Source organism: Filicampus tigris, chromosome 4, assembly GCF_054856515.1.
Source record: "Filicampus tigris isolate MCC_2025a chromosome 4, RoL_Ftig_1.0, whole genome shotgun sequence".
Classification (NCBI taxonomy): domain Eukaryota; kingdom Metazoa; phylum Chordata; class Actinopteri; order Syngnathiformes; family Syngnathidae; genus Filicampus; species Filicampus tigris.
In genome coordinates, this window is record NC_141220.1 from 18,536,111 (window position 1) to 18,608,199 (window position 72,089).

The following is a 72,089-nucleotide window of genomic DNA, read 5'->3' on the forward strand; positions in this document are numbered from 1 at the left end:
GCGTAAACAAACAGTGAGGCCCCGGCCTGCACGGGCGGCCAACAGCAGCGGCTTCAGTGGCCGGCTGGATTATAGGCTAGCGCGGAGCCGCGGTTAAAATGGCACTCGCTTGCACTCGGCCGCAGTCGGTGCATTCAGCAAGCGCTCTCCCGCCTTTTAACAGCTCCGTGGTGACTTAACATTTCCAGATGTCAGAGCTTAAACCGCACTCTCGGCTCACTTAGGTGTCAGATATTTCCTGCCTGATACATACTGTTGACTTTGCCCTCTCGCACATGATGGACTAGTTCATAAATCTAAACACACAGTGTTTTCCCGAAGACATGGATATATTGGTTTGATTTACGTTGTCGAAAAGCAGCCTCTGTGTCTAGTAAGGCCACCTCTACGAGGATTTATATCGTTATTTCATGAATATTTAACCCTTTCTTCTCTTCTTCTTACACACGCACACTTTGCAGTTCACCAGGGAAATCTGCATGAGATCCAAGACAAGAATTTGATCGAAAATCTACATAGGTACTAATTAGGGCCGTTATGGATTTTTAAAAATCTTATTCCAATATTTAATCTGACGATTAATATAAAAAGTTTAATGAATAAAATAACTTTTTGGGGTCTATAACACAACAATAAAGGTATGAATTACAAGCAGAACTTTTGACTGTTTTATAATACTTTGTGCTATAACTTTACAACAAAGATTAAAATAGGCCGATTTTTTTTTTTTTTTTTTTGGGTTGGATGGTTCTTTGAAAGTCATTGTAGTTGTCTCATGTTGTAATGTGTTATGTGTAAAAAAATAAAATAAAATAAAATAGGCCGATTTTTGCAGATTTTAAAAGAGTTAATATCGGTCAATTTATCGGTCAGGCCCGTGTACTAAAGCTCAAATATGATTGACAGTAATTCATTAACAACATTGAGTAACCTTGGTCGTATCTGTTGCATTGATGAGGAGCCACAAACCTGATGAAAGTCAGATTTTACGTCACAAAATTTATCCTGCTTGTCTAAAAAGATATTTCAAAATATTTGATTTTTTTTTTTTTTTTTTTGGGGAAATCAACCCATATATATTTCGAATAGAATAGAATACCGAAGTTGGTGACCCCTGCTCTAAATTGTCCATAGGTGTGGAATGGGGGTGTGGATTGGTGTTTGTCTGCATATTCCCAGCGACTCCAGTCCCAGGCCTGGGAATGGCTCAAGATGACCTGTGACCCTCATGATGTCAAGTGCTATGCAAAATGAATGAATGGGTAAAAATATAAACAGCTCTCGGTATGATGCAGTACCTGTGCAGCGCTACTCCACTGCAAACTACAACCACCTTACTGATCGTACTGTCATACTACATTTTCATGCAGACTGGTAAAAAAAAAAATGAGAGGATTGCATCAAAAAGGCGTCCAGCGTAAAAACTGTGCCAATCAAATCATGCCTATAACTAATACGCATGAATGAATTGTCATTATTGAATAAGATGCAGTAACGCTCTATAATACTCTGAAAAACTGTCGCAGATTCCGTCTTTCCAATTGCTTGAACCAATTCACGTGTAATTAACAATGAAGACCCTCTGACTTTATGACACGCGGCAATAGTTTGTGTCGGATAATTTCATTTCAAATTGTTTCATCCCCTGTTACATCTCAAATCATCTCCTTGCCGTCTGGCGAAAACTCTCATATACCTCGGCTAAATCCTGCACCATATCGTGAGCCTACAACAAAATGCAGGCGTCGTAGCGGCGGTAGAACAGTGACAGGAGATAGTGGCAATCGAGGCAGAAATGTGATAAACCCTTCTATTGGAGCTCATTCGCTTGCGTACCTAAAGTTGCGACCAGTGACGGTATTAGAATCATTCCGAGCTTATTAGCGCGTGTGTGCAGCTGAGTTGCTGTTTTATTGAGCAGCCTGCGTCGTCCAGCTAATGGCAGTGAGTTTAATTGGTACCAGCAGAACCCTCGCCTGACTGTAACTTACTTAGCCGCTGTCAGCGGGTCAAGCTACGCTGCACATAAACACATCTCATTAGTCCTCCGTCCTGTCCTTTGTCTCCCGCTCCAGCATCCCGCGTACAATTTATCTCCATTTATTTGAATTTCACACATAATGAGATTCTTCCAGTTAGGATGGATCGGAGAGAGGCTGTTACGCCATTAGTCACCCTCGCTGGAAGTCTCCAATAAATATAGACGCTCACCGGGATCCTATCCAAATTCACACACTTCATAAAAATGAGGATATTGCGAATGTTTGGTTTTTTTTTTTTTTGATTCCACTCATCCAATTTCTATAGCGCTTGCCCCGATTAGGGTCGCGGGTGAGCTGGGGTCTATCCTAGCTGACTTTGGGCAATTGCGGGGCAGACAGTAAATAATATTTTAACCGTGAAAAACCATGAGTAACTGACATGTTCAAATGATTGCCTATAGTAGTCTTTTAACTGTGAATATACCACAAACTATTTTCCCCCAAAGACTTACAACACACTCATACAGATGATTTGATCAAAATAAATACACCAAAAGTTCACATGCACATGGAAAAAAGACTCTCTGTATCTTTCGCTGACCACCCAGGCTAAACTTGGCTCCTCCCCGACAAGCAAAGATGGTTGTCTCTCAGCCGATATCTATCATTTTAACATATTTCCTTGACACCAATCACTTTTTTTAAGTCAAGGCTTTGATGCAATCTTGTGACATTTTAACATGTTATATAGAAAGAGCATTTAAAAAAAAAAAAAAAGGTGAATTCTTGAGTTGCATCCGGTTAATAGGTGGTCTTTCACTATGTAAATACACAAACATTCATACGTCATGAATGGTGAAAATGCAGAACAGCTTCAGCTCTACGGCTTGGCCAAATCCAATCCTCAACCCAATCTACTGGATCTATATAATTAACCCAACCTTGGGTAAAAGTAACCCAATCTGCTGAAAATGTACATCTATCCAACGCGTGTGTTAGGAAAACAAGTTATCAGTTTTAACTGTGTGCACTCCACACAAGAACGCCAAAAATGAGATTCAAACCCTGAACCTCAAAATTGTCAAGCAGATGTGGCGGGGTGGCAGTTGGGAAACTGGAGTCAACTCCCAAACGGCTGGTCTATTCCAGCCCGATCTACTGTAGTGTTAATTGTATTTATTCATTTTATTTTATTTTCATTCTTTTTTATTTGAAATAGGTCAAGATTCCTATTTTGTGAATATCTTGAAATGGCGAACTGTGCATCCAAACGTGGTTGGGTGGCCATTAAAAACATCCCCTTGCATTTCCATCACAGTGTGAGGCACAAACGCTACAGCCAGCAGCACGTTTTTATGTTTGGCTAGGTCTTGTTTTGATTCAATGCAGTTTATAGCAGGTTTATCCTAAAGTGCGTTGATGCTGATGGTGATCATTGGTCTCGCTTCAGTTTACGCCACAAAAAATGATAAGGCCGCAAATCAAAGTCTCATTGGTTAGGTTTGTGACAAAAAGTTTTCGTATCCCGGGAGATCGTATCCCCGTTACTTTTACTGCTCACACCAAAAATGCATGGCATGACCCCGGTCGCAGTGGCAACGTCCACCACGGACGGTTGTTTTAATCCATCGGCGGCGGGGCTTGCGGCAGTGTTTAAGTAGTGCAATGGCCGTAAATCCCACCTAAGACCACAGCGGAGGGATTTATGGGCCTGCAGAGGTGCGCTTTCCCTTTGCTTCCTGGAGAGCTGCGTGCATGACATGTAAATGTGGATCATTTGGCGGGTCAATTATCCTTCTTGCCATGGCTGCAGCTCTGTTTGGCTGCTGATAGATAGATAGAGAGATAGCCCCGCTCGGCCCCCACCCCCAGCTTTGTTTGATCCCTGACAGGCACAGCTTGTCAGTATGTGCTGGCGAAACATCCCTAATCAAAGAATCTGTCGGAGCGAGCCGGCGCGTTCCGCGGGGCTGAGCACCGCCGCAGCCTTTCATGTCGCGCGGCTGAAGGGAGAAAAGGCCGAGAAGGATCTTTAGCAGGTACACTGTGCTCTTTGTTGACGCGTTGTCCTAGCAGTGGGATTCGCAGATGGCCAACAATTATTTCTGTGCGCGCGCGTGCGTCGCTGCTGGCGGGGCCACCAGCTTGTGCGAGATTGGTGTAATCCTTTATTATTTATGATTGTCTGGGATTTTTGGATCAAGATTGAACACAATCTGTTGAATAACACCGAGATGAGCGCCAGGCAGGAGAGTGGAATGAAAGGCAAACAAAGAGGGAAAGAGTGCACGTGGAAACGAAGATGCAACGCTCACTGTTAGCACTGCTCCTGAATCCAGCACACTTTAATCCCATTAACACTGACTAAATAAAGCATTTGTTTTAAGATTGCCACTGGTGCTGTTTATGCTAATAGGCCGCTCGCTGGAGGCGATTTCACAAGGCGTTTGTAGGGCACTGGCTAATAATTAGATTTAATAAGGAAGTCAATTTCCATCCTCATTTGGAATAAAAATAAGAAGCTTAGCCTCTCTCAGGACGCGCTTAATTGTTGATTTGGCTGCGCTCACTCTCTTAGGACGTCTGACTTTCACATTTTGAACCCTTCTGCGTCCTTGCGCGAGGACACAACACCATAATAAACGTATTGCTGCCACACCAGAGAAAAAAAAAGAAAAAGAAAAGTCCTTTATGGTTTTAACATGATCATTTTCCCGTCATAACGTGATCAGTTTGACTTCTGCATTCAACAAAACAACATGTTTCCAGTTCGGGTCACTGGCAGAGCGATATGTTGGTATGTGTCATTTTCAGTATAAAAAAATGTTCAACCACTGATTGATTTAATTTTACTTTGTTATAGAGTTACATAGCTAATACATTTGATTTGTAGAACACCACACTGGGCTCCACCAGTGACAAGACCCAGAAGGAATGACTTGGATTTGTTTTGCTGAATTCGGAAGTGGAAATGATCGCGTTATATTTTGATAACTCGTTATGGTAAAATATTCATTTTATGGAAATGCCATTAATCTCTTCCAGCCTCCCAAACAAAACAACAAATCATGTTTTTATTTATTTTTTTTAAATGACAAAAACAACTCTTCGTACAGTAATGACATAATTAAATGGAATGAAATGAAAAATAATGGAACCGTTTTTGTCACTTTCTCCTTCAATGCCCTTTGTGCTGCTCATTCTGGCGAGTGCGCCTTGGCCATCTAAGAGATAAACTGCACCGGACATTTCATCTCTCAGATTCTCAGTACGGGCAGTAATATTAGTCAGTCTTCATGGTGAATATCATTATTTTCCTCTGTATATTTGCATCTTTTGTGTTCAGATATCTGTTGCTTGTTAGTCCTACCTATAGAGTTTCCCATGACATGTTCGCATTAATCTAGTGTAAACTACTGTATGTGATTGCTTTAAAATGTTCAAATTCAAAACAAAGTTGTCTTGCTCCGGCACTGACGTACACGTTGCGTTGTGTATTAAGCGAACAAGGTGCTGCTTGTGTCAGTGTCCGGCCAAGCTCATCATCCCAGTGGAGCGCCGGGTTTTGCTCCGGCGGGCCCATGAGCACAAGTTCCAGCTCTCTGAGCTCTCTGATCTGCTGTCAGACTTTTCACTGACAACTTCCTCGGCTCTCTATTATACTTGTGCACTCGCTCTTTTCCCCATCCACTCGCTAGGCCTCTGTTTTTCAACTCAATAATGTACTCAAATAGCCCGCCGGAGAAGGCCACCATGCTGGCTCCTCGTGAGGGTTTCATTTTCTCCTGGCGTGTGTTAGTCAGCAGGTGCGGGAGCACTTGAGAGGAGGCGTGCCACTACACTGCACAGTGGACCCCTGCTATAGAGGGAATTTTAAGCAATTGTTTTTTATGGTTTTTTTATAGTATACATGGGACTCCCAATTCAAAGATGCACATTATTGGTATTGGAACATATTGTGCTCGGCAGCACTGAAAGAAATGCAATGTAATTAATAGCGGCTAACCCAACAGAAAGAATGTCACCCACTACAGTCAATTCGAGTAATAATTGTTGTTTCCAATCCGACAGAGAGAATGGATGCCGGTGAGTTACTGTTTTACGCTCTGTTTGTGTGTGTTGGTGTTCAATGCGTGTTAAATTAACAGTTGTTTGACATTTTATAATTACCTTAACATCCCAATGATTATCAAAGTGTGTACGAGTACCGCTAATGTGTCAGGTGCTCCCTCTAGTGGTACATGAAAGAATCACTGAATTAAATGTTGTGACTCTATGATATTACAGTCAAGTTGTAAAGTACATCTTAGTCATTGATTCATTCTCCAAACCGCAGTTGTGTATTTAATCTTTTCAAACTGCTTTTTTTTCATAATATTTGTGTACAATTCTGATTCGTTATGTTTTACAGTTTTTAACCCCTATATTCAAGTTCAGTGTTAATGTTGAAACTATTCATAATGTTGCAGTGGTTGTTGTCATCCTTTCGGCTTTTCCCCTCAGACGTCGCCAACACTACACTAACTGTGTGAATAACTTTTAATCCTTCTATCATATATTGCATTATATGTTAGCATTAAGATAACACGCATTTGCTAGACAAAATTATGTGTTTTTTTTAAATATACAATGTTTCATTGACTTTTGTTTTATTTGGCAGTTTTACAGTAAACTTCAACTGGGAGTGACTAATAAACAGCTTGAAGCAAGCACGCTTTGCCTCTTATATGAAGAAATGTGAGAGTTGCGTTCTTAACCCTAGAACGCTAACGTTAAAATTAATAACACCATCACTAACGTCGGGTACATTCAACCCGATATAATGTCACCGATAAAATACCGTTCTCATCAATTTATTTAAAAGCACTGTATGCTAAATTGCAAGTTGTCTTCTTTAATTTCCCAATATAAAATATCACATAAAAAATTGGGTGGGTGAAAATCACCCGACGTTAGTGTTCTAGGGTTAAGTGTGTGTTTTAACATGTTTAAATGTGTGGGAGTAGTTAAACTTCTTCTATAATATGGTCTCTGTATCATATAGATTTTCTCTGATCGGGAACGTATCCCTCGCGCTAATCAGGGATCTACTGTATGTGCCTGGCATTGTGAGTGATGCAGAATAGGTGAAACGGGTTCGTAGCAGGTCAGTTGCGAGCGACGATAACGTACCGTACACCCTCACCAGATGCTCGGTGGCAAACATTTCACACGCTCTGACCTCAGTTCTAATTACATTTTTCCAGCATGTGCTCATTACATTGATAAAGCGGACAGACGATCATGTGAAGTCATTCCCATGCCATGTGAACGGAATCATGAACGCTGACTGAATTTAGGCCAAAAGAATCTTTTTAATCACATCAACCATTTAGCAAACTGGATTAAAGTAGCCAAATCAGCTCAAGATGGGCTTAGTCAACTGGTACCGCTTGAACCTCTCATGTGCTTAGTGTTGAATCATTCTTAGGTGTTTGTGTCCCAAATTGTGGAATATGTCCAGAAGGAAGCAAAGACAGACTGCCTGTAAAGTTGCTGCATAAAATAATTGAGTGGACACAGCGTCCACTTTAGTGGGCTACTACCAGGCAAATTACAGTGTCACCCTTCCACTCCGTTTCGCAAGGTTTGAAATACTATGGACAACAAAAAAAGGTTGTAATGCATTTGAAAACCTCAGAACACGGAGATATTTTGTAGTTATCAGCATCCATCTTTCCATTTTCTAGACTGCTTATCCTCAGTAGGGTCACAGGCCTTGTGGATGTAAATGCTTATTATCTTTGGACAGATTTGAGGTATTTCTATACATGTGATCGTTTTAAGTCCAGTTTTTGTCAACAAAAACTCAAAAAGGTTTCAGTCTATTTTTTTTTTTTTTTTTTTTTTTTTTTAAGTAGGCCTATCAGTTTTTTAGACAATTAGTTAATATTTTAGATTGATCGCAGTAAAATTGTCTGGATATTTTATATGATGTAACGTTTCATGTAGCTTTCATAATATTGAAGATTGCGTTGTGGATTTATTATTTACTTACGTACTTATTTGATTGCCGATTAGGCGGAAGGACCTGTGTGGTATGCGGAAGTAATGCGGTTAGGCAACATGGAGTAGAGCTACATAGTTGTTGGTTTTTTTTACCTCCCTCTCTCTATCTCTCACTATTTCCTAATTATTGGATTTCCGTTGTTATTTTATACGCCTCATTCTTGTTTTTGTCATTTTTGGATTCATTTTTGTACCATTGATATAATTGTCAGTAAACTGAACAAAACCGCATGCGCGTGGAGTTTCAATTAATTGACGAAGTTCTGGACACTCGGAAGTGAGGTTGGAGCGTCAACCTAAGGCTTTACTGATTACGAACCTACACTAGCCTTGACAATGTGCAAACTCAACTGGCAAGGACGGAGCCGAGTTTCAAAACATGAACCTTACAACCACGTCCACTGTGCTGTCCCATATCTACATAATTAGTCAAATTCTTGTTCTTTGTCATAACAAACATTTGAGTAGCCAGTTGTTAACTCATTCACTGCCATTGACGGATTTACATGTCTTTTCACAGTCCACTCGTTTAATCCCAGTAATTGAGTTACGTTCGAGTAAAAGAGGGTGTGAAAATATATGGCAATGAATGAGTTAATTGACAAAGTTTATAAAATTTTTCAAAACATGGCATTTGAACAGGGGTGTGTAGAGTTTTATAGCAGCTAGATGGATGGATAGATAACAATAGTAATGCGTTTAACATACACGTGTGTGTGTTTGTGTGTGTTTTAGCGTTGCACTGGCACTTTCATTAACGACATTCTCATTACATTATCATGTGAACACACACCCAGGTGTTGTTCGCTCTCTCTTTTTTCATCCGCTCCTTCATTAATGAGGTGTTGCAAGACAAATGTGACAGAATACACATTAAAATTCTCGGATGATATTTGCATAACTCCACACACAGCGTGAGTAATTTTAGTCTTTTATTGTTTGACTAAGATAAGTGCAAAGCTAATCTTATCTCACTTGTGCAAACATTATTTTGAAACATGCATGCTCATTGCGAGGCTATATTTTTACGTTGCTTGCGTCAATGCAAAATAAAATAAACTTCCCTTTGTTTGTGTCCTTTCTGCATTTTTGTCCTCTGATAGAAACCTGTCATTCGGTCCTCATCGATCACTGTCTTGTGAGTCGCTCGGGCAATTCATCTTGACGCGACACATTTTCTTGAATGAAATGTACATGTGCGGTAGTGAACTGCCCCCTCTTCTCGATGAATTCCGCGTCTGTAGTATACACAAACACATGTTGGTATTTGAGCGTGCGTCTCCGTGTAAACAGCGAGCGCCAATGTGGAAGTGCAACACAAACCCTGCCTGTGCAGCAACAGACGACAACCAACATTTTGCGCTTCATGAACAAGAACGTGTACAAATGGGGAAAAGGCTGAGTACTTTATTAACTATTAAGCTGTTTGTATGACCTGACAGTAGAATATTATCTACACGTATTGGGGGAAATAAGTTTAATTCATATTTCTTAAAGAAAGAAGTCAACCCAAACATATTTTTTTCATAATATGTTCTATGCAAGCCCACTAGATGAAACAAGGCATTCTGATAAATATTGTGTTTGTGGAATAAGAGTTAAACCACCCGTTTTTAGCCATCTCTGGGGGCGGCCATTTTGTCTCTTCAGTCAACTGAAAAATGTCATCACAACTGCTCAGGGCTCAGGTAATGACCAATCACGGCTGACCCGTTTTCTGAAGCTGAGCCGTGATTGGTCGTTACCTGATGTCATTTTCAGTCGACAGAAGTGACAAAATGGCCGCCCTCTGAGATGGCTAAAAGGGGGTGGATTTTGCTGCTTAACTCATATTCATCAAAGACAATATTAATCAGATTACCGTGTTTCAACTAGTGGAGCTGCTGGGAATATATTCTTATTATATTATTCCCTGTTCCCATCGAGCCCTGCAAAAGCAAGGAACTCTTTTGTAATACAAATACCCGGCCACTAGGTGGCAATGTTAAGAAACTGTACTTTCATTCCTTCCGAAGAGATTCCATAATTTAACTCCTAGCAAATAATTAAAAAAAAACTTTTCGGGAAATTTTATGCAGGTTCCTCCTTTCCAAAGCCAGCAAAGGCCCAATTGTCTCTGACCTATTATCATGAGAAATTACCCTGTGGTTCTATTAAGAATCAGAAAACACTTGGGTTGATAATCGTAAATGTTAAACCTGTTCAAGAATTATAATTACAATTACGATTGAGTGTGTGTCGCCAACATCAAGTACGTCCGCGATAGTGACATGAAACGTAAAAGTAGCCAACTTGGAAGCGACCCGAAATTTGCTCTTTCACCTTTGTATTTTACGGTAGTCTGGCATACGATTGTCCGTGGAGATATTGTTACGTACACGGAGTTGGTCATCTCCAGTACACCGCCGCACATTGTAAGAGCAGTAAAAACACACATGCTGATTTGTTTCTTGTCATGTGTGAGGTCTCTTACCTCCAAAACATCGGTCAAGATATTAACACTCTATTGCCGTGTGTGTAATGTTTAAATGCTGTTGTCCGAGGCAACACTTTTTCATGTCATGTATACAGCCCTTAAAAGTTTGCAGTTGTACTTACAAACAGGACGTCTAAGCGTAATAAAAGTGAAACGTTTGAACACTAGTATGATCTCACGCTAATTGTTCCGTGGTAGCGAGTGTTTGTTTTGTGTTAGTGTTGTGCAGAAAGTCAGCCGGTTGGCAGTAGCAGCGAGAACAATCACTGCTCTGTCAAGAATTTGAGCCACCTCTGCAAATAGGCCAGTGTGTAATGCCTAGGGCTGGGTGTTCCAGTCAGGCTGGGGTTTCCGTGTAAATAAACAGTGTGGGGGTCTCACAAGGTGGACCCCCCCACACACACACAACCCCCCTATCTGGGGTTTGCCAGAGCCTTTGTTGCCTTTAATCCAAGTGCTCTCTATTGCACAGCGAGGGGGGTTGCCTGGCTCAGATTAGGCTCTTGTGTGTGCTTGAGTTTCTCACACAGTCCTTACTTTTAGGAGGGAGGGGGGGATGGGAGAGAAAAAAAAAAAACACAGCCATCCCACTTCCTCAAGGTGGCTGACAAGAATGACAAGTAGACCACTGCTGCGCTCAGACCTTAACATGACACAATGACCTTTGCATTGCCAACGGGCTACTATACAAGCAGTGTGAAACATGGCATGCTTTCACACTTTAGGTCTGGCAGAACATCACTAACCCTAGAACACTAACGTCGGGTGATTTTCACCCATACCATTTTTTTTATGTGATAATTTGTATTGGGGAAAGAAGACAACTTCCAATTTGGCATAGAGTATTGTACGTTTACACAAATTCATGAAAACTGTATTTTATCCGGGATACTATATTGGGGTAAATGTACCCGACGTTAGTGATGGTGTTACTAATTTTAACGTTGCTGTTTTAGGGCTAACCGAGGAAAGATACCCATGATAAAAATATAGCTATCATTTCAATATGCATGACTATAACACTGTCCTTAATTTGACATTGACTGCACTAGTTTAAGTGTTGATATGTAACGTAATCATGTCAGTGACTGTAGCAGTGTTTGGAATCATTCACTCATTCCCCAATTCTGAATTACCGTATCGTCGCTGTCATGTGAAAAACGCTTATCTCCATTTTTTTTTCATTTTCTTATTTTTCACCTGAATCATGTTTCCGCGCTACAGACATCGCATTAAAGTGAAAATTTAAAAAGTTTCCAAAATTGGAGATAAGTGTTCTTCACAGGACAGCGACGATACGTTGATTTTTATGTAGTGGACTATTTAGTTCACTCAACAGATAAATGAAAACTTGTTTTTGAATATATGCGTGCATCATCATTTCTGTGACATAGTTACAACATACCGGATCAGATGGTTTAATTAACCTTTGAAATACTGAACAATAAATAATAATTTCGAAAATTATTTATTGTTTTATTGTTGCAATGTGTTGATTTACTTATATTACAGATAAGTATAAACACCAATCATAATGGGATATATTTCGGTCGCCACTACAATTTAAAGTGTATTTTGGGATACATTGAGGAACTTGTATATTCAATACGCATTTCAAAAGCAGTACAAAATAGCAAACTCACTATATAGGGCACTATGGGGCGGGATTCCATGCACACACAGCCATGATAAATAGTGTATTCGCGTTGGTGTGCAAACATCCATCCGGCATGATATTGTGCCTTTGTGCCTCGTGTGAGAGCAAGCTAGCTCGATTAGCATTATGCTAAAAGCTAAAACATTCGAGTCACTTTGCCCTTGTGGAGGGAAAACTACAGGTTGTAATGTTACAACTGCTTCCTTTTCCTCTTTTGTTTAACACTGGCTCTCATTACCACGTGGTGGTAACAGATTGTTTGAACAGGAGAGAAAAGCCATTCGAAGCTAATTAAGCAGCTATTGCAGCCTCTATTCACAGGCAGAGGACCGAGGAGCACAGGCATTTGTCAGCGCTTGACCCCGCGTGGTATTGATTGACAACGCCGCAGCGTGACTGACAGGCTCCGTGAGCGCCAGCCAATCGGAAACCAGCGAGTAAGTGCGCCGCGTCGCCATTGGACGAGACGCCTTAAAGCCACAGAGGCATCCCACGTGGGGCAGAGTTGCCGCTTCAAAACAAGGCGTCGCGGCTCAGACATGGCTGATGTTAATATCAGACAAAGGCAATCCGCTGTCCTCTAAGATGCTCGCCGCCTAGCAACCTAAATTAGCTCAGAGGGCGTCCGGGATGTGTCGTATGAACCATCACGATATATAATATTTTATATATATATATATATATATATATATATATATATATATATATATATATATATATATATATATATATATATATATATATATATATATATATATATATATATATATATATATATAAACAACTCAAGGCTCCGACGCTTTAATTTGATCGTGGATCGATTGGTCATTAACGTGTCCTTCACGGTGCTGTGGAGAGCGGCGTGAAGGAGCAAAGCGTCTGATTTGAGGATTTTACTTCACATATGTGGCCGCAAACCGTGTCAAGTTGCATCAACGTCTCGCGCACAAATTCATTTAGCTTCCGCGGAGACAGGCGTCGAATTAAAAATGCGCGCGTACGCCTCGCACCCCTCTCCCACCGGTTTTGGTCTCACCCAAGAAAACTTTGATTTGGGCGGCAAACTAGCGCGCTAATGAGGACGCGCAATATGTGCTGTCTCGGTCCAATTTGAATGGTTGTTGTTGTGTGTGTGCGTGTCCGTGTGCGTGTTGCGTGTGTGTGTGTGGGAGCAGCCAGGGGCGGGGCGAGTGCCTCCACGGGGTGACGTCATCGATGTGCTGCCTCTACCCCACGTGGGGCCGCCGCCCTCCGATAGGCAGATGTGGCCGTGGTCTTGGCGAGTAATCCGATTGGACAGATAGGCGCTTTCACGGTAGTTCAGCCCCGCTGCCTGTGTGTGGCAACCGGGCTAAACTGGACAACTGAGGGGGAAATGCGAGATGGTGGAGAGCACCATGTTACGCTTTTAAAGAATCTTTTTTTTTTGAACGCGGAAGGAGCCGTTTTGGGGTCGTATTTTCGCTGCTCTTTCGGGGATTACGACGGCGAAATTCCTAGGAGGTTCGCGGCGGAGGCTTGACGAGGAGAAAAGTACTTTTGTTGGAGCTCCGACCGCATCGCCGTCTTCTTTTTTGCCCGCTGCTCCCCGCGGTGTGGCCGGGTGCGCTCCGGAGACAGGATGCTCCGCCACGCCGTCATTCGGACGGATTAAATGAGTGGATTGTAGCCTGCTTTCTCTTCCTCGGTGACGGGTACGTGCAAAAACGAGCGACGGGCACCATTTTCTCGGCTTTTCCGTGATATTTTAGGGGGCAGATCGAACGCACCTACGGAAGGAAGACTGCGTTGCTTGATTCGGTTCTCTTTGTTTTTTTGTTTTTTTTACTCTCATTTTAAACCACAACCGCCATCATTCATACACCACCTGCGTAAAAGTGACTACTCCCTTTCTCCGTTGTGTTTTTAAAAGCGAGAATCAGTTTTTGTTTTGTTTTTTGTGTGTGCGTGTATGTGTGTGTCGCGACCGAATAAGGTCACCCTCGAGGCGCTGCTGTTTCTTTGGTTTCCACTTACTGATTGCATTATTCTCACAGGGATTATTAGTTGCAAACAAAAGTGCGTTTGATTGTACCCCTGGTGATTAAACCGCGTCGTTCTCTCAACACAGGCTATTCACCAACTCCCCCCCCCCCTCCACCAACAAACCCCTCTGCTGCCTGCTCTTTTCAACCATTTTGCCAAAGGACCTGCAGAAATAAACAAAGGATCGATTTCAAGATGTATCCACAAGGCCGACATCCGGTAAGAGCCGCTTCCACCTCTGTGCAATGCATTTTTGACATATTTGCTGATGGTGTTGACATGGCTCCTGACTGATCTGTGACTCCCCCCAGAGTGTCTATAAGGTTGAGGATACATGGCTGATTCATGTATTGCTTTTGAATTCACTTTCAAGATGCTCCCTGCTACAAATCCCAAGGTGTTAATGTCAAGATGGGAGCCGTTTTGGGTTGTCTCACACACAAAGTAATACTAAAAACTTGTGACAGTGTTTTTCTCGTTGTATTTCAGGCTCCTCACCAGCCTGGCCAGCCTGGGTTCAAATTCACTGTAGCGGAGTCGTGTGACCGAATTAAGGATGAATTCCAGTTCCTCCAAGCCCAGTATCACAGGTACTGTTGACAAAAGATGTCAGCGCTCACTCGCTGCAGTACATTGCCAAGTGAAGGCTAATATTTGGTTGCACGCTGAATGGAAATGCCTTGTAATCCTCTGCCAAATGGTTAAGTGAGTTATGCAAGTGACATAGCATCTGTAATTGACACCTTCTCTCCTATTTTAGTCTTAAGGTGGAGTATGACAAGCTGGCCAATGAGAAGACCGAGATGCAGCGCCACTATGTCATGGTAAGATAATGTTGTCATGGGCAGCAATTATGGGCGGCAAATTGCACGGCTTGTTGAAGAGCTCGTTTGGGTGGTGTGAGACGGCCTCTATTGTGATCACCTGTGCAGTTGTTAGGGCGGCTCGGGTGTCACGTACGGGCCTGTGAAATCCCTCAGGAGGGTTTGATGTAGCTGGTCGTTACGAGGCGGGGCGGTGACTGACAGCCAGGCGGCGGCGGCGGGTCGGGGCTCCATTAAAGCGCACCCCTGATCTCCAAAGGTCGACCGCGGCGCTAGCACCCCCCCCCCCCCCCCCCGTGTGCGCTGATCTGATTATTCTCCTAGGAGACTTGCCGCTCGCACACATGCACGGCCGCAAACGGGGCCGAGGCGTGTGGGAAAATGTGCCCAAACAAAATGGAGGCGCTCACGTGCACGCGGCTCCTTCTGCACAAAGTTCCAGTGTGGATTTGGAAAACATAGGCGTGCCTGTGACGCGGGAGATTTAGCTGCCATCTGACGCAATAAGAGACCCCGCTGTCCCAGGTAAACACGACGGGCGGCAACACGCAGATTGAGGCAAAAGCTTCTTTTTTCGGAGTGGGGGGAAAACAACATGTCAGGCCCGACAGGGAGGAGGTTAGGTAAACACGTGAGCGAGTACGAGGTGTCAGCTTACACTGCAGGGGCTCTGATCTCAGACAGAAGGGCTCTCTTGTTTGAGACTCATTTTTTGTCTTCAACGCTAATGGACTGAATAATGCATTTGCTTCATCAAAATAGACACTGACTGGAAAGCCATTTCTGCCCCAGCTGCCACCTGTGGTCTGCCTGGATTCAGCCAGACACTCCGACCTGGCTAGAAATAACACAAGTGTCGTGCAAACACTTTGGACTGAGTAAACAGACGTCGTGGACATCCGAGGGAAGCCGCCGATCAAAACATGGAACGCTTTTGATGCGCCGCGCTATCGCCGGAAAAACAAAGTCAATTTATTGGTTATTTGTCACACTTGGATCTCATTTTTGCGTCTCATCTTCATTGATGGTGATCTCGATTGCTGCGAGGTTGACACATTTAGAACATCACAGTGCTCGATTCAGATATTGATCTGGTCTCTACTGTGGAACCTCTGAGGTCAAATACAATAGGAACAGCGACGCTTTGTTTGGATTTGAAAACTACTGTCCCCGTATGAACTTATTGTTCATCACAGTTAATCCTTTGATGGGCATTCTCGTGATGTAAGATGAGATTTGAGATATCTTACGACTACGATATGGAGACGCCTCTCATGACTCTAAACATTCGGATCGCCGTCATGCTTGAAGTGCTCCAAAAAAGCCAAAGAAAATGTAGCCCGGGCCTAGAAATGTGCACGTTTCAAAAAAAAAAATTGATAGTTCCAACTGTTGATTATGCTAAACGAGTGACTAAATGGTTTTCCTGTTTGTGTTGCAGTACTACGAGATGTCTTATGGACTCAACATTGAGATGCACAAACAGGTAGGTAGCCTCTGATTGGTCAGTTTAATCACCTCAGGGATTTTTCTGATTTAGGGGGTCATCAAAGCTGCCCTGAGACCATGAACTACACAGTTTTTGGTCACAGTTAGCCAAAAACCATAATTGGCATCAAGTTATTTGTGAACATTAACATCCATTGACGCATTTGAGGCCATCAATAGTTTTTACCCATATCTCATTAGTGTAAGAACTGCCTCCCAGAGCTGATGTTTTTAGGTTTATAGCTGTCCACCCACTAACATGAATCCTTTTAAGGATTCTTAACAAGTTCTCAATAGGGTTGCAGTCAGGGAAGTTTTCATTGCCTTTATACTAATATACACGCAAGTTTCAGTGGCATATTTTGTAGTGTGTGATTGAGCATTATGTTGCATGTGAATGATTTTACTGTGGAAGGCATGGTTCCTCTTTTTATATTTTTAAGATGTGGTCGCTAATATTCCGTTTGAAAAACGTACCCTCTCGCTCGACATGATTCCAGCCCAAAACCTTACTCGGCCCTCTGCTTGACGTCATCGCGGCTTTGTCGGGACATGGCGGCCGTCCACCAACGATCCACAACTCCATCCATCCGAACTCCATCCAACATTCAAAACGAAACATCTTTATCAGTTAATACAACGGGGAAAATTAGCCTTGATGGATTTCCAAGCCCACTGCAAAAGTTTCTCTTTTTGAGCACGAGTTATTACTGGTGAAACAAAGCAGAAATCTTGTCTCAGTCAAATATTGTGAGAGTTGTAAGACAATCGTCTCGGAGATAGAAATCCTGGATTTATCTCAGCCCGTTGATTAGATTTAAGTAGACTTTGGCTGGCTGGACTTTTGACTTCCCGAGTCCCGAGAAAGACAGCATATTAACAATCAGGGTCAGGTATGGTCGGTAATTACAGGAAGAAGGACAAAAGTCGTTTTGTTAATGGTTGCGCACCAATCGTTATCCATAAGATAGCGTCGCGTATTGCCTCACAGATGTACCGACAAAATCCTTGAAGCATTTTCCATCAAGTAGTGCGGTGCACTTATGTTTGGTCGACTATTGTTTGGGTATCTATTGTCAAAGGTTGCAGTGGGAATTGAATTAACTGGCACAATGGGGTGGTAAATGATGGAGCAAGGCATACTGCGGTCTGTTCATCGGCGGGTTAGGCCGCGTACACACATTAAAACGGTCGGATGTTTTTGTCCTGATTTTAGTTTCCTGAAAAGGGCGTCAAACGGCCAACTACCTTGGAAGATTTTCATTCTGCCCAAGGTGTGTTAAGAGTGGATTTGTTACGATAATAGCGTCCAAACGAGTCTGGGGACAAAACCCTTAAATATTAAACAAAGAAATGGATGAACTGTGACGTAAACGGAATGTAGCCAATTAAAGAAGCGCCCTGACTGACGAACAAAAAAGAGTCAGTAAATAAAACTAAATAGGTCCTACCCAATGTAGATTTTTGTTTAACCGTGGCTTCCCCAGGCGCCAAGGAGTATTTTCCAAAGCAAGTCTTTTCTTGCCGGCATCGGCATCGCACAACGCTCCAACCTCCGGTCCGCTTGAAAATTGCCGCGTATCGTCAAATGTCTGTTCTCGTTTGCTTTTGTGCTTTTGGTCACGTGTGGTCAGGGGAGATTTCTGCCTCAGAGAAAGTCTCCCTTCAAGGTTGATGATGGGCAGCATCTTAATGCGTGCGTGGTGTTCCGTGTCGGAATTATCGGAGCAGACCGTCAACAATGCCAGATTTTCTATTTTTGTGTGTGGCGTGTCACAGATGAAGATGTGAAAAATCCCAACGTGCCTACCAGGTCGTAGTTCTTGACCTGCCTGTCAGTGTGCTCAGCCTGATTCTTGACTATGCATTTACTTTGGTTCTGAATTTATTAATTTATTTATTTATGATCTGGTTCTTGACTTGGTTCTTGGCCTGTTCCACTTAGTGCTTAACTTGATTGTTGGCTTTGTATTTGACCTTATTCTTAAGTGTTTTTTTTTTCTTTATTTGGTTCTTAACATTGTTTTTGGTGTCGCTCTTACTAGGGGTTTGGCTAGGTTTTCCCACCAATTTCTTGTTTACCAGGCCTTGCACTGTTTTGCACTACAACGATGTCGTCATATAAGTTTAGCTGATGTAGCTATCATCATTCTGCTTACACACCCTCCAGTGGAAATGCAAGCCAAAACTGCACCGTGGCGCTTGAAGTGCATTAAACACACGGCTTAAGTCCTTCGGTTGCCCGGTGTTCAAAGTTGTGCGCTTGTCCCTTCCCCCGCCATCACCCCGCTCGGCTAATGACAGTGCCGGAGGCGTAGGGTGATCCATCAGAGTCTGGGCTGTGTGTCACGCTGCCACATGTCTGTCAGAGCCGGGGCCACTCTGATAGCTTCTGTCAGGCACTTATCGCCAACCAGCGGGCCGGCGGGGGGGGGGGGTGGGAGACGAGTAGCAGAATAGAGACCAGTTGGGAGGAGGGGCGACAACCCTAGCTTTGTGTAAACAGGTTAATCGACTGATCCATTTTAGCGCCGTTTTTTTTTTTTTTCTTTTTCTTTATCAGGAACCTTAAAAGAGCTGCTGGAAGTGCTTGAATAATTCATCAGTGGGGCCTTAACCTGCTGAACGGCGTGTTTGTGAGCAAACAGTGTGGCCCCCTTCCACGCAGCTCACCCAGCTTCTGCTTAGGCGAGGGAGGGGGCGGAGTAGATGGCGAGCGGTTAACAGGCGAGGCCGGGATGGATTATTGGATGCACACAAGCGTATTACTTTCTTGCGAGCAGAATTTATTCCACAGCGAGGAAATCCATTTCTACAACCGTGCCTTAGTTCCCTCACGGCAAGACGTAATTCACATTTCGCCATGTGTATACTGGCCCCGACGGACCGAGGCGATGCTGCTATGTGCCACCCCCCCCACCCTCTCGACGTTATATATGACGACACGGTACATACGATGTCTGCTGGTAATCACGATCATCTGGTGCTCGTTACCTCTGTCCACATGGGCTGTTACCTGCAGTCGTCATTCAGGAATGAGAACCGCGGCTGTGGGATTTTTTTGCAGCGTAGTAATCGTAGCAGCGGGGCCAAAACAAACAGCCAGCCAGAGGACTTGTCTGCTGTGTACATACAAAAAGAGGCATGTAGAGGAAAGTGCAAATGGACTACATCTAAATAACCTCAGCCTGCTGGTTGTAAGCTCCATTTATCTAAGTCATATTGCATTTTAACAAACTATGACAGAAGAAACTTTCAATTGGGATTGAGCTCTTAGAATATTCCTGCGTTTCAAGGGCCTTTTATGCGACGCTGTCTTTTTACCAGGATATCATCGCTTTCCTGTGAAAAAACCTGTCCTGTTTTTTTTAATTTTTGCACTAATGGGATGTCTGTAACATGGACACCCCATTCACATAAAAATGAAAAAAAATGGAGAAAAATGGGGGGGGAAGTGTTTTTCATATTTACTTACCGTATTTTCCAGACTATAAGCAGCTACTTTTTTCCTCGGTTTTAAACTATGCGGCTTATATAAAGGTGCGGCTATTCTGTGGATTATTCTTCCACCGCTAAGGGTGCTCTAACCGGAATTACAATACAATACGATTGCCATTAACAGGATGTGATTGCAGGTGGAGAGGTTCAACAGGCGAGGGCGCTATGCACTAGGTTATTAATTACCCGGTAGGTGTAGCAATTCCGACCTCTTGTCGGTTCTCCCGAAGGAGTTTGGCGGCGTGTTTTTGCTTTCGTAGAAGTGACGTCAAAGTACGGAAATTCCTTATGAATGGACAGTATTTGGCTAACTACTGATATGCGGTTGTTAAAAAAAAAAAACCCGGCTACGTGTAGACAAGGCCTAAAGGTGTAACTGTTCCAGCAGTTTTTGCACCTCCCTGTTTGTTTTGCCTTCGCTCAAGTTTTCAGAATCCCAAATGAAAGATGGTCCTGGTATCAGTTGTGTAAGTGTGCTGTAATTATGTGCCCGTTCGAAAAAGAGGCTGACTAGCGATTCTCGCGTGTTAGGCAATTTGGCGGCCCTTTAAATCTACCAGGTCAAGTACTGTTTGCCGACAGATCACGTGACAAGTTGTTTCCCCCTCGTTATTTAATCCTAGTAAGTTTGTCGCCTCGCTTTTCCCTCCGCTGACGGCTCCGGGCAAACACCTCGCTGCATGCCACTGACAAAGCGGCCCGAGAGTGCTCTTAAAGTGGTGCTACACAAGTCCGAGTACCTGTAATTGTGTAATGGCAGCGTAAAGCTGGCCTCTCAAGGGCAGAGCTGTCATCTGCTGAAAGTGACAGTAACCGCCCGTTTTTATCCGTCAGCGGAGCAACAACAGGAAAAAACTCCTCCCAGCTCTGCACTTTATCTTTTTTTTTTTTCTTTTTTTTTTTTGAAGCAGTTGAGTTGACATCTTGTCTGTGTATTTGCTTGCGTGTGTGTGTTTGAGAGCGAGAGAGAGAGAGAGAGGGAGAGAGCGCGCTGCCAGTTGCTGAGGGCCCAGTGGATGAGCCACCTCCTGACCTCTTTGGGCCAGCTGTCACGGTGACACTAAGCTACAGAGGAACGGGCCGTGCGCTCAAGGCCTTCTCACAAATCCTGTCAAATGTTGGACCGCTATTGACATGGCTTATCTGGACAAACGGGGGATTACGCAGGCTAGGTTGCATTTCAGCCATTTCTGAAGGCCCTTCTTGAGCTCTGTCCCGAGCACGCACTCGAGTGCATTAATACAGATGCTCATAAAAGCCTTTATCTATCCGTCTTCATTGCTTGTTGATCAGTTTTTATTAGTTTATAGGGGTCAATGTCTTTCTTTTACGCAGAATGTTATCTACAGTGTTGTCTTAAGGACTGTTGTATCCTGTGCAGCGCATCTGGGGTGCAATTGTATTTGTTGCACCACAGTACAGTTTAGAATGGTAAACCATTTATCTGGCATGTGTTTGTCACCATGGAGGCGTGATGGCGATTGCCAAGTCAAATATGTAAACGGTGTGACATCATACTTGGCAATAATTCATACAAACAAGAGTAACTGGCACTGTACGGCGCTGTCAGTTTTGACATGCCGGAAAGACAAAAGGAATTGGGAATGAATGATTTTGAAAAACATTTTCCCCCTCAATATTGTGATATAATATGCGATTTGAATTATTTTTTCAAAGTCATCCTCGCATGTATTTTTAACAAACGGGCATATCATATTTATTATACATAAATGTTTGGGTTTTCTAGGTCAGGCTTCCTTTAGATAAAGCCAAATGAACCGTCAATTAACATGAATGATAGTTTATTTATTAGTTAACTCACCAAACACCTTATGGACTTGTAGTTTATTTTAAGCGTTCACTACAACAACTCCACAAATTTCTACCAATCGAGTGTGGCGTAAACATAAGTCAGTAATCATGAATCAGATTACAAAGTTAATGCAAACTAATCACTGGCGTTATCACTTCCAACTATCCAAGTTTTATGAAAGAATGATATGTAAATGAGGACTGCACTTCTGAAGCACTGAAATTAACTAGACACGATATTACATATGGGGAAAAAAAAACAACATAAATAACTGGCATCAGTATTTTTCACAAATACTATTGGTCAGTCCACACTTGTGGGTATGATTTTTTTACAAATGACTGACCAATCTAAAGTGTTGAAGCCCTACGTAGAATCCACTTTCCGTCACCGTACGTAACAAGAAAAGACTTGATGTGGAAAACACATTGCTGAACAAGATAAAACCCGGTCAAATGACCCCCCCCCCCCCCCCCCCCCCCCCCCAAAAAAAAAATCCCATGTTTCCATCTGGCCGGCTATGCTAAGTGGCTATCCATGTTGCGGCTTGGGTCAGCAGGTCTCGTTGTGTTGCACATTACTCTCCAATCTCTCTGGCGCTGCTCAGAGGTAATATGTCAGGCTGCCAAAACAGCCTGGCATTTCTGCCATGTGTCATAAATAAGCTGTCTGTTGCGGGAAGTACACTGTGTGTGTGTATGGGTGTGTGTGTGCGTGTGCGTGAGTGTGCGCGCGCGCGCACTGCTCCAAATGAAAAATCGGAGCAAATCCCTGTGATGTGTTTGTGTTCCGCAGTGGCCCTGGGATGAACTGCAGCTCATAAATTCCATAGATGATGTAGCTTTGGCACTGTTATTTTTCTGCTCCCAGTGCAGAGCTTGAACCTGAACACTCTCATCTTCCATCCCTGGAAGAAAAGAGCAGGCAGAGCAAGCCAGCTGTGCAGTGTTTTTACAAGGGGGGAGTGGATCACACCCCCTCCGCACACCTCCTCTTCCCACAGCTCCTTTTTTTTTTTTTTTCTTTTTAACCCGGCATTCATTTGCAGCATTCATGTGATCGACAGGCCGAAAATTCAATTTAATGACCTGCCTCCAAGCACGTAATATGATTTTTAAAGCCTGTTACGGTCAAGGAGAGGTTCCATTTGCATAATGATCCCAGCAAGATAGGGCTGCAGCCGTTGCCATGGCGCTTGCTCGACAGGCGGAAGAATGGAGGCAGGCCTCTGTGGATGGATGGGGGGGCTAGGAGGGCGCTGGCAGTTGCCTCGCACTGACAAATGGACCAGGAAAAAGGCAGCGTGGCCCTCTCATAGTATTGATACGTTGGCCGCGTGTTCCCCTTGAGGTCGTTACGCAGTTTTTCATTTTTACGCGGTGCATGCAAACTGCCCAAAATGTCACATGTAAGTAAAGCATCACATTTGCCTGGTGGGCCCCACTTCCCGGGGTGTGGTTGTGCGGTTTAACATGGAGGTTAAGTGCAGGACAGTGCACTCTCCGACGAGGGGAAGGAGGGCAAACGCGAGAGAGGATCCTCTCAATCCGACAGCACTCTGCCCGCCGCCTCATATCCGTTTAGCATGGAGTGCACTCTCAGCACAGCTGTGCTCCATCCCCCTGGGCTCGCCTAATGTTTTAAATCTTTCAAATGTCAATATCACGCTGTTTAGAGGATGTTGAGTCAAGCAGTTCTGATTGCCGCAGTAATTGACTTAATCGGTGTAAAACATTAAAGGCGGGGTTACGCGAAGCCACTGTTTGTTTCATATTTTCACGTCTGCTTTTGCTCCTCTGTTGTCTTCCAGACGGAGATTGCCAAACGGCTCAACGCTATCTTAGCTCAAATTATGCCTTTCCTGTCACAAGAGGTAAGCTTTGAATGCTGCTCTCAAAAGCCATCACGTTACACTTTCAAGATAGACACTTGATGCCGCGATTCCGCCACTTGGTCGCAGCGGAACATGGGAATGCTGGTCGGCCTTCGATTTGTTTGGATTTCAATGGGAGGTGCACGGATGCATTGAGAGCTAATCATTATGAAATAATTCAGTGATTATTTTGCTAATCAATTAATCGTTGAGAGACCGTGTTCCATTTAAAATTATTCAAATCCTCTGAATTTCAGCCTGTCAACAGTAAATATTCTCCGATTTATGTCGTCCTCCGTGAAAGCAGACGGATGATCTTCACCTCGATTAATATTAAAACTTTAATGTATGATTATTAGTGTGTTCTTATTTTGGAACTTACAAACAAAAAGGGCCCGAAATCAAATCACGCAGCTTGTGATGCTCTGCGCTGAGATCAGGACCTCGGTTTGAATTCCAAAGTTATGTGCGACATTTTCCCCATTCCCGGCCCATCATGTCCCCCTAAAATGTATTCCTGGTGTAGTCCGATTTGAAATCGATCAACTGAAAACGTTCCGCTGCACTTCAATATTCGCAAATAGTAGGGGTGTAACGGTACACGTGATGTATTAATACGTTTCGGTATGGCATGTTCGGTTCGGTCCACTTATTAGCGCGAACCTACGCACGGGCGCTATTGACTGTTGCACATGGGGGGGGGGGGGGGGGCGGCCAGGACGCCAGAAGCCGTGATGAATCATAAATGCATGAATAAATGGCATAATAATGGCATACGCAAACAAGCCAGAGCTCGATGGTCCCCCGTACACTGCGGTCTCCTGTTTGGAACATTCTGGCTGTCCTGTTAAAATCGCCGATGGGGAAAGGTACATGGTTAAGTCCGAAAGTTGTGTGCCAACATTGCTACATGAGATGGGCGGCTATGTTGCAGGTATCACGTCTAACATAATAACGACTATCCGACTTTGAATGTTTCTTAGACGAAGAAGAAGCAAGCAGTCTTTTTAGCCAAAAACAAAACACAACAGCTCTGTTCTTCGTTCTCCGCCGCTTCTCTCGCTAGCCGTACGATGCATTCATGAAACTCGGAAACATCACAACTCAGCAACACACAAATCCGACCGCAACACAGATAAGCCAATTCGTTACAATATGCTGTTGAACAATCAAAGATTTCAATGCCTAAAAAGTGTAAATAATTTCATAAAGACTTTTTAAAGTTACCGTATTTCATTATAAAAAGAGTTTTAATACAGTTAGCAATTATTGTATGTATTGTTAGTCATCACAAAAAGTGTATGTGTACTGTAATGACAACTTGTCTTTAACTTGAATACTTAGATGTGTCATAGGCTTTTGCTGCTGAGTGTTTAAAGATTTCAGTGTCTTTAAGAATTTGCAAAATTAAGAGATCTTTATTGTTTGTGTATTTTTTATTCTGGTGTAACTTCTTAGCATATCACCCGAATGGTTCGCGCTTATTTATTTTTTCTAAAAAATAAAAAAAATCAATCAATCAAAATCAAAATAAATATATTTAAAAAAAAAAAAAAGAAAGAAAATTCAGTTTTTTGTACCGAATATATACCGAACCGAAGTTTCCAAAAAAAACGAACCGAACCGAAATGTGATTTAGCGTACCGTTGCACCCCTAGCAAATAGCATTTGCTATGACATTTTAAATGAAAACATAGTGGTGGATTTCAAAATGACTAATGCCTTTGTGTTAATGTCTTCCCACAGCACCAACAGCAGGTTGCTCAGGCAGTGGAGCGGGCAAAGCAGGTCACTATGACTGAGCTGAATGCCATCATCGGGGTACGTGGACTTCCCAATCTGCCTCTCACCGTGTGTACCCCCTTTTTTTATTCTTTTTTAAAAATCTTGGTTGGTGCCTATAAGGCACAATACTTATTTGTGAATGCTGTTCATGTATCCTATGTTGTTAACTGTTGATGCTCTTAATTGATGCAGCTTTGAACATAGTGTCAGTATATAATATACTTATATATTCATTGGACAATAGAAATGTGACCAAAAATATTCCACAACCATATCGCATATCGCTTGTTTTTCCAAAATCATGCTGCCCTAGTATATATGTACGTTTATGGATAAATTCCAGCTGTACACGCTACAAGAGGAGCTCTGAACTCTTGTGTTGCTCCCACTTCGGTCTCTGCGGCGTCTTCACTGCCTTGTTGTGCGTTTATAAATGAGAGCCTGAGAGCTCTTGAGAATCCTCCTCTCAGCTAGTATTGCTTTAATTGGTTAAGGTTTTAACGAGGAGCCTCATCCCTCACTGCTGACCCGGATAGCTGTGGGAATTAAAAGGCTGAGGGTGAGCACAACACAGCCAGCTGAAGGTGAGGCGGCAATTGGCCATCACGCCTCTGCTGCACTCTGTGTTCATCACCGCCTTAAAAACACCATCTGTTCCTCATTGATCAGCACCCTCCGAGCCGCCGTGATTGGTTTCACCCTCGCGCTATCAGTGATCGACTCCACTCGGAGAGTCTTTAACGGAGGTTGGCCCCGCGGGCTGATTGGAGCCACATATTGGAATTCAATAGATGCCCCCCTTTGGGGACTTTTTGTCCCAAGATGATTTCGCCGCTGAATTTGCCTGAGTGGGTGTCTTGAGACTATGGATTTTGTCCCCTTTGGACTGAGCCAGATGTTTTATTGCACTTAACGAATGCTGCTTGGTGTTGATAAAACGGTACTGAAACTTAACAAGTTATGCCACTTAAAACTGCCAGCCAGCTACTACTTTTTTGTCATGAAATCAGTGTATTATTATTGTTATAAATGTTTGCCAATATACATCTTTGGTGTAAAATTCTCACAAAAAGTTCAGGGCGCTGCCAGTGTCATCAGCATGTCTTCAAAAGTGAAATGAAAACTTAAACTATAGCTCCATATATTTTTTTACAGTAAATAAAGTCCTCCAAAATGTCTAAATGATAGAAATGTTAAAATTTCGCTTATCTTTGTTTTGATTTAAAACAAAGTGTGCAGAGTGTTCGCAGGGTCGATAGAATCTCTTATCAAGTTAACAGAAAATGTAAATAGTTCCTTGAAGTTAACACAGTTTTAAATTGATTTATCAACCATCAGATTTTTAAAAATGGCCGACACCGATATTCGTGAAAATGCCAAATATCGGCACCGCCCTACTCTTGATCAAATTTCACTAAACTTTCACTTAACACAATGATTGATAATTGTTAAAAAAGTCCTTTCTTTCTGATTCATTTCCTGATGTGTCAAACGGCCACAGTGCAGCGCCAACTACTGGCGAGGAGGACTTAACAATAAGTCAGATATTTGTTTTTTTTTGGGGGGGGGGGGTCTTAAGTATTGGTGGCTGGTATAGGTAACCTTCACGAGAACCCGATACCTTGAAATAAGGCTGCTTTCGGCCCTGTACGTTGCTACTTGCAAAGAAATTGCTGATAAAAATCAATTATCAGAATACATCTGCCCGATTGCTGAAACATTTGGATGTTTTATGGATGAATACATTGTGGTCCTGCCACTATGTTTTGTTTTTTTGTCCTCTATGTTGTCTTGTGTTAAAACATTCTATCTTGTTTGGCGCCCACCCTATATTATGAAGCATTTAGGCCCCCGCCGGCCACTCATGGTGCAAGAGTTGGTGATGTACCTCTTGTATGTTTTACGAACACCTTCCCATCAGTTATTCATTGAGGAGAAGCTCTGCAAGGCATGCCAAAATCCTCATGCATATTGTAAAGCAAGGTGGGGTGAAAGAGCGTGCCAGGCAGCCTTCAGGAGATGGCTCCATGCCTTATTGATGGGGCTGAGGGCCATTAATAGGATGCAACTAGGGCAGCTGCATGTGTCGAGATGACTTTGAGTGGTTCCAGTTGGAGTCGCTAATAGACCCAATGTAGACGTAGCCCAGATTTACTTTTCCAGCAGTATGTGCAAATGTCTCTTTAATTTATGTTAAATTCAAGGTCACATTTTTTTTTTTTTTTTTTTTTTTGGGGCGTGCGTATCCTAAACAGTTGTACAAGTGAGCTGTCAAATTAATCAAGATAGTACTCACAAAATGACGCGTAGTTTTATCTGTTTTTACAAAGTCCAAGAAGAAAGAATGTCTTTATCGTGGAAGATTAAATTTGAGCAAACGGAATAGACTCCTTTATTTATTATTGTCTTCATTTATGGTCCTCTAATGAGCGCTCTAGCTGATCAACCATGCATATTAGCCATCAGTGGTTCATTAAACACAACGAGCAAGGATGGCTCTCCCCTGCTGGCGACCCTTAATTTCCCTCATGGACACAATATTATAAACAACTTGCTGCCCTGATTTTTTTTTTTTTTTTTTCTTCCCCCCTCAGGCCCTCCCTCGCTGTCCAGCAGTAGTTTGTAATTACGTTGACATACTGTAACGATGAGGTTGCACAGTAAAGTCATTCCAGCCATTTACCAATGCAGGCCTCTCTATTTCCAGGACCGATACTGCAGGAAGAATGAAGCAATTAATACAAAACCTTGGCGGTCTGCTGTTTCACTTCTCCGATCTTTAGTGCCTAATATCGGTGAAGTGGCGATAATGGCCGCGGATTGAAGCCATTCTTGTAAAAAGCGAGGAGGCGCATGTCGTAACGGCGGCTGAATTATTCAGCTGGCTCACAGACGGGTAATAAATTGCTGATGTTTTTATTGGTGTCTCAGCTAAGTATTATTTAACCTTGCTTTAAACTGCTTACTTCCATGCTAAGGGGCTTTTAACTCCCATCCATTTCCCCGTGCCTTTCAAATATTGATGGCAAATATGGGAGAGTTGAGTGAGTGCCAGCGTGGGACCCCCTGCTCCTGGCTCCCACAGCAGCCCTCCAGATGCACACAAAACGCGCACTCCAAACACTCCAAGTGAGACGGCCGCAGTGCCAGCTCCTGGCACTTAGCGTTCCTTCAGTCTTTTTAAGTTCGCCCGTGCAAATGATTCATGTTCTGTTAATCCAGCAACGTGAATTTGATGGGGGTAAAAAAAAAAAAAAAAAAAGCGTCTGCTTGGGTTTTTGGAAGTGTTTTAAAATCAGGTAGTTGTTTAGCCCCGCAGGCCGACAGATTCCTCCGCATCCTCACATTGCTGAAGAGGATTGCTCACTGATGGCGCGGAGGAGCATAAAGTGCCGCGGCGCTGCAGTGCACTATTTTACCTGAAGTGAAATGTTTACTCTCCATTAAGTGCAGGTCGACTCAAAGTGGCTCTTTGTCGTTCCTGTTTCTTTCACTCGACACGCTGCTCCTGCTGCGCAATCAAGCGTCGCGTTCAGAGTCTCGTGCATTAGTTTCGTAAAAGGGGAGCGGGCGCAAGTCGGTGTTGCGAGTCTCAAGTGCGCAAGGCTACAGTTGGCACAGTCCAGAAATAGCGCCGCCCGGGGTGGCGTTCCGATCCGGACGGTAATAGAATGTGTCAACGTGTTAATATCATCAACAGATCAGCTTTATTTCTGTTTAGTACGTGTTCTCTACTTGCCTTTTCCCTCCGACCCACTTGGTGTCTTGCGTGTCGACTCGCAGCAGCAGCAGCTCCAGGCGCAGCACCTCTCCCACGCCGCCCACGGGCCTCCCGTCCAGCTGCCCCCGCACCCCTCCGGCCTGCAACCCCCCGGCATCCCTCCCGTTACGGGCTCGGGATCGGGCCTGCTTGCGCTCGGAGCCCTGGGCAGCCAAGCCCACCTTCCGGTAAAGGATGAGAAGAACCACCACGATCTGGAACACAGAGGTGAGGCCCGATTAGCAACAGATGAACGTGTTAGGTTCATGTTGAGACAGCTGCCTCGATGTTCAACAAGGGTAAAAAAAAAAAAAAAAAAAGCATCTCACGGCGGAGCGCCCCTCCGTCTCTATAGAGCAGTCGCAGGGCCCTTAGGTGATGAGCACATCCTGTCTGTTCACATTCTGTCGAGGTAATGAGCTGATACATTCCCGGCCCACGACTGCATAAGCGATTCAACAGCTTTAGCAAGCCGATAAGTGAGGCCCGATGCCCTCAAGTTGATTCTCGCACGTTGTGCCAGGGGGCATCTGTTATGATACACTAACTGGCTTCTTTTCTCTCCTTGTTATGCTCGACTTCATCTTCTTCATCGTGACCACCATGGCGATGCTCGCCACACAGAGAGCACGGTGAGTGTGAAAGTAACAATTACTTTTGCATCAGCGGCATCGTCGGGTTTTTTTTCCCGTTTTTTTTCAGTAGGGGGAAACACAATTTATGATGATGAAATGACAGTGGGTTCAACAGCGCGTCTCTGTGCAGTCATCGTCTTTTGGAGTATGGTAATGTTTACGCTCGCTGTGGTTACTGCTGTGGCCACCACCTCCCACAATGCAGCACAGCTTTTGCATTGCATTGTGGGATGCGGTGGCCATATTAGGCAAAAAAAAAAAAAAGATGCCTGAAGCATGGAGCCAATCGGAAGGCAGCCCAAACATATTTTTTTAAGTACATGTTCTATGCAGGCCCACTAGTTGAAACAAGGCATTCTGATAAATATTGCGTTTGTGGAATATGAGTTAACCCACCCGTTTTTAGCCATCTCCGGGGCGGCCATTTTGTCACTTCTGTCGACTGAAAATGACATCACAAATGCTCAGGGTTCGGGTAGCGACCAATCACCTGTTTTCTGAAGCTGAGCCGTGATTGGTCGTTATCTGAACTCTGAACATTTGCGATGTCATTTTCAGTCCGACGGAAGTGACAAAATGGCCGACCGCTGAGATGGCTGAAAACGGCTGGATTTTGCTGCTTAACTCATATTCCACAAACACAATATTAATCAGAATGCCTTGTTTCAACTAGTGGGCATGAACAGAACATATTCTTGAAAAAAATATCTTTGGGCTGACTTGCACAAGTTCTGAGCCTTTCGCAGCAACGCCAAGGCTGTTCGTAGACTGAAAAGTAATGTCACCCCATTTAATTTTTCGGAGAAAGCACTTGTCGGTAAACTGGGTCGCTAGTAATTCGAGGTTCTGCTGTACTCATGAATATTAGTTTAACCGAATACTATAAATAACTGTGAATTATCCGTAAGTGTGAATTGTTGTTCGTTTGTTTAAAATGTGCGCTACCGTTGCTTGGCGATCATTCCAGGGTCTCCCCTGCCTGTTGCCTAACGCCAGCAGCAAAAGAATCCAGCTCGCCTGCGACTGTAATGAGAACAAGCAATATAGAAAATAGATAGTAGGGCTTACAACGTTGAAACATGGAGGGGAGGAAAATCTCAATTCACCGATTTAATGGCGTCTTCCTTGGCCCGTGCTGACCCCTTCACAAAGTTGCGTGCAATTCTGTTAACTAGAGGTGTTCAGGGAAGAGCTAAAAGTGAAGGAGGCCTTGGTGAAGACGTTGGAAACGCTGGATGGACTCTCACAGCTGGCTTGGGGGCGCCTTGGGATCCTCCGGGTGGAGCTGGAAGAGGCGATGTAGACGGACGTCAAGGCTGGCCCAGCAAACGGGATCTGTATAAGCAGGGCAAAAAGTAGATGGATTCGAGTAGCTTTTGCATAATTTGGTCAGCTGACAAAACAAATGGAAATGAAAACTTTTGAGACGGAGGTAAAAAAGAAGTAACAATTCATGTCGAATGAGGTTGATCATGTAAATCCAAAGTGTTTAAATCCACGAGGGAAATGACTGGTATCATGCCGAAGAGATTAGAAGCCATGTCATTTCATCACAATTATCGAATGACGTGGACGTCCCTGTCTTAAAGGATTTATTTGATCCCTTCCACTGTCTCCCTTGTTTACGAGCCCGTTCCCTCTCCCGCTTGGCATGTGATGAATATTTAGAGGCACAAATGGGAAAGTGTTTTGATTTCCTCGTGGGCGGACCTTCCCGAGCGTTTAATTTGAATGGCTGTGATCTCTGATGGCTTGTGATGGGCGTGTGAGATTGGGTTTATGTAGGCTCGGTCAGCTCAATGGGTTCAGTCATGTCTGAAGAAATGGAACTCCCGGGGCGATTAGCAGGCCTTGTTTTTGTTTCTGCGCTCTCGTCTCAGGTCATCTGATAGCCGAGTGGTGACTCCGGTTAATGAGTCACGCTAAGCATCCTTTTAAAGGTCAGTCATTATACAGACAGTGGCCCGTTGCCCGGGCTGCCAGTCCGTCGGCCATTGTTCACTTCTTCAGCCCGCCGCTGACTCGTCCGCATTATAGCTTTTGTTCTAGGCAGGGGAATCGAGGGGGGGGGGGGGGGGGGGCGTGCTGGGGTTTGAACTGCCGCCCAGCTCCGCCCATTCTGTTGGCGTCGGGAGTGCGCTGTGTCTCTGTTTGTGTGGGCGTGCAGGCTTCAGCGAGAAGCGCTGGCCTGTCCCACGGTGCCGTGCCCACTGGCAACGCCGAGCTTGTCTTTCTGCCTCAAAGGCCGAGCTGACACGGCGCCCGGGCACAGTGCGGCAATCAATGCCCGCGACGTCCACATTCTCTCCTCCCCGCGCTCTCTCACGCTTAGCCTGAGTGAGTTCAGAGAAAAGGCCCTCTGTTCAGCCACAACACTCTGCTCATGTCCCCGTGAGGTCGTTTGTTGTCCAGCTATGAGAAGGAGGGAGCCCGGCTTAGAAAACAAGCCATCCTCCTTTCAGCTCAGATAATGGCCCATTCTGTTGTGCGGCCAGAGACAGGCTTGTGTGTGTGTGTGTGTGTGTGTGTGTGAGATTGGGCTTGGCTGGTGTCATGGTACACTTTGGTGCTGGCTCACAGCTGCATTTTAAGAGTCTGCGGCATCCGTAATTGCGTGAATGAGACGCTTTTAGTGTTTGCCTTGGCACAGGGCGTTCCCTGTGAGCAACTTGTAACGGATGAATGATTCACTGGTAGATGAAAAGCTAATAAAGCCTTTGTTTGCCTTTCTGCTTTCAGAATAACTCAATATCGCCATCGGAAAGCTTACGCACAGCCAGCGAGAAGCACCGCAGCTCCTCCGACTACAGTTTGGACTCCAAGAAGCGCAAAGTGGAGGAGAAGGACAGCATGAGCAGATATGTATGTATGGTACACATCAAAGATTTCTTTCAATCTAGATTTGTGTTCACTCATAAGCTCTTCATTGTAACAGGACAGCGATGGAGAGAAGAGTGATGACTTGGTGGTCGATGTTTCTAATGAGGTGAGCATACAATTTATTAGCTCTTTTTGGCAACCATTTAAATCAGGGGCGGGCAACTTATACGATGGAGGGGGCCACAATTTTTCGTCAGTGCGAGTGGGGGGGGCCACGTAGGACCACGTATCTCCTAAGCACACGTGTACCAAAAATTACGTTTTATATAAAGACCAAATATGTGCATGTGTCTTTTTTTTTTTAACTGAACTAGGGCTGCAACTATTGGATATTTTGATATTTGGATATCCTACAGAAAATTGTATTGAATAATTAGGTATTCAGAATATAAATATTTTTTTGGCTTTGTTAAAGAACAATTATAAATACATAAGACAAAAAAAACACATTTCCGCTCAATAAGGAATGCCCATCTGGTTTTCATTTTTAGATAATCAACATTCTGTACTTTCAACCCCACAGAAATCTTTACAATATGTTCTATGCGCCTTCACTAGTCCAAACAACAGCATTCTGATTTAATATTGCGTTTGTGCAATATGAGTTAAGCAGCAAAATCCACCCCTTTTTAGCCATCTCAGGGGGGGGCGGCCATTTTGTCACCTGTGTCGAATGAAAATGACAACTGCTCTGGGCTCAGGTAACAACCAATCACAGCTCACCTGATTTCTGAAGCTGAGCCATGATTGGACAACGACTTGTATGTTGACTTTGGTAACAACGCTTTGTGACGGAAATATAAATGCTGCAAACACAGACTGGAAGACGAGTGAAGTCAGCCGTTACGCCGCGACACGCTGCTGGGAATAAGGTCAAAATAAAAGTGTACCTTTATTTGGTAAAGTAAGGTTTATTTTGAAGTTGTTTTGGCGGCGGTTAGGTTGACTATTTCTTCCTGACAGTAAATAAGGGGGTACTTGAGAGAAAAGCTTTTTTTTTTTTTTGACCGAAGTACCAGAATTACTCAAGGACTCGTTTCAGCCCTAAATCGAACCAATGTACAGAAGAGTGTCTTCAAATATTACACGAATATGGAGCAAATGCATACGTATGGGTGGGGGGGTAGAAAGTTTAGACAGACTCGCAGACGGACGCCCGTTTAAGAATAGAGGCGAACGGGCCTATAGACGGGTACTATTTTTTCCCACCCGGAAAAAAGGGCGGATGACGGATGATGAATAACGGATGCTCAATTTTTAGTAAAATGCCCTTCTCTATTATTCAAAACCCCCCAAATAAATAGGCTGGCTCACTGACCTGTGTGAACAATGTTCAGTGTAAGACTGACCCCAATGTGTCCACTAGGCAGATTTTTTTATTTTTTTATTTGGCAAACGCTGCTTTTACCTGGAAATCGCCATTTTCTTGACTTCTGGCCAGGAACCACTCTCTCTTCGCCTCTGATGAGAAGTGCACAGTGTTGGGCTCGGAGGTGCTCTTGAGCCATTTTTGCCATCTAGTGGTGAACACTGTTATTACAACTTCAAACTGATCGACTACAGTAAACATTTTTATTTTCAAAACTGAACTGAAGAGCACCCTGAGTGTGGTGGCCTGCGGGTCGTCAGCTGCCCATCGTAGATTTCAATCATTCAACTGTCTTCTTTCCCCAGGACCCTGCCACGCCTCGGGCCAGCCCAGCACACTCGCCGCCTGAGAATGGCATTGATAAGCCCCGCCCCCCCAAGAAGGACACGCCCAACAGCCCTGCATCAGTGGCGTCCTCTGGAAGCACCCCATCCTCCAAGGCCAAGGAGCTCAGTCATGTAAGGCAGCAGAGTTAGTTCAAAGTAGGGCAGAAAGGGGTTTAAAAGAGCGAGCAAAGGGATATGTCCGAATAAATCTAGGACGTTTTTGGCAGTGGATTAGGGAATTGCTGTCTGTGCTTTAAGTGCATGACTAAACGTCAGGGATAATATTGTCCCAAATCAGGATCAGTCAGGTCCCGGCTGTTAATAGCTCAATGTATTTAACGATTCCAGGATTTTTTTTTTCTTTTCCCCTCTGCCTCACTAAAAGATTAAAGCCAAAGCAGTAAAAGGATAAAAAGTGCCTATCCCCATTGTGGTTGTAATAGGTTTTAGAATAAATAGCAGTTTATGGCTGTGCAGGACTGTAATCGTTGTCAGAATTAGACTGGATTAAGTACAGTTTGCTCTGAAATCGTCAGTCTGAACGCTGCCCAGCTTCCCAGATTGTGAACGCTCTCGCTCCACCGTTCCCTCGACAGAATGACAAATCCTCCACGCCTGGCCTCAAGTCCAACACCCCCACCCCGCGTAATGATGCCCCCACCCCTGGCACCAGCTCCACTCCTGGGCTCAGACCCATCCTGGGCAAGCCACCAGGCATGGAGGCTCTCGGTTGGTAACATTCTCCTTTCTCTCTCGACATTGTAAACCAGCGCTCGGCTTCGCCTTCCCGTTTGCGCTCAATCCGCCGCGGCGTCACTCACTCATGCGATGCGCTTGCTGTCTTTGTCTACAGCAGCCCCAGCCTTGCGTACACCTCTGTCCATCGCAGGCTCCTACCCCACGCCCTTTGCCATGATGGGTCATCATGAAATGAACGGAGGCCTGACAAGTCCTGGTGTGTATGCCGGTCTCCACATTTCCCCTCAGATGAGCGCCGCAGCCGCTGCAGCTTATGGACGCTCCCCCATGGTAACTCATCCTCTTCTATTGAATAGTTGCTCTACTGGCATTTAATAGCTTGGAATGTCTGTAGCGCACATATTGATTACTTTTGCCAAGGCGGTTATTTTTTTGTGCATCTGTCAGATGCTCAGATGACAAACTGATCCGGAATTTTTTAAATTTCAGATTTGGATTTGCAGTAATCAAAAGCTGTACTTTGTTTTGGCTATGTAGGATCTTTTTTCATGTTATTCCCTTGAATGACCAATAAATTCTGCATCTGGCTAAAACTTCCTTTTACCTAATCATTCATTTCATAGCTGCCAATTTTTTAAGCCTCGGTCGAGGTCTTGAACAGCCTTGCTTCCATGTTGTTCTCTTTCAGGGGTTTGATCCTCATACCCACATGAGAGCCCCAGGACTTCAAGCAAGCCTCACGTCCATCTCAGGAGGCAAACCGTAAGTATTGCACCTCATTTATTGCGGCAGTGCTAACGCCCCACCTCACAATGTGAAAAAACACCAACAGTCAATCTCTCCCCCCTTCCCCCCCCAGCGCTTATTCCTTCCACGTGAGTGCCGACGGCCAGATGCAGCCTGTGCCTTTCCCGCCCGACGCCCTGATCGGCCCCGGAATCCCACGCCACGCTCGTCAGATCAACACACTGAGTCACGGCGAGGTGGTGTGTGCCGTAACCATTAGCAACCCCACACGCCATGTCTACACGGGCGGCAAAGGCTGCGTGAAAATCTGGGATATCAGCCAACCTGGCAGCAAGAGTCCCGTGTCTCAACTGGACTGTCTGGTGAGGCGTGCCGCTGATTCACCGCTCACTCATCGCGTGCATTTTCACAACCTACTTTGTTGTTTTAACAGGGACGAGCTGTTTAAACAAATGCTCGTTCCATTAGCAGTAGGATGATCCTTTGTTACACACGTGGGCCACGCCAGAGACACGCGCGCGCGCACACACACACACACACACACACGCGGCGCTGACAGCTTCACTATAACAAAAAATAAGCATGCTTTCGTTCAATAATAACATGCCCTCTAGGCCGCAAAATTTTGAAGGAAGGAGTCGATAACTATTACATGACATTTTTTTTTGCAAAGAATATAAACACAACAAAGGAGACGTGACCGTAAACATCTGTTGAAAAGAGAGCCGACTAGCTTTGAGAAGCAGCACTCCTATTGATTTGTTATGACAGCTGTTTTTTCATTCACTTTGCCACCGACTTCTTGCTAAATCTCCCAAAGCCGCCCGGCCCCCGAACACGCATCGATTGGCTTTTGTGTCCTCTGCGCAACAGAACAGGGATAACTACATCCGCTCGTGTAAGCTGCTGCCCGATGGCCGCACATTGATCGTGGGAGGCGAGGCCAGCACGTTGACCATCTGGGATCTGGCCTCTCAGACGCCGCGTATCAAAGCTGAGCTCACCTCCTCTGCGCCGGCGTGCTACGCCTTGGCCATCAGCCCTGACGCCAAAGTCTGCTTCTCATGCTGCAGTGACGGGAATATTGCCGTGTGGGACCTCCACAATCAGACTCTTGTCAGGTGGGAAGAAAGCAGTGGCGTTTTTGTTTGATTCTTTTTATAGGCGATGTCTGTAACGTTTGGCCTCCATTTATTTTGGTTGTAGGCAATTCCAAGGTCACACAGATGGCGCGAGCTGCATTGACATATCCCACGACGGCACTAAGCTATGGACAGGCGGCCTAGACAACACGGTTCGCTCCTGGGATCTGAGGGAGGGTCGGCAGCTGCAGCAGCATGACTTCACCTCACAGGTGCGACACCAAACAAGCAAAGACACAATAGCACAAACTTTGGTCATTGAGTTGTCGTGACGATTCCGTTTCCAGATCTTCTCGCTAGGCTACTGCCCGACTGGCGAGTGGCTGGCTGTAGGCATGGAGAGCAGCAACGTGGAAGTGCTGCACCACTCCAAACCAGACAAGTATCAGCTGCACCTGCACGAGAGCTGCGTACTCTCCCTCAAGTTTGCCTACTGTGGTATGAACACACACAAAAAGCAGGAAGCTTTACATATCGCCACTGTCGGACGGAAACCCCGTATGTCCAAATGCGGTCAATTTAAAAAAAATACCACAAATTGATACTATTGGTCGTGCTAATTTTACGCAATATTAACTTACATTTGAAAGTGCTAAAAATAGCTTGATAACAAATGTATTGACACTCTTGAATGCTCAAAATGTCTGAGAAGTGTTATATAACTTTTTGTGTAATTACTAAACTAATCGTCACCTATTTTGAACGTCTGTATGTTTTTTTTAATGTTCTTATTTTTTTTATTTAAAATAGTGAGGTTAGATGAATACAATAATATTGCTATGTAATATACCAATATTTTTCAAGGTCCTTTTTCCCCATGTATTTTTTTGAACAAACTCATGCAATAAATTCGTCTGTATTACAAATAAAATAAAATGTCAAATTTATGATACACAAATGTTTTGATCTTAAAAGGTTATTAGGCTTATGCTAAAATAAAGGCAAAGGAACCATGGATTAATATGAAAGACGGTTTATGTATCTTCATCAATTAGAGTTGTTAACTTACTAAACCATTTTCTTTTTAGTTCAGTCTGATTCGATGAATCTCTTTTTTTCTCGCAGGGAAATGGTTTGTTAGCACTGGGAAGGACAACCTGCTGAACGCTTGGAGGACTCCCTACGGCGCCAGCATATTCCAGGTATGTAGATCAATATTTTCTTTCTGTAGCTGGTCCAAAAGCATGCACGCGTTTGGACTAAGAGCAAGGTCACTGCGACCGCCGTCTGCTCAACTATCAGTGAAACCCGAGTTATTGACTTGACAAATAAGTGGTTTGGAAGTGAAGCAGGCCATCACTTCACAATCGCTGCAATCTAATATTGCACTGTAGTCAACTGATCTTCCTCACTTGACTTGAATTGATACTGGGCACTGCACCCGGCGCCTGAAATGTTTCCCTTTGTTTGTTGACAGTCCAAGGAATCATCTTCTGTCCTGAGCTGTGACATCTCCACGGATGACAAGTACATTGTGACGGGTTCTGGTGACAAGAAGGCCACAGTGTACGAAGTGATCTACTAAGAGCGGAGCGCTTTGTCTGCCGGCATGCTCGTGCTCAGGACCGGTCGGTGCGCTCCTCCTCCTCCGCGGACTCCTCCATCCCCCCTCCCCCGCCTCACAGACAGCATGGATGTTGCCTGGAGCCCCCTCATGGACAGCCAGGAGGTTTGGCAGTGCCAGACCGAGGTGGATGTTTTTTTGGCCCCCGGATGTTGTGACCTTCGGCTCTGCACTTCCTCACTCATCCAACTAACACTTGTACAGCGAGAGCAGTTCCCAAAGGCACTAAGAAGAAAATAATGTTCTGCTGGTTTTTTTTCTTTTTTTTTTTTTTTTGGGATATTTCTTCTTCTTTTTTTAATGTGGAAATAAAGTTCCATGAAACAACTAGAAGCGGTGCTTCGCTCTGGAGTTTCTCGTTGGAGGTCCTGTGAAAAGTGTACATAATGGAGTTAAAAAAAAAAAAAAAAGGCCTTTTTATAGATTTATATTTTGGTGTCCAATTACGCTTGTGATGGTTCTTTCTTGTTCTGTGATTTTCTGTCCCCTCTGGGAATGAAAATTAGATTAGGACTTTGTAAGAGGATATTCTATTTCCTTCCTCCACCCACCCCCCAGCCCCTTTCGCTGCTTTTTTTTTCCACAATGGTTGTGCTGGATGACCTTTACAGAAATCTAATTTGGATTTTTTTTTTCCCCCTCTCCCTGAAAAACAACCTTTTCCCCCCCACTGGAATTTGCTTTAACACAGAACACAGATGGTTGACCCGTGGATTTTAGCGGTGGATAATTCAAAAAATCTTTTTGTCTGACTGGAAGGAGGAAATTGGTGGTCTGTGCTACTTTTTTGCTCAAACTCTGGAGGAAAAAAAAAAAAGCTCGATGAAGACCTCACTGTGGACTCTGGCTGCTTTCAATAACATTCAAATGGATTATCTACTGAACGACTGATGGCTTTTATGGAGCAAGCAGCTGTGACTCGATTTTCAGCCTGTTGATGTGATGCTTCATTGCCTCATTCAACAAACACATCAGTCTAAGCGGCCCATCTGTATCTTGCTGGTGTTTGACACTTTGTGACTGATATGCAAGTGTTATGGTGGCAAGTAAACGTCATCAGCACATATGACATTTTGCGTATGCTCTGTTTGCTTTCCTCGGTATTTCATAATATTCCACTACAACGCGCTCATAGAGGAATATTGTCTCTGCATAAACACATTCGACTCTCACATTCATGTCATCATCCTTGAAGACTGTACAGTTGGCAGTTGTTGAGAAGTCAATAAACTGTTTTCGTATAAAAGAAAAAAAAACTGTCTGGGACTGCTGATGTGAGAATTGAGTATACTACCGAGTATAGTTTTTAACTTTTCAATAATTCAATGAATTCAATTCAATGTCATTAGAAAGACAGAGGGCCTCTTTGGATTCAGCTTAGGAACTCCAAAACAACATTTCTCCATACATGCATACTGATGTTTTTATGTAGAAGATAACCTTCGTTGGTCTCAAAAGGGGGAAATTTGGTGAAATTCGCAATAATTTGTATTGTTAGACATGATTAGAGTGCTCTAAAATAAATTATGACAGAAGATATTGTGATCCTTAACAAGGAAGCCAACCCAAACATATCTTTTTTTTCTCAAGAATATGTTCTATGTAGGCCCACTAGTTGAAACACGGCATTCTGATTAATATTTGTTGAATATGAGAGATCCAACCGTTTTTAGCTAGCTCATGGGGGGCCATTTTGTCACTTTTGTCGACTGAACATGACATCAGAGTTGCTCAGGGCTCAGGTAACGACCAATCACGGCTCAGCTTCAGAAAACAGGTGAGACGTGATTGGTCCTTCCCTGAGCCCTCAGTAGTTGTGATGTCATTATCAGTCGACAGAAGTGACAAAATGGCTGCCCCAAGAGATGGCTAAAAACGAGTGGATTAACTCTTATTCCACAAACGCAAAATTAATCAGAGTGCCTTGTTTCAACTAGTGGGCTTGCATAGAACATAGCCTTGAAAAAAAATGTTAGGGATGACTTCCGCTTTAAGGATGGCGCAAAAGCTTTTCATTTTTCATTTGTCGCGACCACAATGTCTTACCGTCTGATGCCACTCGATTGTGTCATTTCCAATCAGAAGATATCCATCCATCTGTTCATCCATCCATCCATTTTCTGAACCGCTTAACCTCACGAGGGTCGCAGGCTTGCTGGTACCTATCGGCAAAGACAAATTCACTCTCGCTCAAAATTTGGCCATCATATGTTTTGCTCCTCAATTGGAGGATACCTTAGGGATACTTTGTGGTCTATTTTCAAATCTGTATTTCTTGTGATTGTTGCCATTTTGTGTGTGTCTGACTTGGCTCTGCATCTATTTGCAGAGCACAGTCTCTTCCATGACAGTAAATGTCAGGAAATGGCGGTAAATCCATGCAGGCTGAGTTGACGAGTGTCTCTGGAGAAGCACAAACATGAGAGGAAAGCATTCCGCGTGCTGTTGGAGAGATGGAAGGGAGCTTGAACTCAGAAATGACTGAAATTGCATTAATACTGGAGACACAAACTTGTTTCTACTTTCCACTCACCAGTTGAATTTAAAAAAAAAAAAAATTAAATCAGCATATGATGTGTGGTTTTAATGCTGCTACCAATCGTTTCGTTGAGACTTTACTTTGAGACACTTATAAAAATATAAATAACAAATAAATATGATGCAAAATACTGCTCTTAAATTCTCTCAAGTGGGCTTTCGGTAGATGAGTACTTTTGAGCGCGGATGAGTTGAATGGCCCCAGTCCTTCCACTCCACATTCAGGCTCCTCTAAGACTTTTTGTGAGCCCTTCTTACGGGTACCTCTTCACAGATGTTGTTGTTGGATTATAATAGCGGGGCCGGATGCTTTCAGCATGGAGCCAACCGCCATGGCCCGCTCTCACGGGCCCATTTGTTAACGGCTATGGTCTTTCTTTTCCCACATGGCTCAAGTGTGTTCTTCCTCCAACATTTGTAGCCTAAGCTTCTTGCTCAAGTGCAGTTTTCTTCCTCACTTAATCAAACAAGTGGAATATCTCCCGATGAAAAGTTGTACCTCTGAGTGCCTATTCCTGCGTACTCCGGGGTCATTGTCTCGCCTTCCGCCGATCCACCTCTCAATGGAGGGCTTTCGGTAGGTTCTCATGGAGTAGCCCATACTGAGAAACAGATTGTTGTACAGCAAACATAAGAACACGGCCCAGTCTTCCACTTCTGCCCGTATTGTTGAAGTGAAGACCCTCTCGAAAATGAAAGAGGTGGGGGTGAGCTTTCTAACGCCAATACATGCAAATGACTGCTGCCAGGATTTGGTCACAGTCTGCCAACATAGTGTTTCCTCCCTCATTGCGCCCTTTCTTTCGACGGCAGGGGAAGGAGGGGGACTGGCACCATGATGAAATGAAGAATAATAATCCCTTAATCACCTGAGTATTGCCAGTTCGAGGTTTTATCTGCGATGGATGTGAAAGCCTCCAGTGCCAAGTGATTACAGCATTTGATCTGGGTAATCATGTCTTCACTGGCCTGCCTTGGGCCCGAAGGCTGTGCAGCTCTAATCCACAGTGCATTCTAGTGGAATCGCATTACACAAAGACCACCGGGGTTCTCCTCGAGAGGAGGGGGTTAAAGGAAGAGGTTGTCATGGAAACAGGCTTTTCTTTCTCCATCCGCTACTACACGCACGCACATACACAGACAGCCTCCTGGGGTAGATAAGCAAAGGACAGGTTCTATGTTTACTTCCCATGAACCCTCCAATCCTAGCGGGCCGGGTCCTGATAAGACGAGACCCGCACAGCCGACGAACAACCACAGGCAGAAGATAAGGCGAGCCGCCATCAGCTTCCAACCAGGATGAAGAAGCCTGCAAACACCAGGATTTATTTGGATTAGGCTGGATTGCTTTTGCTGCTATGGTCAGACTACGGTTTTAGTTGTTTTTTTTTTTTAGGGGAGCTGGGGCCGGGGGTGGGGTGTACATGGGCACTTGATGTTGCACTTGACTCTGTGAAATCACATGACATTAGCAAACATAACCATCTGGATGCTACTTTAGATCAGTGATTCTCAACTTGGTTGTCGTGACAGATCATCAGCACTATATTTGTCCAATTAAATGAGTAATTATGAATATATCTTTGTTCATCCATCCAGCATGCTAGCCAAGCACTCGTAAAGCCCAGGCTTCTCAACCCGCTGACTAGAGCCGCTTTTAAAACTTTTACTCAACATACTTTCAACTAATGCCAATTCTCACAGTCTCATACTAAAACCTTCAGGTCAGAAGGAAGTTTTTCGAGTTTTACTGGAGTCACAGCACACTCACGTCATCTTGATCCTTTAGTGTAAAGTGGTCATCTCAGATGTTTTCGATGAGTCTTTTCCTAGTCTTGGCCTTATGACTATATCAAACATATTTGATATCATCACAAGTCTTTTAGTCTTTGCATTGACGTGACACAACCAACAACCAATATATGAGCTCTGACAAAACCGGAAACAGGAATGGACGAAATGGGAAACAACAGCAAAAACGTGACTGTGCCGAAGAACATGTACCGTGCAAAATGCCTAAAGACTCTAGTTGTAGTCTTGTAAATTGTGACCATGCAAAATTCACAGTCTTAGTAAAATCTCAGTCGGAGACTAGACTGTGACTAAAAACGCTATAATTTGTGACGGTTGTGAGATGATCGTTTTCTAAGGGTCTTTCCTACTCTTCTCAAAGTCTTCTGACGTACAGGTCGTTTAAGATAGAACAGATGAAATAATAATCACCATGTTTCACCAAAACCATCTTCTGATTTTGTACCAAGCATCCACCCAAATGTTATTTTTTAATACCCAAGGTACAGTAATACTCCTTATTATGCACAGAATGCTAACATAATTATTTTATTTGAACACACATTCTTTGAAGAAGGCACAGTACAAATGCAACATGACTAATTATACAGAAAAATGTGCTGGAGCTTCAGTGTCAGGCGCTACTTCTTTTATTTTGTGCCTGTGTTTATATTTGGCTCTTTTATTTGGATGAAAATAATAGCCTATTTACATTCTGTCATTTTATATAAAAATGGGTTTGCATGTGTTTTTTCTGGAACATACAGTAAATGTTTTGAATTATTTGGCTGGATTTACTCTGCACCTCTCCAAGTGCCCAATTCCCATTTAATGGCGGCTATTACATTTTTTGACTTTCTATTTTACATGTTGCTTACATGTTAAGAGACGTATAAGGTTGTGTTTACACCGACATACCTGCATGAAAGAAACTCCACAAATGTCACAACAACACAGAAGTAAAATATAACACATTTCAACTTTAAATGAACATTTCCCAGGAAGAGCACACGCACCTGCCTGAATGACCACCAGTAGCACCCACTCCAATCATTATGAAGTGCTTTGAGAGCGCGCTGTTGGCCTACGTCCAGAGCAACATACCAGACACACTGGGCCCCTGCAATCCAACTACCGACACACAGGCTTGCGGAGTAACGGAATACATCCGTGTTATCTATTTAGGTTAACCTAAAAATGTAACTCTAATTCATCACAGTCACAGAAAAAAAAATATAATTCTATTACAGGTAAAAAAAAGATTGTTTTGCAGATTTCCTTTTATAATACGAGGCAGAGAGAAACGCCACAGTCGAGTCCTTGCCTGTTCTCAAACAAGTTGGCCAAACAAGCTTTCATGGAGTTAAGTGGATAACTGGTCTCAATTTGGCTTAATGGACTGCTGTTGCTGTCCCATGTAAGGTTTATATTGGCCAGAAATTAAATGAGTTCTTGAAACGTCATCAGTCGCGGCCCAAGCACTGTTCCAATTGAAAGTACGAAAAAACCAAGAATGCGCGAAATGGGCGGAAGTTGTTCTTGTCAGCTACCATCGGTTGGATACTTGTGAAGGCTTGGCTAGGAAACTATCCCATGATTTTTATGGCATTGCTGCTATTACATAACTGCGTAAGAGTTCCAATTTACAAAGAAACTTGCACTCTTAGGAAGAATGTTACTTAAGATGATTTTAATATTTGGATTACCGGTATGTTACTAACTACTTTTTTTTTTTTAACAGGCAACTCTTAACTGTATCAGAATACATTGTGAAAGTAAGTATTTCTGCTGCTATTACATAACTACATAAGAGTTCCAATTTACAAAGAAACTTGCACTCTTAGGAAGAATGTTACTTAAAATGATTTTAATACTTGGATTACCGGTATGTTACTAACTACTTTTTTTTTTTTTTTAACAAGCAACTCTTAACTCTATCAGAATACATTGTGAAAGTAACCCTCCCAACCCTGGTGACACAATAAGTTTCACTCAGACACCATTGCTGGAACACTCCACTTCTTCCTCTCCCAACTTGAAAACAGGGACTCCTCCTTATATTAGGATGCTCTTCATTGATTATAGCGCCGCCTTTAATACAGCCTTACTTATCCTACCCTCTATGACTGGCTCCTCAACTTCCGCACTGGCAGTCCACAGTCTGTCAAGATTGGTATCATGATTTCATTCAGAATCACCATGGACATGGGCACACCACAAGGGTGCGTCCTCAGCCCCTTCCTCTCCACCCTGTTCACCCATGACTGTGTTGTCTACCACAAAGACAACACGATCCTCAAGTTGGCGGAGGACATCACAGTAATAAGACTCATTACTGAAGGAGAGAATTACCTGCACCTTCACACCAGTGAGGACCTCACCTGGACACTGAACACTACAGAGTTGGTTTAAGAAGGCGTACCGGCAGAGGATGAGGAAGTTTGGTATGTCGCCTGAAATTCTCTGCAACTTCTACAGCTGCATTGTGGAGAGTATCCTGACCAGCGTGTGGTATGGCAGTACTACTGCTATGGACCGCAGACACCTAAACGGAGTGGTGAAAACTGTTGAGAAGATCACCAAGACGCCACTACCCTCTCTGCAGGGCGTATACCACTGCAGAGCCCACATGAGGGCTGCTTCCATCATCATCCCCAGCACTGACTACTCATACTTCTACCCTTCTTCTACCCTAGGCCAAGGGTACAGAAGTGTGAATTGCAGACTAAATAATTGTCTTTATCGCTTCCATTGGATTCCTAAACAGCAGACAGGAGTTCGTTCTTGTATGTTTCCACGTTGCATCGAAAAATACAAGGAATATATGGTTCTATTTAGTGCTATTGTAACCCACGCAAGCACGGGTAGAGCATGCAAACTCTCAGTCGACTACCGTGCCGCCTCCCGTAAAATCCTTTGTCAATGATAGCTAGCAGCTAGCAGTGAGGCTTACTATGAATTCAGTATAGCTAGGTATCCTTTTTTGTCCCCAGGGAAATGACAACATTTGATTCAATGGTTGCAGAAACTGGATCTCAACCTCAATTTCTGGCCCCTAGTCTGTTTTCTCACAAGTAGAACACTATATCTATTTATTGTTTTGTCCATTGAAGCATCCGTCAACCCCAGTATTCCCACTGAGCCTTACAAAAGCAGAGGCACATTAGATTGAAAAGACAGACCAACAATCTTTGGAATGGATCTCTTTTCAAAAATATATTATGACATAATCATGTTTTCTCCTTAAAAGCCCAGGGGAGAGCTGTCTGTCAGATTGCACTCCTCTCTTGGCTGCCTGGCCCGAGCAGAAACAGCCGTTGTGTGTTAATAGAACCCAGAGGCACTCTGAAACCTGACTACCCATTTTGCTTTACGCGCTCAGCCAGGAGATTAAAGTCAGGGAAACATTACTGGGGGCTGGATAATTGCCCCGTGTCTCCAGTAGACAAAAGGCAACATTCGGCAATTCCCTTGGTAAATTGTCATGAGAGGCTCAAGGATCCTTCAAGGCTGCAGCAAATTGTAAGGTGCTGTCCAGCAAACTAGCAATCTCTGGATATTATGAGCCTTCCATATATCCTTGGCCATAATGACAACTTGCACTCTGATAATGGAGTGGAGGCAGCAGATAGATTTTGTGAGTACACTTCCAATAGAAAAATGACTGCCTCGGTCTCCACTTTGCTTGCTTTCATGTTTTTAAATCCCCATTTGTATTCTGAGCTGTTTGTTTATTCTCTTTTCTTTCTTTTAATTTCGTTTCAAGTTAAAAGTGTTTGCCACTTCTACCATCTCATGATTGCAACACTCTTCCCTAAGGACTACTCGAGCCTGACGTAAGGGAAACACCTGCAAGCAATAAAGATCATAATGGGTTGCTTTGGCCTTGGTCCTGATTCACATTTTCTCTTTGGCACGTTTGAAGGTTCAGACGCTAGACTATTTTAGTTCTCTAAACATAAGACTTACATCTGATATGTCATTATTAATGACTATAAATTATTTAGTTTGTTTCAAATATCATTATTCTATGTGTTGCTTGACTGGGAGAAAAAAACAGGTTCTCACAGGTGTCAAACTCTGGTCCTCAAGGGCCGCTATCCGGCATGTTTTGCAACTTTATCTCCTCTTACACACGTGATTCAAATGATCAAGACCGTTATCAGGTGTGCTTGAGAAGGGAAACATCAAACAGGCAGGATAGTGGCCCTCCAGTTCACAAGTTTGACACCTGTGTACTACCTCATAGTCAGGCACAGTGAGTCCATTTTGCCCTCTGGAGAATGTACACTACAACAATGGTGAGTTCAATTACCACCAATATTTGGTCTGTGACTCATGCATGTCCACCACACTTGAAAACTTGGCCTCTATATCCAAAGTGATCATTTTCAAGAGCTAATATGGAAACCATAACCGAAACCACTTTTCCACTGCACAATCCAAGCTCAATTCTGCTCGGCTACCAGTGGTCAGTTTTTCCACTTCAAAGAAGCTCTGTGGTCCACAGAGAAACATCTCTGCATTGACCACATCACTCAGAATGAGGCATACTAACAACAATGGAGGATAGATAGATCCTGTAGTTACTTCTTGGCAGGTAGTTGTTGACCTCAGTAAAGAAACGCATTTCATCGGAGATGAGCCTGAAAGCAGCAGGACGATGGAGACCGTGGAGTATCATACTGCAGCGATATCCATTTTTTTATAGTGCTTGTCCTCATTAGTGTCGCGGGTAACTGGAGCCTATCCCAGCTGACTTTGGACGAGAGGCCGGGTACACTCTGGACTGGTTGCCAGCCAATCGAAGCAGTATGTGTGTTAATCGTGTGGTTGGTGTCACGCATACGAATAGTGGTACTATGACTTATGAATGAATTTGTTGGTTCATTATGCATTTTTCAGTTCAAACAGTTTGTGTAATCCAACAACGGCTGAAAGAGCATAGGCAAACTGATGTCAAGCTACCCTCGGGCTCGCATTGCCAACATCACATGACCATAGCCAGAAACGGGTGGGCACTTTGACTTCAATTTCAGTCGACAGCAGGGGGCAGTACAGGGAAAAATGGCAGCGCCCTGAGATGGATGGAGTAATCTGCTTAATTCCTATTCTACAAACACAATATTAATCAGAATGCCGCGTTTAGGCTAGTGGGGCATATACAATATATTGCAAAAAAAAAAATGGTTGCCTTGAGTTTCGCTTTAAGATTGTTGACGCCAACCTCTTTCAGACCTTATTATTTGAATAAATAAGAAGAATCTTATAGGTTAATCATGAACACAAAAAAATACCACGGTACCATTGGTAATAGCACTTATGAAACTACCTTTTACCAATAAGAACATTCACTACAGGCCGAGTAGGTTCTGTTTTGATGGAAAAGATGCCTTTGAGACCATCTCCTTCCCCAAGAGCGTGAAGATTTGGATGTGCCGCCCTCATTGCCAATGAGCAGCCTCCATTCCGAAAACTGGCTCGAACTGTGCTGATAACCTTGAGGTAGCCAGGGGACATCTCCAGCACTTAATGAGTTGCTGTCAAGTGTTAAGGCTCTGTCCAAATTAACAGAAGCCTTTGTCAGGGCTGCTCTTTGCTCAAGCACTTTCACTCGCTCATGTCCCTCGCACCCTCCACCCCGCCTCGCAATTTTCTCCCTCGGCCTACCTGCTTCACGCTCCAGTGGCTTGTGTTGTCTGGCTTTGGCTCTGAGCAGCACTCATTGTCATGGCGCTTCATGTTTGGAATTAGCCGCTTAATGAGAACAAAAGGAATTAATTGGTGGTTTTAAGCCTAATGAGACGCCTGTGAAATTAACGGGCCTCATCAATAGAAACAAATAAAATCCTCCAGCTTGTTGTTGGGTAGCATTATTCTGACAAAGCGTTTGACACAATGAAGAATAGCAGGTCAGGGGAGACCATCTGTGCTTTTTAAAAAAAAAAAACCTGCAGGAGGGGGGTGGAATGTGGGTTGTCTGTAAGCGATGGTGATAAAAAAAGGGATGAGAAGAAGGAGTGACTAAGGAAAGTTGAAGGGAAAAAAGCGAATTTGCTCGCTTTATTCATCGCTCTCTCGCATGATACCACTGTCCAGCCTTGGTTACAAAAGAAAAAAGAAAAAAAACATGTGCATTAGCATGTGAAAGGTACTTGCTGTCAGACGATGGTTCCAGAAAGCCAAAGAGCTCTGATTTGGAGGGATATTTAACCTCCATTCAGACAGCAACAAAAGCCTGGCTGTCACGCTGAGAGCTCTGCTTCAGCCTGATTGGGGCTTGCTGGCGAGGGGGGAGGAGGACGGGGGGGGGGGGCGGAAGGGGGGACAGCCAGGATCACAGACCTCATTTGTTCCCCCTCTTTACTTTAGCCTGTCTCTATTCCCACTGAAGAGCTGCATTTCCTCTCAGCAGCCCCCCAAGCACAACCCCGGCCCCGCCCCCCACTTCCTCTTCTCTCAAAGTTGTAAATGTAGGACCTGAGGAATAAATTGGATGGGAAGGAGGCAGCCGAGGGAGGAGTAATACATCTCTATCATGTCCGCCGACCTTCTATTTACAGCGCGTCGAGCAACGTTGTTGCCCGCTTGGCGCGTCCGCCTCGCTTCTGCTGTTTCAAATGGCGCAGTGACGAAGCCGTGGACGTGATGCTGGCGCTTATCTGCATGTCGTCAGCCCCGCCTCCGCCCACATTCTGGCCACCCAGCCGGGCCGGTTGTGCCCAGTCTGTTTGTGTATCGTGGAGAAACCGCTTGCTTTCCTGTGCCTAGTAAATAAACAGGCTGTGTCGTTGGGGGTGGGAAGTGGCAGGCGTGCTGTCTCGGTGTTGTTTAGCTCTCTGGGTGGAGATAAGGAATTCTTTGATGGGCTCAAGAGAAACGAAAGCGATTTAGACGGGCTAATCTGATTTACACTGAGATGCTGTGGTCACTGCAAGGAGCAGTAATTACATAGAGGGATTAGGTGCACGCCCCAGTAGCTCCTAACCTGTAGGGAGTAGATATAGTTCAAGGTTTAAGGCATGAGAACTGCTTGTTGCCACAACTGCTGAGCAGTTTATGGTGCAGATTATTTTAAGGCACTGACAAATTAGCTTTTGGAAAACTCTGGCTAGGGTAATGATTTTCAAAGGGAATGTTATGTTTACCACAGGACAGCATAAACGGGAAGGTTGAAGATTTGCATTTTGTAGTACGAAGTTCACGTATAGACAACAATCTGACCAGATTATTGAAAACATTGCAAGTAGCATGCCAGGCCAATCGTTGGGGAAGGGGAAGCCAAGTCAAAACATTTCTTTATAACAACCACCATTTTTTTATCCATCTCAGGGGGCGGCCGTTTTGCCACTTGCTCTGACTGAAAACGATATCAAAGTTGCACAGGGCTCAGGTAACGACCAATCACGGCTCACCTGTTTTCTGAGTTTGCTCATGTGACATTAGCAAGCTAGGGGGCCACAGAATAGCAACCTGGTACTATAACCCAAGTAGCCCCCGAGCTGCAAGTTTGAGACCTCAGTTTTGGGGTCTTCAATTAACCCCAGAAGCACGTTTTGGGGAAGTAGGAGTAACATCATTCTTTTTTGCCGGACGTGAGCATGCCGTCACATTTTTCTATCAGAAACGTGTTTACAGAAACCGCCGCACACATTCTGTCACGTCTGCAGCACGTCTGATTTTGAATGTGTGACGCATGAGCGCCCCCAGCATTGACATTCCTTGCACGTTTTTCCATGTTTCCACAAGGTGCACAAAGCACATATTCAGCACCTCTCTCGTTGCCATTTATCAGTGTATTTAAAATGCACAGCTGAAGAATTGCACCACCAGAGCCATCACTTCATCCACAGCAATGACTTCCACGCTTGGCTGCTGTTTCAAATGTGTGCTTGGCTAATCCACTCATTGCTTTGTGCCTTCAGTGCCATGAACCATAGGGCACCCGCTTGAATGCCCGTGCATAAATTACTGCCATAGAACATAAAGTGCTGGGAGGATTTTCCTTAACGATCGCCAACGCTTTAAACGCTTCTGCTTCAACAGTCGATATTGCTCAGCCCATTCAATTATTCAGCGGCCCGTCCCTCATTAACAAAATCCTGACCTTGACATGTCTGCCCTATTTCTCTCTCCTGACAGACTCAGCTCGCCAAACGACTCTGTTTGCTCTGATATTGGCTTGGAAATCCATGCATATTGATAAGTTGTTTGCAGTGTAATTGAAAATGTCAGTTATGAGGCCCGTGCAGACAAAGGTCGGCTCCATGAATAAAAGCTGACAGGCTGCTATGTATGGAGCGCATATTGCATTGGAGGGAAGGATGAATTCAGTTTTTTATACACTTGAATGAATCCCCCCCCCATCCCTCCCCCCTACATGCATGCTCATTATTTGCCCAACGGACCCGTGCTAATGACCAGAGCACATTGTTGTAAGCCTGAGCTAATTACATGGAACCACTCTGCATTTTCATATATAGCTTCGTACATCAGTTTGTGGTAAGTTGATTGAAATTCAAATCTGCTTGCAAAGGTCAAATTGTTCATCATTCAGATCTCATGGTCTGGGTAAATATCCACAGCTCAAAGATTCGATTGGACTTATGAATATTTTCATCAAATTGGTTAGCCATGAGGCAAAGCAGGTGTCCTTTGGGTTTCCATTTTATCTTCAGCATGCGGTGCAGCTTGTCCAAGAGTGACGTGAAACGTCCATCAAAAACGCTCTGCATACTGTGTGACCAGCTTGCAATTTTCATTTCATAATTATCAGGGCAACATTGCTAAAATATATAGACACACACACACACACAAAAAAAATCAAGAACACATGGAAAAAATATATAGCAGCAAAATAAAAAAATGACTTCAAGCATGGAAGTTAGCGAAATATCTTAAGCTAACAGTCATCTTGCCTTGGTGTGTTATTCGGGTGAGTCAATAGATTTGCCATTGGTTACTTTCTCTACGTTTGTTTGGGAATGGGAGGATAATAAATATTAAGGGTGGGCATCTCGCCAATAAAAGACAATTCGATACGTACCTCGAAACGGGTTGTTCAAGGACGGTACGTTTTAAAGTGGAATGATTCGATCCATCTTTTAAATTACAACAAATTTTCTGATTGAGAGAGGTTCTCGCTAGACCCCCCCAATACGTATACGTGATACGTACGTATCACAGAAACCGTTCACCTGCTCACCTGTTTTCTGAAGTTGAGCCGTGATTGGTCCTTACCTGAGCCCTGAGTAGTCGTGATGTCATTTTCAGTTGACAGCAAGTTCTACTTCCGCTTTAAGTTATTTAAAAGGGAAATCTTTACGGAGATTGATGCTTTCCAAAAAGGGAATATGAGGCTTGTATAGGCTTATATAAATATATCTCATCATTAAGTCGATTCAATACGGTTCGGTTCAATTCGATATGCTGAAATCTTTTAATTCAAGACTGATTTTCTGATTCAAATCAGTTTTTGTTACACCCCTAATACTGTGGCAGTGCGAATGTTAAAATAATCAAATCGATGTATTAATTACAAAATAGGATGATGAAAATTGGAATCTTTAAAACCGTCTGATATTCTATAAACCGATTCATCCCTCATCCGCTCCGCAGGGGTGCAATCCAAGGGTTAGAGTGCTTGACACTATTTCTACATAAACAAAGATTTGAACCTCAATCCCCAGGAGCCTCTGCTTGCCAACAGGCCCCCACGCCCGCCAGACCCCGCCTCCACACAGGCTGAGTAGTGACTGCCTGCTGGTTCTTTAATCGATTGCTAATGGGTTCAATTCCAGCGTTGAGGAGCTGCTTGGAACCTGGCCTTGAGACTGAATGAAGTGGAAATACCATTTGCGGCTTTATGAGCCGTTATACTGCAGTGAGAGACCTCTATTCGGCATGCTCCATAGAGCTGCACAGACTTCTGCACAATTGCCTGATGGTTTTTCTTACGCTCACTCCTGCTGCTTTCGTCTCAGTGCTTTACATTTACACCGTGCCCTCCAGAATTTCCATCTATATGCAATCTGCAACAAAATAGCTTTGCTTTGCTGCATTTTTCACAAGTCCTGATGGGATGGATGGGCGGGGGGGGGGGGGGGGGGGGGGCGTGTGTGTGGTAGTCGGGGGGCAACTACCACTTCTTCCTTGTACACACAAGGCCCAACACAAGGCCCAACAGATGAATTCTGTCTTTAAAGTGATGCATTTTTTATCATTTTGTAAGTCGGGCCCATGTGTCGTTTTGATCACAGCAATGAGCATGTAGACCAGAATAGATGAAAAAATAATTCATGAAACCGCAGGGATCTTCGGTTGCAATTGCACCGTCTGAAGATGCTGCTGCGCGAGAGGTTTGGCCTCGCACCCCACTCTCCCTGGTTTACAGCTCTGCCCAGGGTTCCGCAGTCCTCTTAAGAGCTTACTCTGGCTGAAACGCAAAGCTAAGCAGCCAACACTGCTCTACATTTCACAGCCAGTCCCAGCAGACATGTGCTCTTTGAAGCATTTCTGGGCCAGGGATACGAGTCTTGTTTGTTCAGTGCTTCTGGAGAGGGAGTGAGGAGAAGAAATGCAAGCTATTTTTTTTTTATTTATTTTTTTTTTTATTCCTTCACCACAGTAGAGAGTAACATTCTTTGACGTCTTAACAGAAAGCCTTGTATTACAGTGCTTGCTGCCAGATGCCTTGGTAGAATCACCCATGTCAAATAGGAAGAGAAATAAATGCTTCATTGAACTAGAGCACAGCTTAGTGATGGTGGGATAGAGGAATTGCTGAGGAGAAAATGAGTACTGGGGAGGCTGTGATGTGATGAGGCTGAGTATGTAGGTGTCAGTTCCCTAAGGAAGTGTAATTCTCAACCTTGACTATCAGCATGGTTGCCAGTGCGCTGAGAATAATTCGCATGCCGTAGACCTCATCTTGGACTTGGATCTTAAGTTTTTACCTAGCAACACAGCTTGTTACACGCTATGACTGTTCCACTTCTATGGGCAAAAGATGGAAGATTACCAAAAGAACTTTAGGCAACTTTCGCTTGTTATCCACAGTGGTGCAGTAGTTTGGGGTAGTAGAGAGACTCGCTGCAGTCTCAACAGTAGGGATATTTGATATAAATTAATTGACCATTAAAAATGTTGTTGATTTAAAATTGACTGATGATTATTTTGTATCTTGACAGCAAAGTTGCCATCGGGAGGCAAAATGGCTACATGACGTTAGCTACAGGACATTTCTCTACAGCCAAGCAGACCTTGGGGCAGAAATAGCCTACTCGCTACAACAATGCTATCGAAAAAAAGAGTTAAGAACATTCCATTCAATATACTATCACCTTGCTCACTGTTTATATTTGTCAACTGGAATCCATTTACTGCCCCAGACATATATATTTGCACAGCTGGGCCTTTTTACTAAAAATTCCCAGTCCGTTTATCGCCTTCCGCCTACAGCCGGGGTACGCTTCCGCCCTCCGTTTATCCGCCATTTTGCCTGGCCGAAAAATAGACTAATGACGGACTATAGAGGGATGGCGGACTGAATAAAGGGGTTCCCGTCTATGCTTAATCCGTCTATCTTACATTTTTTCAGTCGTTCGTCAACAGTCAGCAAAACGGGCGTCCATCAGTGACGGATAAATGGACCGGTCCGTCAGATGGACGGAACGCCCAGCTCTGACACTGATGATTAATCCACGGGTATGGTTCCCTTAATCGATTCTAGAAACGTAGTCAAATGTCCATCATAATTCAACTAAGGATCGTCAAATTTTAATAGTACAGCGGATTATAAGATTGTAAAATGATTTAAGGCACTTAAAGTGTTGAGTACTGTGCCATGTCACGTTGCTTATCTTTGTTGAATTTGTGTTACTGCTGTGATGTCACCCTATCTATGTGTCTGACACAGCTATCGCCAATCCCCGTGGGGGAAACACAACCCAGTTTGAGGTTTATTGTTCCAGCCGTTGGTGGTGAGCTGAACTGAACGTGGTGGTTTGATCTTCTACAGAATAAACCGAAGCCTGCTGCAATCAAGGAGGCCTATGATATTGGTTGCCCAGCTGGATCTGGCAGTAGCAGCAGGGCACAAAGCACATGTTTGTGTTTGTACTCTGCTGGCTCATCTTCCAGCAGCAAGTAGAGTATGACAGGATTTACATGCACGTTCCTAATCTTTGTCAGCGAACCTGTTTCGGGATGTAATTCACATGGTATGTCTTTTGATTCGGATTAGTGCGGCCAATCCTCTTACCCACGGCTCAGTATAACTTATCACTGACAAGGCCGTCTCGTGGAGCGGTACAAAACCTCATATCCTCCCCTCCCAGACTCCCAACTCTTAATTCTAATCTGTCCAAATCTGATCTGAGACTTTAACTTCCAAATACCTCTTGAAAGCCGCAGCTCAATCTGAAGTTCATGCGAGGGCTTTGGATTACATAAATTGAGGTTAGGGATTTCCAGTATGGCCTTATGGTTGAGAAGAAAGCAGGATTTGGATGTTAGTTGAGGGGCAAATGTTCTTCATTTGACCATTTTGTCTCTTCCGTGTCTTAAACCAAGTGCTCATTACTGATGCTTTACTCGGTATCCTTGCTAATTCTTCAGTCACTTATTCAGTCTTGGCATGGATTTGCACAATCCATCCGTTCTATTTCGAAAATGAATTAAAAAAAGTTGTTCGACGCACTTGATGACATTCTTTGACATCAAACTACTATGAAGTATTTAAATGTATGAGTCACGCTCCTGATCCTTTAAGGTTCTTTATAATTCAATAAACAGGATTTCAAAGTAGAGCAGGCATGCTCCACTTTTTCTGCCTCAGCCGGAAGCCCACAAACCGGCACTTATTAAACGTTGTAAGATTATGCGTTAATCTCGCAGAACACATGTTGGGCGGAATAAAAGCAATTTTATTTCTGAAACAGTGCTCCACTCTCCGCTCTCCCTCTCGATAATCTTATCCCAGCTTCTGCTACAGAATGTGAAATGTTGGCATGGGCGAAGATGCCGTGTGTTTTACGAATGCTGAGCGAGGCAGCTCCTATCTAAGCGTTCCAAGCCATTAGTAGTACCTGTGCCCGATTTGGGCTGCACCTGCAGCCTAAAGACAAACTTGGTTTCCAGTCGCGGAGGATTTAGGGGCCGTGTACTTTGCTCCTGGTGAGACAGTGTGTGAAGATGATGATAAGCCAAAGCTGTAAATCCCAGACTCAGCTGTCTTATCTGGGCCGTGTGGCATGCTTTAATGGAGGCGGCTCACTGTCTGAGCTTGAGCTAGAATCGCATTAAGATTCCCCTTCACCTCGACGAGGCATGTTTGTTGTCAGTTTTTGATTGAATCTCATGTCGTCTTGGTTAAAGTCACTCCGCGGTTTAATTCTTCTGACGACTGTGCTTCCAAGATGGAACGGTCTAGTTTAATCTCTCGCCACGTGCAAGAATGACAACAAAGCTTTTAATAATATTACAACAAGTGTGGCAGATTTTTCTTTTCTTTTTTCTTTTTTTATAACTTGCAAAGGTAGTAACACCTCACGAACAAAGACATGATCACAAAATTATTCATGTCAGAAAAAGAAAGTATGACTCAAACCCTTCCCTTGTTTGCCAAGGCAAATGTATAAAACCCTAAATTGCTTTCACTGGATGAGACATTTCATTTTGAATAACAGTGTATGTTATTCAAACACACAGTCATTTCTTCAAATTATTCATCTACATGCAGCAGGACTAGAATGTTTGGATAATGGGTGTACAACTTGAATAAAAAAAAAAAAAGGTCTGCCACTTTGGTATAAAATGCTTTTTGTTGACATAATGCTGTGAGAATTTCTTTTTCTCTCTTTTGAGAGTTTTTTTTTTAAAAATAGCTTGAGCTTGAGGCTCATCCATACATTTTCTTTTGTTTATCTGCAAAGCGTTCTTTACTACACTTTTTAAGATACTTTTAAATGATATAGAATCAATCCTTTCTAAATTAACCATACAAAGGTTAAAAGCAATGCAAAAATCATTACCTGTGTCTGTTTATATTCACTACTTATTTCATTAGTGCACAATCTAATAAACTCCAATAGAAACAGGTTTTCTCGAAAGGCAGAATTTTTTATGCAGATCCTGTATTGAACCACGTTACTTTTTTTCTTAATTTTTGTATGGCACATGCAGTACGAGAACCAAACATAATTACACAATTTAATAATCAGCAAGGGGCGGCACGGCACGGTGGTCGCCTCACAGTCAATCAAAAATCAATCGAAGACATTACAGCATAACAAAACATGACTTTTGATGTGACCAGTCTCTCTATGTTACTTTTACTGATTGGTCTGCCCACTCCACACCTACATGAAAGTGCATATGCCCCCCCCCCCCCCCCCCAGTTGCATCCTGGCCTGTTTACTCAGGTGCCCGCTCGCACGGTGCAGTGCTGAACTGCTGTGCAGACTTTAACACTCTGCTGCCTCTCAGGCAAATGCCAAAACAAATCTTGTCATAATTAGCAGTAATCCTGCTCATTACCATCTGCTTAATTATCCTATTAATAGCACTTCCTGGGAGAGCTTGTTTGCCGTGCAGACAAATGTTTGTTCCTAAATTAGCAGACAAGAAGACAGCTCCATTGTTCAAACAGCAGCTTTGACAAAGCAGAACAGGCAGGATTAACAGCACACAGAGCAGGCCACCAGCTCATCTCTGCCTGGCGCTGACAGGCAGGGAGGAGGCAGCTTGGGCCACCACCAGCACTCTTCTCCTGCAAGCTGCAATAAATGTGCATAGTCAAGTGCGCACAATCAGAACTAGCCACTGGTGTCATGGTAAAGCAGCTGGCAAATGTGAAATCATTGCACCTGACCAGAACAAAGCAAGGCACAGGTGCCTGAATATTGTGCAGCTGTGCATCTGTTTAGTCTCTCATCAACTTCACTTTGGGACGAGCATCAACAATAAAGGACAGCCATGGTGTTTTGTACTTGGATACTGGCTATGGCAAAGGGACCAGTTTGATTTGAGAGTAAACTTAACGCAGCAGGAAAACGGACTGTTGCAGCAAACCAGAGACCGCAGAGTATAAAACAACAGCGTCCACGGCTAAGTCACAGCGGCAGGGTAAGCTAATATTAGAATGTGTGTGCTTGGACTTGCAGCCAAAATCCAGATTCACTCTTGGTTTTGACCGTTACATATGACTTTCAAATGGAATCTAGTGCACTTTTCTGAAAAATACGGCATAGTCCAACAAATGAAAAATCCAATTTGATCAAAATGGTAAATGGAGTTCACTTATCGCACTTTATCTACACTATATGCTGCCCAAAGCATTTTTACAAAGCCTGACATTCACTTCATCTATTGGAACAGAAAATACAGATGCGGCAGCCACCAGCATCTTCAAACTCCGGAAGTGTTTTTTCTTTTTAGTTGAAAATGGCTTATTTCAAGTAGGATCCCACGCCGCATTGTGGCCGAATCCAGGTTGGTTATTGGGCCGGTTGGTCTTGTAAATAATAAATACTAAATCCTTGTTGGTGTGGACAAGTTGCATCCTATCGCTAAGTGATCTGGGTAGACAGTCTCTCTTTGGCTGAAGTTGGTTATCAACATTTGCTTTTTGTTTTTTTTGTTGCCATCTAACAATTGAGACGATGACACGGAGACGGGGTTCATTGACAGGTTTCATTGACCGTACTGCTTAACAGTCTATTAATTATATCTATTGTAACCATTCCCACACACGTACATAGACTTCCCTGGTACATTGCTCAAAGGAAGCCACCTCCCTCCACATGAAGAAAAGTAAAATGGCAAAAATAATCATGTTGTGCCAGTTAGGTACCATGCAGATGAAAAGAGGCACGAGATCCCTAAAAAAACACCATGACCTGCCCTACAGCAGTGAATATCTGCCAACAGTCAGTCACCTGCTGTAACTTATTACATCCTAGCTGACAAGACACTAACGTGAGCTTACAATGTGTGACTTTGTGTCTCCTCTCATACTTGTACAATTCCCAGTATTAGGGAATTGAATCCGTCTCATCCATTAAGCCCAAGTTTCCAAACAAGGGGAAAGCTTTTAAAGTAAAGAAGGCAAATACTCAGGGTGAGATGAAGACCGGCTCGTGAGCTAAAGCACACAACCTGAGCAGACCCAACACCTCACGCTCTGGCAGGCCTATACATTATAAATGAAAGCTCTCTCCCTCTCCCCACATGTAAACCCCCCCCGCCCCCTCCCAACACACACACGCAAACACACGCACGCACACACAGTGCCATAGCTAGAGTAAGCAGAGCCTGTAGCGCTGTCAACCCACTGATGTACAACACTCTGCCCTTTGTTCCCTGTACACAAACACACTTTCCGCATTAATATTTAACAAGAAATTTACTCCGCGCTTGTGATTTAAAGCATTTTCTTGTTAACAATGCTGTTTTCTCTATTCTGTTGTGCTGAATTATGAAGTCAACACGTCAGAACGAAGACATGCCTATTAGATTATACCACTGCGGATAAATGATTTCTGGCAATGTGACTTCATGCACAGTGCCTGCGTGTTCTAGTTGGAACATTTTCCCTCAGGTTGCACTTGCAGATATTAGTTAAGAGCATGGCAATGTGTTTAATGCGGTGTGCATACAAGTGCATGTTGGCACGTCGACATAATGTGTGTACAGATTAGGCATTTATGCATAAAATTCATCGCCTTTTATTTGCCGCGTTTTCCTCAGATCTGTCACGAGTGTGGAAAAATGCACGGCCATGTGATGTCATGTGTTTGTTCTTTTTGTCATGGAGAAGGCAAGGATCAATGGCTTTTCCTCGCAAGAGTGAAACATGACAGACATAACGAAAGGCTTTCATGAGAAATGAATGAATAATTTATAGGTTCTCTCGCTGTGCTTTGTTGTGTCTCATACAGATGGGATTACAGAGGGCTAGATCTTGGAAACATATGAAAGATTAATTTGTGATCCGGGACACTGCTTGCTTACAAAAGGACTAAATAATGATTTTACCGAGAGTGGCAGCGATCTGGGAACGGGTGTGATGTGTGCTGGGGCCGGACACAAAGAGCCTACGGAGAACAGAGCTCGCAAGAACTTGGTATAATGCAGTCTGACAGACATTTAAAAACTTTGTAGAAAAAGGCAACCTTGGCTCTTAAACATAGGTATCATAATGATGACTGATTAACTCTCTGCCGTGATCAAACGCATTGGAAACATTGAAGAAATTCTTTTTCTACTGATCTCAGAAGAGGAAAGATTACTTTACCTTTTTTTTTTTTTTTTAGCATCGCAGAAGGAAACGTTCCTCTAGAATAGTTTGCTTTTTTTTTTTTTTAAACGAGGATATTAAATGTCGGATACCATTGATTTGTATAGTTTTAATTGGATTCTTACGGTGAGGTGGGCAGTGAAGCAAGATACACTGCTGTCTGTTAATTGGTCATTGGACAACTGTTTGCCTCTTCCTCTGTGTTACAATGGAATGAGGAAAAAAATTGACAAACTGCCATTTAGAAAAAAAAAAATCAGTATAAAGGCTAACAACGATTCAAAGGAGTGTTTTTGTATGAACTTACTAGCAGTGTACTGCGCTATAATGGGTCACAATTGTGTACAATTAATTGACGAATACATATTTCACTGGTATATGATGTCATACTGTTGACTCACACTCAGCGGTAGGAATGCAAGCCTAACGAGGGTTTACCGAACCATCCTCTGGTGAACTGAACCGTCTGATGGGATACATTGTTGGTGCCTAAGACCATGTATTTTTATTGATTTATTCTTTATATAACCAGGAGAGGCAATAGAGAACACTTTCTCATTTACAATGCCAATCTGGACCAATGTAAGGTCCAGTGTCTTGCCTAAGGACATTTCAACATCAGTCAGTTGGAGTCAGGATTCGAACCGCTGACCTCTCAGTCACGAGCTGGATAACCCACTCAACCAGCTGAGCCACAGCTGCCCCGATTTGTAGTTTCACATGGATTCAAACCCTCAGGCAGTATAAAGTTGTCCTTTAAAAGATATTGCTAGCTTGTTTTCTATTGATGTGGCTACGGCGTTACGGGTTTGCCTGAAAGTAGTACGTCATATGTTTTGAAAGAATCTCACCAATAATTAACCGGGGGGGGGGGGATGCTTTTCCCTGGTCTTCCCCAGATGGCAGGGACTCCAAGGTGGCACTGCTTGCTGTTTTTTTATGAGCTGCGTGTATACAAAAGCAAAACATCTGGAGCCGCCATGTGGCCTCTCCATTTGGCCAAACCTCGTGCCTCCCTGAGACAGATGCACCCAAACAACTGTGAGCTAAACAGCATGAATGATTCATAGAGCAAAATGAGGCACAGCTCGCACCGGAGAACTGCCAGACACTTTGATGGGAAATTTAACAAAGCTATAAACATGCATAAGACATTAAGACTCGGTGGAGGTGGGGGTGAAGGCGATTTGTCAAATGATCTGAGTTGGACTATTATAGACAAAGCTAATGTGTGGAACTTTTTCATATACTGATCACCACTTTTAAACTGAAATGTCATTTTTATCTATACAATATTTAAAATTGTGCGAAATTTGTTCGACAAGCGGATAGATTTAAAATTGATCCAACGATAAGCACTTCAGAAAATGGATGGAAGGATGGCTGAAAGAACATCCTGGGTTCTGCCGCTCGACAGTGTACGGCAGGGGATCCTGGAGGTTGAAGGGACACTTGGACGGGCTGAACATTGGCACATATATAATAGGTATGCATGTAAAAATTACTCAGAAAAATTACAATCAATCAGTACTGAAATTCAACCCGCCAAAGGACTCTGTAGTGATTTGAGGGCTTTTTTCGGATGAAATTTATGACAAATTGTTATTGAAAAATGGACCAGCTGGATGATCCCTTTAATGTATTTTAGACTAAAGGTTGATACTGTGTTGTCGTTAGCGCATATGTACACTCGATATGTTTTCCAAAAAGTGAATTTGGACAACATATGGTGTAGATAAAACACTATAAAAGTGCAGTTCATATTCCAATTTGATAAAATTGGATTTTCATTTATGATGTGTTTTTCGGCAAAAGTACAATTGGCAACCCATTCAAATAGATTTGTGATTAGGTGATCAAATGTACAACAAACAGCCCCTAGATATAAACATAATTCATGGGCAACGTTATATATTATACATTGTATCATTATCAACTATGAAAAATGTACAATATGAAATAGACTATAGTCAAATGTACAGTGAAATCCGACATTTATTGGTCTGTCATTTATACGGAAGCGAAGCAGGATATGGCTGCAACCAATGCCAGTGACGTATAAATTGGTTTCAATACAAAAGGGCAATGGCAGAAAAATGCCATCTTTGAAAGGCAGAGTTAAAGACCAGACAAAAAAATTACTTGGGAAGCATACAGATTAGTGCCATATTAATCTCTCATTTGCTGCAAAAACAAAAACACACCGCTTATTAGCATAACAGATGGGTGTATACCATTGTGTGAACAAAGCAGGATAGCACATTAAGCAAGCAATCCATGTTTCTCAACAGTGAGGTGGTGACCGTCAAAACACAGCCAAATAAATGGTGTGCTGTTGAAGAAAGTCTGCGAAGGAATGTATCATCAGCACTCTGACTGCATGTTGGCGACTCAGCACCGATGCCAGCCGCTGTCTAATGAGATGAGCTCTCGCTGCTAATTAACCCGGTGCTCAATTCATCATCACACGACATGAAAACAGGTGCAGACAAGGACAGGAAGGATCTCCTAAGTATCTCTGTAGATATTGTACCTGACACACATTTTTTTTCCTTCTAATTATTATTATTCCTTGGTCCTCTCTGAAAATTGCTATGCAAGCATCAGTGCATTTGTTCATACATTTGGGATAAATAGGATGATGAATATAACGCTACCGCTATACAGAAATCACAGGATGTACTTGACACGGTCAGTTTCAACTTTGTGGAAACGGTTTGAAGAAGGCTGTTTTCTGTTCTAGCATAACTTCATTTTACTTTGTAACTTAAACAACTCTGTGGTGAACTCCAGTATATTCTTATGAATGAATAGACACCAAAGTGAGGAGGGAAAGTTGTTAATAGCTGCATAAGACTTAGTCCACTTTTTCTTCTCTTCTGACTTCCTGTATCAGTGATGGTCCCAATACTTAGTCCATATAGCGTATATACATGATCAATATGAAAGGCATCTGCTGGGTTCATCACTGTTCCCTCAACCCTTGAGGTTCATTAACATTATTATGGATTGCGAAATAAAGGAGAATTATTGACTGGCCAGGACTTGTGTTGACTCAGACTTATCAGCTTGATTGTTCTGTGAGTCTCTTATTATCCAGAGTTTGTACTTGTGTGGTTTACTGAGCCTTCTCATTATCACCCAGAGACAGTCCCAACCCAACAGGTCAGAAGGCATCACAACAAGCAAACGGCCTGCATTAATATTTCAGCCGAGTGGCTCCCAAAGGACAATGAAGGATCCTTGATGCTCCAAAGGCCACACTGTTCTGAAGCTAGAAACAGAATGGATAGATTTGACCATTGCTACTCCCATTTTCAGAATTCATAATTATTCTTGAAGGAACATCCATGATAACATGGATAGAAATGAATGTACTAACTTGATGTAAAATACAATTACTCACTTGCCCTAATTTGTTACATTCATATAGAATGTGAGGGACTCTACAGTCACATTGGGGGATTGGCTTCAATTTATTGTTCTTTTTAAATAGATTTTGAATAAAATGCTAAATATCTACCATACAACAATAAAACATTAATAATAGCGCTTTTCTTCCTTCGTGATACCCAAAGGTATAAGCATCTTCCTAACATTAATAAGTGAGGCTATGTTTTCATTTGTACGGTGGGATTTTTGAGAATCCCAAAAAATCCTCAAAATTGTCAACATAACAAAATTGTTAATATACCTGGACAAAATCACCCCATCTATCTTAAATAACATATTGCCAGAAAGTTCTCTTGCTCTGCTGTCATGCTCCTTTAAACTCAATGTTGCCTCACAAAGATCAAATCGGCGTTACGAGACAAAATGGATCAGCACAAGCTTATTCAGGCTCTTCCACTACCCCGCCACTCTGCGACACAAATGTCAGCTCTTACACAATGAAAATCAGGGTGAGTGGGTGTGATTACCCAGGAGAAGTGTATAATGCTGTAAGGCACTGGAAGCTAGCCAGGAACTGCCAATACGGATATCATGCTGTAGAAAAAAACAACTTTGAAGATTAGGATAGTGGAAGCTAAAAAGGACCCCCAAAAAAAAGAAGAGTTGAGATCCATATACGCTCATTAGCCATTCAATGAGATGCTAGCTGCAAGTCTATCACTGTGTCAATTCATCAACCATCAGTGTCCTGGTATTATGCCAGAATGGGAATTTTATTTATGCTCCGAATTGCAGTTCCCCTTATGGTGTCCGTATGTTTACATTGTGTTGACTGTATTGAACCATGCCGGTAGCTCAACTTGACGGTGTATGTAAACGCACCGACGGTGGTTGCAATGTGGTTGGAGTAAACAAACAATAGGATCATTCTGACACTCCATTGTTGAATGTTGCGACATTAAATTTAATGACAGGAAAGTTTGAGGATCACAAAAAGGGACTCAAACATCAGAGGACCTGGATATTTTTTCAGCTTGTGTAAGTAACAATGCTTTGCGCCGAGGGACACAGATGAACAGCTTTAGTGCCCTTGTATGAAAATGACATTGTGCCCCTCTGCTTGTATCCGAATCCGGTTTATTGCATTGATGGCAGCTTTCAATTTCCCCTGTTCCCCTTGGTTTCAGGACTAAGCTGCGTAAAAAAGGATTAAGATTACGCTTTGAATGAGTCATCACTTTAAACTACACATGGAGTTTACAGTTCAAAAAGGATTATGAATATTACAGAGTGAAATTCTTATTTTCCAATAGGTTTTGCTCCGCTTTATTGGTGAATCACATAGCATACATAAAATTAAAGGATTACTGTTGAATTTAAATATCTCCCTCATCACAAGGCCTTTATTTTTATCACCTCTGAGTAATACCAAACAAACAATCACAGTCTCTAGGACAAGCAAACCTGTCGAAGAGGCGGTGTGAAGGCACAATGAGTATAAATCCGCTGATATTTGATGTGACCGGATATTGCACAATAACTTGTGATATTTTTTGTGCTGTCACAAACTCTTCCTGTAGAAAGAAAACTTATCAACTAGGTAGATGCATTCTCAATAGTTGATTTATAAATTTAGGGTTATATCAATCATTCTACTAATAATTAGTGCTGTGCACAAATGGGTGGTAATTCAGCCACTCGTATGAGTGGGCGTGGCAAATGAAACATTTAATCACAATGTGTGGACGCGGATCAGATGGTGTGATGTCACCGGGACCGGCTTTTTGTTTACATGTTAACTTGTCGCGCAAGCCCACATTCCATGACAGATACAGACTCAAACCATGTGGGAAGAAGTCAACCAGCAATGGTGTTGCTTGACCTTCTGTTGGAATTAAATGATTACCATTTCAGTTAAATTATAAATGGAGATCCGTGCTTCTGTTTTTGGGCCAGTTCGGGCCAGCATTAGAGAAGACCGTCATTAAATGTAGTATGTAACAACATCATTGCCCGAGGATTTCTCTATACCCCCCGAAATGATGTCTTTATTTCAATGTATGTTTAGATTATATAAATGACATCCGTCTGTGTGTGTGTGTGGGGGCGGGGGGATTATTGGTTGGGTCGCTGACCGGTAAGCACATGAATGGATCAATATCATCACTCTGGGGGAACAACTTCACTAAGATGACAATGTATTGACTTCTTAATAACTGCTCATGTTTCAGCGGGCTCATCATTGCTGAAATTGGATCCTGTTTGTATGTGTATGCGTGTGTATGAGTGTGTCTGAGTGAGTATGATGTCTGTGTCTGCATGTGAGCAGTTGTTTATGCATGAAAGGTCATGCGTGCGTAACTGGCTGCTTAGAGATGACACGTTTCTATTTGTCATTCAGTATGCATGAAACTGAATGCGTAGGTTGTATATGTGTCAGGCTCCCGTTTATGATACTAGATCAAAGATCTGTTTTGCTGTTAAATACCACTTGCCTGGATTCAACCAGACATTTCCGCCCCTCATAATCAATACAGCGTGTTTTTCAGACTACAAGTCACACTTTGTCATAGTTTGGCTGGTCCTGAGACTTACATTCAGGTGCGACTTGGATACATTAAAATCAGAGCTCGGACTCGCATCCAAAATCCCTGTTCCCTAATTGTGTTGGCGACAATTAACGAGTTCCAGTTGGATTAGAAAGTTCCGCTTCTAACCACAGAAAAGTTTTTCTTTATAGTTTAAAATGTCTCACTTTAACTAGAATACTGCTTTGCATTGAAGCCAACGATAGAAACCTGGTCAGTTATTGCGTCTTTTAGTGCTGTAAATATCATGAAAAACCATTCGAAGTCAAACAATGTGCGCTCGGAGCATATTTCTGAACGCACCCATGATTAGAGAACGGGGATTTGGTGCGTCAGTCTGAGCTTCGCTGTTCTTAGTCTCAGTTTTTGTAAAAATAAATTTCCCCCCAAAAAATGCGACTTATGCTCCGGCGTGACTTACGTTTTTGTTTGTCTGTTTTTTTTTCCTTCTTCATTTTTTTGACTGGTGAGACTAATGTTAGGTTCAGACAGAATGCAATATAACATGTCCCCCAGTGTCTTGTGTGCTTTTGTTCGCGGGGGAACTAATCAACGGAATGCTTCAAGCAGAGAAGAGGCAGACCTCCTCCTTCTACATACATTTAAACGACCCCTAAGTGGAAGTCTTTTGTTTCCTCTTAAAATAACGTTTTTCCATAATTATTTTATGGAAACGGAAAACGTATTGCGTCATAACGCAAACGTTTTGCAATAAAACGCAATAAGTACTGCGTTATAAAGCAATCTTAAATATTCCGGTGATGTCCTCTGCCGTGCTCCAGTCTAGTAACCAGTGGTTGTATTGGCAGCTAAATGCTATCTTTGTTAAACAGTTGTAAACAATTCCATCCACTCACGATACCCACAGCCGGAAAGTGGATGTGCATTGGAAATTAGCCAGCTAATAAGCTTTACTTCATTCACTGCCATTGACGAATTTATTTGTCTTTTCACAGTCCAGCCATTCAATCCCAGGAACGTAATTATGCTTTTTTCACACGTTAGGGTAAAAAAGGGTCTGAAAATGTCTGGCAGTGAATGAGCTACATAATGTTTATGAGTGCACAGAGGTTTTTTTTATTTGTGTTTTTGGTGGTGGTGGTGGGGGGGGGTGTCTGACAGAATGTTAAGGATGGAAGGGCTTTAAAATGACGAGGACGGATGGGGTCGGAGGATGATTACTTTTATGAATAAGGGATGATGACTGAAGGGTGCCCAGGTCGCGGATGGAGAACGGGGGGCGGTCCGGCAAAATAGGGTAAAGTGCCCATGTCTGGTAGTGACCAATCAGCCTGACAAACTGCCCCTTATGAATAAATAATCAACTGCATGTGCAACACGCAATGAATTGCAGCATAATTTACATTCTCCCCAATTCATCTCTTCCGTCTTGCAATTATGTTGGGTGGGGTTCACACAACTTTACTTGAAGAGCAACCAATTGAGATGTAATCAAGCATTTTAAACAGCATGTCAGTAAAGCATGTAGAATACCGGTAGATTACATCATTGACTAGATAGGGCATGACACTGTTGGAGAGGCATTAATACTCACAATGTTGGTGTTGAACTGATAAATATAGGAGTGAATTAATAGTACGACTAGTATTTTAACGACTTTAAATGCAACCACCATCAGCCCCAATAATAAACCAAGTAGAATTGTTAATGTTCTAATGTCAACAGAATTAAAAATACATTTTTAAAAAAATACTCATGACTATGACTATTTATGATTGCATCACTCTGTAAAGTTGGAATCAATGATGAAGCCAGAAACAATTTTTGACTATCTAACACAGTTACATTTTTCACATCACAATTTGTTACAGTCTTCACAGCAAATATTAACTGCCTTGTTTCAGTAAAAAAAAAAAAAGAAAAAAGAAAAACAATTCAAACTGCACTATATTGGGACAGGCTGAGTTCAGCGGCATGATGGATTCAATACGGAGGTCAAATATTGTGTACGCATGCTCAGGGTGAAACAAAAACAGAACCTTGTGACTGTCAGACCAGCACCCTATTTCACTTTGCAAACTGACCTCGTTCAATTTGGACTAAATGTGTTTAAATTGTGCCGCTGGCTAAATAAGGCTGAAATCTATTCGATTTAGATTAGACGACAACAAGACGTGGCAACGAAAAAGCATAACCTCATTGCTATCAAATTCCAGATGACACAGTTCTTGCCCATTAATTCTTGATCGATTAACCATGGCCATCTGTTGCAGACTACAAATGTAATTTAATGTACCGTAGAAACAGAAGTGTCACAGTTATGCCTAAAATCCTGGATTCGGAATATTGGATTGAAATGTCCAAAGCAGCAGCAGTGACATTTGGACTCACGCTGTTTAGTGATGAAAACAATGGTATCTTTTGTTCTTCACCACACTCCGCATGATCTCATTTATATAATGTGACTGACAGACGGATTTGCACCTAGCTGAAAAGCAAATACAACCCGAGAGCAATTTTCCATCCTACTTGTGTCTCCCTCATTGCAGTGTTCAGAGAGACAAGAGAGGCGAGAGGGCCCTGTGTTAAGTGTCTTATTAGTGGGAAATGACTGCAATGTCAGAGCAGCCCAAGCTGTCACAGTGCAGCCATCTTTAGAATGAGAAGCTCTTGTCGTGGATGGAATCACATTTTAATCCTTACCACATTATTACCGTGGTGACGAAGGTCAGCACTCAGGCACATTTAAGCAGGAACAAACCCCCTTGAGAGCTTATGATAATGTGTTCCCTCAATGGGAAATATTGGTCGTATTTTAGTTTCAAGCTTTTTGTAGAATACGTCGCGGCTAATGAAGAGCCTAATGCAATGCAGCTGTGTGGGCCGCCATGGTAACCATGAATAATTCAGCCTACTTGTTCTTTGGTTTCCTGGTCTCAGGAGGGTTCTGCCTATATTGTCCATTATGACAGGCCATTATCCAGCCTTCAGCCTGCTAGCTCTCAGATGGCGCGCAGAGCCCATTTGTTACCCCTAGTGCCCCGAGTAACCTTCAACCAGCTGGAGAGAATGATTGAGACTGTGCTGTTATATAAACATGAGAGCAAGAGGTGCAAGGCGTTCGAAAACGAAGAGAACCCGGTGCACCGGGGAATTCAAAGAGGTCCTCCCGTTTCATTACATGTGCATATTACATCTGCCTCCAAAAGACAGTAGTTGCACTTTGAATACAGATGCACAAACAGACCACTTTTATATTAATGCATGTCGTGGGTGTCTTGTTCAGCGGGTTAGGCGAGACTTGGTCGGATGCTTTGCAGTCATATTGGATTTGGAATATCACGGTGGAATACCATGGTGAAGAATTTGAAATAATGTGATTATGGACAGTACGGCACTGGCAATGAAATAAATGTCAATGTTTGAAGACTTTGTCTGCTGATCCACTTCATCCTATAAATAGAGTACCTGCTTCTTTGTCGTTGTGTTTTTCAATTCTAAGTCTTGACTAATTTCATATTTTCAAGCCTATAGTGCGTAGTGTGTAAACATGATAGAGAGTGTAATAAATAAACAGCAACAGAGTGGAGCTGTAAAGGTGAAAATAAAATTATTCGGAGACACTGGTTGCCCTATAAAATTGAAAGCCATTCTCCAGGGTCAAATTGTCATCATGCTATCATAAAACTTTTAATAATAAGTCTACACAGACGTGTCCACACATTTAATGTGTTATCATGACAACATTCTCTAACTTTCTCACATGTGTGAGTGTAAGTATCCTATAAATGTAATTTAAAATTTAATAACCACAAATTTGTACCTTCACTCTGATAACAATTGATAGCACGTAGACCCATTGGCTGTGAGCTAGCAGTTAGCGTTAGTTGACTAGCTTTACGAATCACACATTTGAATTACAGTGCAGGCCACACTGATATATACCATATAAATACTACAGCTGGGTATTTTAATAAAATGTCGTGGTCTATTCATAATCGCCTTCCGCCTGCAGCCGGAGTACCCTTTCGCCATCCGTCTATCCGCCTTTTTGTCCGGCCGAACCACCTCGCCGCGGCCATGGAAGCCTCACGGCAAAAATAGACGACAGACGGTTACAAAGACGGAAAAAATGGGCTTCCAACTATGCCTAGTCCGTCTATTTTTTCAAGTTTCCCACCTTTTGTTTATCGCCTACAAAATGGGCGCCAGTCACATAGGCGGAATGTCCAGCTCTGATCAATATTATATATCAGGAATAATACAAGTACAAGTAATTGCATTTCAGTACTCACCGATACTGAGTATAACGCATTACTTCTTGCAATTGTGACTTTAAATGTTGTTCAAAACACAAATCTTTCTTGAACATTTCATCAATTTCACTCAAATTTAACATTTCTTATACAGCATGTATGCAATAATCCCAATCCACTTGACGCGGGAGATAGAGTATACTGTATCTGCTGCTTCTGTTGTTCGTGCCTTGGCCTCCAAAGGGCAGTGTGGTGCACGCATGCAAACAACACACACATTGGATGAAAAGCCACAAAGAAGAGCGGCACGGCAAAGCTAAAGTAATGTACCTAACTAATTTCGCAGGGTAGAATGAATATGTATGCCTTTGAGTATTGTTACATCATCTTTCTGTATATGTTACAGCAGCGTTTGTGTTATGTGAATGTTCGCCATTTAAAGGTGTATACTCCAACACTGGCGCCATTCGTTAGCCTGTCTATAGACTTTCGCATTGTGTGTTAGCATTTCGCAAACAGACTTTTTCAAGAAGTGAGTTAACTTAAATATACAACATGTACCGTATACGGTAAAGTGGTCTCCTGTTGTTTTTAAGATTATGAAATCAGATTTATAGTATCAGCACCGATACGAATACTGGTATCGCTTAAGTACATCCCTATTATAGATAACTGTAAACAGGACTGAATCTACTCAGCCATGGTCCTTTACCAGCAGGGAACTGTGTGTGTGTGTTTAAGTCAAATCTCCACTGTATTTGCTGCAAATTGATCACAGCCTTATGTATTTAAGTAAAGACGGTTCCCAGAATACATTTTACTCGAAATGATTGGATTTGGTCTGGAGTGTAATCAATATTGGACCGCCAGTTGACGAGGTGTGATGCATTTGATCTAGTCATTAAGACAGACAGGAAGCTCCGAGGCCCGCTACCTCGGCCATCTCAAATCAATGTCTGCGGTAGCTCTTAAATCAATGAGCGTGTTGCATCCCGGAGCCTCATCAGTGGATCGTCCCCTGAGAGCAAGTGTAGGAAAGGAGAGAGAGAACCGGGTTGAGGAGGGAGAGTAGGTGTGAGGAGAGAAGAGAAGGTGAGGGAGGGTGTTTCGAGCGGAGGTGGGGTGCAGCGCTTACACCGTTAGCAATACTAACCTCTGTAATGATTGCGTGTCATTGCCTGCATTTAAATGCTATCCAATTCAGGTAATTGTCATTTGGAAACATAGTCGAGCCACGTCTTTCAGTGATGTGAACCTCGACCACCCTGAACCTGTGTCATGCTCTGGCTCAGCTGCTGTCATGCCTGATATTTAGCAGAGAGCTGAATTGAGACTGATGTTTGTGTTCTTGTGATTCCAGGCCAGCCATTCTCCCAAGGGCAGGGCACAGTAATCAGGGTCGTGATATCATCCCTCGGGTGGGAGGAGGAAGAAGCGGGGCCTGTGGGGCTGATTCACGGGGCAGATATATTTATCTAGGTAATGAGAGCCCAAACACTGCGCCTCTGCGGGGAGGGCCGGGGACATGGCCTATTGCGCCGGGAGACCCGCCGGTGCCATGGCAGCGCAGTCCCCGTGCTTCTCATTAAACTTCCATCAGCATGTGGTCACCATGTTCCTGCCTGGCCTCTAAAGTGCCTGTTATTAATTCATGAAAGCACAGCGCACATGT

At 43.3% G+C, this 72,089-nt stretch overlaps 1 protein-coding gene and 2 long non-coding RNA genes across 3 annotated transcripts in view; 2 read left to right on the plus strand and 1 right to left on the minus strand.

The window, feature by feature from the left end:
* LOC147148773 (uncharacterized) overlaps positions 1 to 1,185 on the plus strand; it is a 43,602-nt gene extending 42,417 nt beyond the window's left edge. Inside the window, exon 3 of the long non-coding RNA XR_015086572.1 lies at positions 1,135 to 1,185. This is a non-coding gene — a long non-coding RNA (uncharacterized LOC147148773). The remainder of the gene's footprint in view (positions 1 to 1,134) is intronic.
* A 12,225-nt stretch (positions 1,186 to 13,410) lies between these two features.
* Positions 13,411 to 39,859, plus strand: tle3a (TLE family member 3, transcriptional corepressor a). Its single transcript, XM_086028913.1, has 21 exons — positions 13,411 to 13,857; positions 14,274 to 14,407; positions 14,678 to 14,778; positions 14,949 to 15,012; positions 16,454 to 16,498; positions 23,622 to 23,684; positions 25,431 to 25,505; positions 29,253 to 29,457; positions 30,864 to 30,889; positions 32,604 to 32,726; positions 32,800 to 32,850; positions 34,419 to 34,571; positions 35,036 to 35,168; positions 35,293 to 35,468; positions 35,827 to 35,900; positions 35,998 to 36,247; positions 36,759 to 37,006; positions 37,092 to 37,239; positions 37,315 to 37,465; positions 38,093 to 38,169; positions 38,445 to 39,859. Exons 2-21 carry the CDS (start codon positions 14,384 to 14,386, stop codon positions 38,550 to 38,552), a joined length of 2,295 nt encoding a protein of 764 aa, XP_085885039.1. The 5' UTR covers positions 13,411 to 13,857; positions 14,274 to 14,383; the 3' UTR covers positions 38,553 to 39,859.
* On the minus strand, positions 29,303 to 34,302 carry LOC147148775 (uncharacterized). Its single transcript, XR_015086571.1, has 4 exons — positions 34,153 to 34,302; positions 30,971 to 31,199; positions 30,810 to 30,887; positions 29,303 to 29,444 (listed from the first exon to the last, which is right to left on the minus strand). It is a non-coding gene; the product is annotated as an uncharacterized LOC147148775 (long non-coding RNA).
* Positions 39,860 to 72,089: the final 32,230 nt, after the last annotated feature.

What these genes read in the sequence shown, in the direction of transcription:
- tle3a (XM_086028913.1), top strand. Translation starts at nt 14,384, where the DNA reads ATGTATCCACAAGGCCGACATCCG. An exon ending in TGCCTTTCCTGTCACAAGAG is followed by an intron (nt 23,685 to 25,430) that starts GTAAGCTTTGAA and finishes GTCTTCCCACAG; the next exon opens with CACCAACAGCAGGTTGCTCA. An exon ending in CCACGATCTGGAACACAGAG is followed by an intron (nt 29,458 to 30,863) that starts GTGAGGCCCGAT and finishes TAACGCCAGCAG; the next exon opens with CAAAAGAATCCAGCTCGCCT.